At 40.4% G+C, this 61,614-nt stretch overlaps 1 protein-coding gene across 4 annotated transcripts; it reads right to left on the bottom strand.

Annotated features, from left to right (window-relative positions):
• Positions 1 to 9,062: 9,062 nt before the first annotated feature.
• Positions 9,063 to 57,719, bottom strand: LOC119223712 (paired box protein Pax-7-like). 4 transcript variants are annotated; one of them, XM_062566250.1, is made up of 9 exons: positions 57,409 to 57,719; positions 56,618 to 56,853; positions 56,326 to 56,452; positions 56,005 to 56,133; positions 34,463 to 34,662; positions 28,293 to 28,458; positions 24,314 to 24,513; positions 13,812 to 14,079; positions 9,063 to 11,681 (listed from the first exon to the last, which is right to left on the bottom strand). In XM_062566250.1, the coding sequence occupies exons 1-9, from the start codon at positions 57,491 to 57,493 to the stop codon at positions 11,566 to 11,568; spliced, it is 1,527 nt and encodes a 508-aa protein (XP_062422234.1). In that variant the 5' UTR covers positions 57,494 to 57,719; the 3' UTR covers positions 9,063 to 11,565. The 4 variants fall into 4 exon arrangements, with proteins under 4 accessions (XP_062422234.1, XP_062422232.1, XP_062422228.1 ...); XM_062566248.1 differs by having other exon boundaries at positions 56,311 to 56,452; positions 57,409 to 57,718; XM_062566244.1 differs by having other exon boundaries at positions 56,311 to 56,455; positions 57,409 to 57,715.
• Positions 57,720 to 61,614: the final 3,895 nt, after the last annotated feature.

The following is a 61,614-nucleotide window of genomic DNA, read 5'->3' as shown; positions in this document are numbered from 1 at the left end:
AACCTGATGCACCAAAGAAAATTCACAGAAACATTCGAGAGGCAACAATTTCAACCATTTGGAAAAGGTCTCTTACTATGAAAAACTACTTATTGTAGGCTGGACAAACCATCTGCCAATCCAACTGTTGCTGGAGTGTAATAGGGAAATATAATTGCAATTTCAGCAGACTGTACATTATATAATCCTAAAGATTACATTTTCTTTCCATATGTTACAGTCTACTATTTAACAAATGATCTGATTATGTGTTTCACCAAACTAGATTTTACAGGTAATTGGACTTTTTAATGATCAGGGAAAAAATCAAAGATAGGAAATGTCCAGTGTGTTTAGGCAGGTGGTTAAATAGGGTTTTAGATTTCACTGTACCTTTTTGTATCACCTCTGACTACGTCCTTCAACTGTGCAGAGAGCCATAAAGAGGTTAAGGGAGTCAAAAAAATTACGAGGGAACTACTAACACCTCGGGTTTTCATGGAATATTCTGACATGCACTGTTAGCAAGTGATATCTATCCAATCTACAGCAACACAGTTTGAAAAATGAAATGAACATTCAAATCAAGACAGAGGTTCCACTCGACACTGGGAAAACAGAAAGAAAGCAAACAGCTGCTGTTCTACTCTCATCATCCTGCTACAGATGGAAAAAAAACATTACCGTCTTTCAATTCTCCTTCTCATTACTGACACAACTCACCCTCTTTGGCACTACATCACACGCACTCACACACACATACAGTGCATACATCTGTGTGCGAGAGGAGTGAATGGGGTGAGGGTATATCAGCTGTTGGGTTTGTCAAAAGCCTGGGAAAGTGGTTCTCTCAGCCCCCCCCCCCCCCCTCCCCTCCCCCGCCCAAAATTTACTTGTGGTTTCCAATCAGCCTTGCCTCATGTCAGTGTGAAACCTGAAGCCATATTTCTGAATATTTTTGGAGATGAATGTGCACTGAGACAGCACAGTAGCACAGGACAGGGGGAGACATGAAAGCTTTTATTTTCCAGTGATTTATACAAAGTGTTGAGTGATATTTTCCCTAATTTAAGAGGTTAACTCTTTCAAGATTGGAACTCAACGTACAACATATTTCTCAGAATTTTGGCGATCAAATCCTTAAGCCACAGTTATTTGAGGTGCCACAGAATTCAGCCGGCTATATTTTCAAACTGTGGTACAAAGATAATATAATCTTTGTGCCACTGAGTCCATTGATATTGTTTTTTATTACTATTATCGTGTCACCCTCGTCCCTGTGACTTCAACGACATGGTGTCTTATATGAGTAGGGATCTACTCAGTGAGGGATTCTGTGTTTAGCAGCTCCACCGTGGTAGGATGATGTCTCTGTAGTATTGGGTAGACTTTTTTGAAAAAAATGACTTCCAGGTTGGTTTTGTTTCCTGATTCCACCTTGAAACCACTTTGCGAACATCTATATATGTAGCAAGGTCTGTTTTTCAGGAAACTCTATTTTCTCCATGCTGTAGTCTCCAGAGTTCCCCTCCTCAGTAGAGTCAGAAATGTCAGCAACCTGTTGTTGCAGCTGTCCCTGACCAGTGTTTGTGGCCGGTGTATTTATTCTCCATGTTTTGCAGACAGCCCAGCAGCCGGCTTAATTGAGCGTCCCTCCTGATTGGATGCCCAATCAGAGCTGGCCCCTTTAAAAAGCCTTTCCAAGGCTTCAACCAGAGAGACATCGTGCAGGGAGCCAGAAGCGTTCCACCGGCCTTGGAGTGGGCGCCGCCCCGAAATATATAGCAGTTTATTATTTTATATATATTTTATTTTAATAATGCAACCCATACAATGCTGCTCACAAAAGCAATTGTCTAACATAGACCTTTCTTGGTGGACGCAAACACAGTGGCATTAGCATGCATTGTCACTGTTGCCTTAGCCTTGTTGATGTGATTAATTCCCATATTCCCATATTAGTATGTGCCCTTCATAGTCAAGGAACTGATTCTAGTCTTGGCAGGGAAGAACACTATTGTTGAAACATATTTGCTGCAAAAGGATATAATTTTATGTGGTGAATAAAGAAACGGAAGTGTATGAGGAGAGGGTCATTTCTACAGATAGGGGTGAGGAAGAATTAGCATAGACATTGTTATTTTTGATATCTCCTCATGTAATGTAACCCCTAAATTAATCTTTTCCGTTTTTTAAATTGAGTTATCAAACCCTAGTAATCCTGTATATTGATACACAGTCCACTGCTGGAATGAGAGTGATTATCATGAAGGCCTGTGATCTTCAAAAATGAAATATATCTTCTAGGTTGACTTTTCTTATCCCAGCTGGAGAGCGAGGTTTCACCATCCCAATCCCAATAGGCCTTTGTAATCCTCAATGTGGTATACATAAAATCCCACTGTAATTGCTTTCCTTACGAAATAAAGGTGTGTTGGTTCTATGATATTCACTATTCTTCACACCGCTCACAAGGACTATGAAGGGGATTTAGTTCCATTGCAGACACTTGCACGTAGTGAATATTTCTGGTGCAGGTGCTTTAGAAAGTTAAAGTTAATTCTCAAAATATAAACTGAACCCAGATGTGTGAAAGAAAAGTTTAGCTTAACAATGAAATGTGTGGAGAGAAAATGAGCTATCTGTGAAGGTTGTTTGGTTTTTTCAAATACCTGTGCTGAAACGATGCTCAAAGATACTATAAGAGCCGGAAGTGTATATATTAGTTCATTGGAATTATTAATCACTTCATTTTAGATTTATTTTTGTTGTGCAGGAAGATATGTAACAAATATTGAAAAGCGTTTCTGCTAGATTGATGCTCCTTGTTAGTCTGGATTTATTCACTTTGATTGCAGCAGGTGAAACACAGAAGACCTGCATATCGGTTTTCTACTGTGTTTCACAATTTATCATTTGTATATTTAGTTCACACTATAATAAAGACAAAATGAAAATAATATAAAAATCAGATGAAGTATTCCTATTACCTAGAAGCAAGGGCGTAACCACGCATTCTTTGGGGGGGTCGTGTCCCTCCCAATTTACAGCAGAAAATATGTCAAATATTTTTTCTCTTTTTATTCCTTTAGATGTGAAATAAAATGGTAAATGTAGTCCTCAAAACTGTGTTCTAAATGTGTGCATTTTCTTTTTTTTGTAGGAAATGCACTGAACAAAAAACATGATGGGGAATGGTATTCATTTGGACCCCCCCAATGTCTAAACCATGGTTACGCCCTTGCCTAGAAGTAAGCTTATTATCTAGCATTGCTTTATTGCCAGAAATATAATGGATTTGTGCATAGATTCTAATACAACATGATTCTAATACAAATCTGTCACATCTTTTACCCAATGGATGATTCTGATGAGTATTGAGTAGTTTTTTATCTTTATTGGATGACTTATTTTAGACTCTAATCTTTTCGTGACAATTTGTTTAAAGTTCTTTGTTATTTTTCATTTTTCTTCTTCATGAAGGTTTGACTTAAACATTGCTCAAGTAGTACAAGTGCTAGGACAATGAAATGCAGTGATATCTAACCAGAATTGCAAAAGAAGCAGTCTAGGTACTTTGTGCTTGATAAAAAAACATAACGAATATGTATTGTCACTGGAGGAATGCGTCTGGTTGCGTGTGTGCGTGGTGCAGTAATTAATAGACTGACAGCGGAGGGGGAAAAGCTCTTCCTGAGACTGAGGCTCCTGTAGCGCCTCCCGCAGGAAAGGAGAGTGGACAGATTATGACTGGGGTGTGAGGTGCTCTTAACTCTGCTGAGGTGGACGGACTTGATGGCAAGGAGTGAAATACCGGTGATGCATTGGGCAGTTTTAACCATTCATCCATCTTCGAACTGCTTATCCTGCACACAGTCGCGGGGGGGGGGGGGGGGGCTGGAGCCAATCGCAGGACTAATTTGTGCGGTTGTCCTTTTAGTTACCGTATACCGTTACTCTAACAAGATACCAAATCTTTATCAGATTCATAATTTAGTTTAACCTGGGTTTGTGTAACTAATTTGGGTGATCATATTGAATAGAACGAGAAGAGATGCCTCTTCCATAATATACCTCGCAGAACCTTCTGTTGCTTTAATTTTAATGTTTTTTTTTACTTATTTCACCCGCTGTATTATTACCACTAAACCACTATTGTAGTGGTTTAATTACAAAGTCAGATAACACACCATTCCAAGCGTGATGGATTACATTTGCATGTCAGAATTTCAGCTCTCCACTGATCTCTCCAAGAAATCAACTGTAGTCTCACAGTTCCACTACTTCACTATCAGAATGTAAAGGGACAACGCAAGGAACACAAAGAAAATCTACCCCAGTGCTAAATCACTTCCTGCACAAGAACAAAACAATCAAATATCCATACTCCAGAGGCATGATGATTAGCAGAAAAGAAACAATGAAAATAAATTTAATTAGAAAAGAGCTTACAAGTCACAGGGGAGATGTTTGGGAACTCTCCAAACCTCTTCACCACATATACTTGATCTTCTGTAGTGGCCTGTTCAGTATGAAAAAATACATAAATTCTATAAGAAATCCTATATCTGTGTTTCCCAGAGAACTGTTATAAGACTTGAAGGGAATATAACAGTATAAAGTTTTATTATTGTCGGAGAGGAGTATGCCAAAATCATAGTAAGACGTTTTGCAGCCTTGGGATCCATATGAGCCAATGCAGGCAGCGATATAAGAAGAACATAGTTCAGACAGAAAACATATTTTTGGGAACATGCTTCTATATCCTTGATTTTGGATTTAAAAACGTGATAGTGTTTTAAATCATTCTGCAACATATTCCTTGAGTAACAGATTTGCACGTTGTGCTGATTCATATAATACACATAAACCAAAACATAAGGCTTGCATGAAGAAGCCTTTCCTGTCCGTGCGCCTACCACCTTTCACTTTGCATTTAATTATTTTTATTTCAAATGAAATTGCAAAATATTAATTTTATGCATCCTTGTCTTTTCTTTTCTGTCTTTTCTTCTCCATTAAGGCATTCATATCCATTACCATTGAATAGACATTAACTGGTCCAAAATGATAGCATCAATTTTGGCAATGAGAACAGTAAATGACAAATGTTTATCACTAATCTATCTGAATGTATTTGCTTTATGGAACCAGTTGTTCATCAGCATCATGTTCATTTTTAAAGCCAAAATCTTTTTTTAGAGCGCCTGTCAGCTCAGACATGTTGACTCATAAGAGCCGAGGGTTGTTTTTCACAAAGAGGCTGATTGAGGGCCTGATGTCACAGCGGAGAGGTTAGTAATACACCCTGCTTCCTCACAGCTTAATTTCAAAAAGCTACTGGAGTGGGGAGATTAAAAAGAGTGGGGTGCTGAGAGTGAGGTGAGTGTGAGTGTGAGAGCGGGTCGGCCAACAACAGAGCTTCAGAGCTTAGTAGTTGCATACACAGTAGACTAATGTTATAAGTGAGGCATAAAAGACACCAGACTTGAGGAAAAGGAACTGGTTCTAAAAAATAAAACGTATATTACATCTTTAAGGTAAATAAAAGTTATGAATTACAGTGGCCGAAAACAAGAGTTGGCGTTAAGAGAAGGAGCGATCAAGGAATTTATTTCCCATTTAATCTTTGGTCTGTGAATGAGCTTAAGCACACTACTTACAAGCTGATATTATTCGCCAATCACACCAATCTGTCTCCTGTAAGCTGATTGTAGAAGGTGCAATCCCTTCACTGTGGTGAACAGACATACAGGGCCATACAGGTACATAATGTATCCTTGAATAATTATGGGATTTAGGGAGATGTTAGGCTTTGTTAATGCTTTCATTGTGACAGTGTGTTTGACATAGCGGTTGTGGGTGCATAATACCCCAGGGCACTACTGACATGTCACTGCATGATCATGCTACTGCTCTCAAGAGCGGTAACATTGGTTCAAACCAATAACAATCACCTCAAACATCATACTGCTTCTGAAATCTTTCATGTCAAATGCTCATCAAATAACCAGTTTCTTTTTACATTGTCAGTTTGGTTGAATTCAATATGCTTTATTGGCAGGAATGTAAAAACTTGCATTACATGTATACTTCCTGAAGCTATGCCTGCGGTGGCTGGTGGATTTTTTTTTTGGTAGCGCCAGCCAATCAGTTTCAGTAAATATCCCAGTATGATTCAATGCAAAAAGGGTATCAAACATGCATGATTACTTTGCAGTTAAACTGTTGGAATAAATAAATAAACACCCGATCAGTGTGTTGAGGAAAAACTCAAAAGCCCCACTAAACTTCACATAATGAATTCTTTAGGATAAAATGTGCCTGTTTTCATCCACATCCTGGTAGTGGGTCCTCAGTGCAGTCCTGGGTAGCCATGTTAACTTTAACACGGCAACGTCATGCGTGCGAATATACAGCGTTAGCATGTAGCTAACTAGCTAGCTAAACATCCCAGGTGTAGAAGTCTCTACAGAAGCATCATATGTGCGGCTGATCTGGGTCCAGCGGTTTTACCTCTAATTTCTTCTCTCGTACCGAGTTCAGGACGGGTCGGGCCAGTGGTCGCTCTTGTTATGTTGTAAAATGGCGCGTTGCGAGACTCGCCCTGACGAGAGTGAAGCATAGGGCGTTTTTTTTTGGATGCTAAAATTATATTATTATGTTATTATATTATGTCACTCATTAACTTTATCAGTGATTGGCTAACTAAAAGTGTAAATATTTCAACATGACAAAAAATTCGCCTGACACACTTGTGAAAGCCAATCAGTGTTGAGATGCTGCCACAGCGTGAAGACACGCATCGAGCCGACACAACAGGTCATCAGACCGGCTGCTGGTCAGCCTGAAGGGCGACGGTTGATGCCCCGAACACACACAACACTGTTTGTGGTACAGACGTTTGTGTTATTGACACAACAAATAAAGAGCAGAAATAGTGCTTATTTATTTCGTTAGTGGAAAACGGAAACAAATGGCTAGTCTTTTGCATTTCAGCTCCTGTCATTAGTGTATGAATATGCACTTCCCAGTATGATTAAATGAAAAACAATTGAAGCAAAGAATCAAAATCACATTACTAATTATACCAAAACAGTGAATAACCCTTCACCTCACAATTAACTATGTATGTACATACAATATGTATAGTATACAGTATATTGTTGTTTTGATTTTAGAAGTTATGGTTGGTTCTTGTAAGAATGGTGCAATGTCATGTGGTTAAAATTATGCCTGTAGAGACGAGCCCTGTCGATGACAGCGCCTCATTGTCACGCTGATTGGCTAAATTTGATGTCACACATTTTTATCTTTAATCAACAATAGACCAAACTGCTTCAAAGGTCTGCCTCCTGTGGACCATTTCTCCGTGGCCCCAGCTCTGCTGAGACATGCCTATCAGAAAGTATAACTAATTAGCTCATATTTACACTTCATGTCATCATTCAACCATTCACACCCATTCATACACAATGCCAACTGCCCATCAGTATCATACACACACTGTAAGTTAAGTGTCTTGCCCATGGACACATCACCATGCGGGCTAGAAATGGCTGGGATCGAACCCCCAATCCTCTGAAGACGGCCGTGCTCCCACTCACCCACTCTATGTATCATGACTGGTACAAATAAAAGCATTACCATGCAATTATAGCTGTTTGATGTAAATCAAATAACGCCTGCTCCATTCTATTGTGATGGGTGCATATGCAGTTCAGTTTAGTCAGTGTCAGTAGTCAAAGAGGTGTCCAATAATCCACTCTGTTTACTGCACTATTGCTGACATCAAATTACTAAATTATTGATATGAATAGAATTTTTAATATTCACTAGTAAAAAAATACGAGAATAATGGGGCACTGGCGATTATTGTGGTCGAGTTTAATGCAATACAATATTTTAACGCACCTTTGTTTACTTCCCGTGTGCGTTGACCCCTGAAATGATACCTCTGCGTGCTGCAGTCAGTTAGATCGGAGAGACGGTAGATGAAGATGGAGAGAGATTTTAGCATTGGAAGTAAAAACAGAGGCGTGACATACAACGGAGAACTGTGCAGAGGAATTCCTCCACGTGACAAACAGAAGGGAATCGGCCGACTTTATGCATTGCTAGGCTAGGCGCTAGTCTACTTCCTTAGCAACAGCTACTGTGGCCGCCTGGCCTTACAAGGGTGGCCAGTGGGTGTCCAAGCTGGAAAAAGAGCAGTCGAACCCCAGAGCAGTTGAATGTAAGTGGGTGTCCTGGCTAAATGTCGGGAGATTGTTGGCAGAGTTAAAAGCACCGCAGAGTGTACGAGAACAGCAGGAAGAGTTGCTAGTTCAAGAAATAGAATGAAAGTTACGTAAAACTATGGTTCTATGAATCCTGGAGTTCAGGGTTACTCCAAATCCTGTGAACTTGCGAGAAGAATCCTTAGGACTGATCTCAGGGTGACACCAGAATTTATAGGCTCTAGAGGTCACAAGTGAATTTCTTGTTATGAAAGGGTTACCACCCGTGCCTTAAAATACAGAATCTTCCCGTATTTAAGCTTGAAATGGCACGTCCTGTTTTGAATCAATACGGGACGGGGTTTGGCCTGTATTTTTCGAGTTGTCTAGAATCCCATGCAAATAATCCCACCCGAATTCTGTGAACACTCCTTCTATTGAGCCCCTGATTGGGTAATTCTTGCTGCCATTGTTTGATTGGTTGGTTTCAGGTTCACAGCTAGAGTCAGAGGAGGGCGGGTCTCTTGGTGGAGGCAGCTCCCGATACTCCCAACGGCCATCTGAAAAGTACTGACGAGAGTGGCAGAGGAATCACGTCCGCGCGTTAAATCAACTTATGTGTTAACATAATGTGACAAACACAATGTTATGCGACTTTCCCCATTTATCTTGTTATCCATTATCTTGTTTTGTAAAAAAAAAACACGTTGGTACTTATTTTAACTTGCGTCATATATGTAACGTGCGCACAAATTACCGGTAAATTCTCTACCCTTATAATCATTCTTCCATTTGAGAGAGTTAAAACATGCTCAACTCTTCAATTTTTCCTGCAAGAAAAACAACCAGTTCAGAGCAGGCAGCCAGCACAACACAGTCGTTGTCCAGTTGGAGAGCTTTATTACAGTTAACACATCAAGAGGCTGATGGGAGTAAGGGCCATTACAAATTTGTAACTAGTCTAATACTTCGTACAGGAAGAATAAATTGTACTAAGATAATAAACCCACATGCCAAGCAAAAAGTAAGCAGAGGATGTACTATGGGGGAAAACAGGAAGGGTTGGGGTGAATGAGCACATCTGTACATTTGATCCATACTGTCCTCCTTGGTTTGCTGTGAATCAAAATGTATATATACAACGTAGAAGGTTAACACAAACAATTGCAGAAAAAGAAAGAAAGAAAATGAAGACAGAACTAAAATAGTGTCGATGCACAGTTTGTTGTTTTTTGTATGGAATGATGCAACTATTCTCTGAATTGTCTTTGTTTTTCACCATCCGAAAATAAGGTTAATTGAGATTTATTCCCGCCACCGCTTATTCCCAGAAATAAAGATGTCAAAGACACAACGCAACAGCTTTTAAGCTAAAGGCTATCGACGTGGCCATTGATGAGGGGAACAGAGATGCCGCACTCGAACTTTCAATCAACAAGTCCATGGTTAGACGTTGAAGACTGCAGCAGGGACAACTTGCAAGTCTCACAAAGCCTTGGTCAACAAAAAGAGAGCAGACTGCCGTGGTGTTTTGACTGTTTTTGATGTTTGACAGTCCATTGAAAGCAAATGTGTAAATAATATTGAGGATTTCTGAGGTAGACCGTCGTGGTGTCTAAAACCTCTTAAAACCAAAAGGGCCCGGCATAAGGCACCTACAACTCGATATGGAATGAACAAGAATCCAGTAAAATGAGACGAAGAACACAACATCAACAATTTGAACAAAGCTGAAGGGAGATATGTCCGCCTGCCATCAAATATCAGTATATGGTCACACTGAATGTCTGCTGCTCAGCCAGGAACTTGTTTGACCTCCAACTAGCTCTTCGGGAGGTCTTGATACGAGGAAATGAGTCTCCTCAGGAATGTAATTAGTCCATATCAGTCTCCTAAACAAGCACATAGGGGACCTGAAGACATTTTTTTCTTTTAAAGCTGCCATTTTTTGTGTGCTGATATTTAATATCTATAGAAATGACCAGTTTCACATAACAAAAATATTATGATGAAATATTTATTCTTCTCAAAGTGAAAACGTTAAATTCAGAATTTTCTATGGTTGAATTTCAGTAACCAATATCTTTACTGCAGGAGTGCCCTCACATGGCGATCTACCCCCTCCCCTCCAAGGACCGGCCGGTAAGTATTAGCGGTAACCTTACAGCGCTGAACAAGTCAAATATGACGAAAACAACGAGCCTCTCATCTGTCACAAGAAGGACGTCATTTTCTTTTTAATCAATTGCACGTGATCGACTGGTACTACCCTCGAGATTGACCCATTGGGCACTCCTGCTTTATGGTATAGTCTGAACCCAGTTTCATGCAGCGTTGAAACTTCAGTCAAGCAGTAATTGATCGTTTTTGTCCACACAGCTTGAAGAAAAATACCTTTTGGCTAAATTTGATGTCACACATTTTTATCTTTAATCGAAAGTAAAATGAAGCACAGGATTTACCCATTATCTAGCAAAGCAGCAAAATGTTGGAATTGCAATTTTGTTTGTCTGAAAACCCTTTTTTATATAGATTTCCATTGGGAATCAGACATTTGTAACTCAGGGGATCATTTTTGGGGCGCCACTAAGCAACTTTCATGAAAATAAAAGGGATGCTGCCTTGAATTTGGCTTAGAATTTAAAGCCTGTACTCAAATACACATGCAGTTGTCTGACAACCCAACCAGAAACCGGAGAGTGTTTTGTTACCAAGTGTGCAGACAGAACTTAAAGAATAACATTAAAACTGTTTTTTAAACACAATATATGAAAACAGACTGGAGTTAATTCTTGAAGCCATGAAATTGGGACCAAAAAATGCCAAATATAGTTTTACATGCAACATAATTTTGTTGTTTGCTGACAGACAAAAATTTGGCCAAATATTTGAAATACCAAGTAATAGATTACACACAGTCCAAAATACTTTGCTCAGGATTCACATAGCAACTGACCCCAAACATTGGGGTAAACAACAATTTTGTATATTCTTCGAGATCTACATTGAAAATGTTTTATAGTTTATAATACTAGTGTATAATTATCCAGCTAGTTAGGATCCACCAATGCTGTGTACAAAATGTAGTGCAATAAAAAATAATGAATAAAAAAATGCGTAATAGATGAAATCCTTGTTGGGGATTTGGTTGGTCACATGGGGAATGTTTAAAGCTTGGACAGCTGTATCATTCAATCATCAACCACTGGAAACAAATAAATATAGTATAAAAAAAATATCAGCCCAATGCACAGTGTATAGTAAATCTATGACGGACACGCACACACAGGGTCTCTGTGAGATTTGTATGGCTGGTAGTAGGAGGTGCGGGCTTTGCTGGTGATTTTGCATGCATGTCTGGTGAGTACTAGTAGGCCTGGCCAGTCTCCACCTGCAGAAGTCCCAGTACAGCCGAGTGGTCGGCCAGCTTCATCCTGCGCTGACTTGACAGGCTGACGTTCTTCGCCAGGTAATCAACAGCAGCTGAAAAAGTTCGGAGACAAAAAAAGTTAATTTCTCACCATATACGGCACTGTGATTGTGGCATTGTTTCTTACTGAACACATCTTTGAAAACAAGTCACAAATCTATAGACAGTAAATAATGCTGCCATTGGACAATAATGCAATCCCAAAATTATTTGGCAAAACAAATGTTGTATATATGTGGTAGCGTACGTTACATGAGGGATTGAGTTAAAATACACAGCATGTTGATGTCAACTATACAATGATGATTTGTTTTAATATTTTTTGCTTACAATTGAGCTCTTGGGCACAAAACACTTATTTAAGATTTGGGGGGAAAAAACTGCAGATTATCGTTGAACATGCATTATGTTGCAGCAGCATTGTCTGATTTATGTCTGATCATCTGACTGAAAAGTGAACACTAAAGGAACAAACAGTCTAGCTCGAAAGACCAAAATAATAGTAAACGCCAGAATCACTGAGGCTTTTGCAAAACTGGCATTAATGCTCAGCGTATTTCTCTGTCTAAGAGGTGGATGTTGCCCCTCCCTCTCTTAGCTGGTGATAATTTCTCTTTCAAAGGGCAGGGAAGAGAGGGGCTGACAGCAGACGTGATGTGACATGTTGTGTTTGGTTGCACATGTGTGTATTTTGTGGCTATCAGGAGAAGATAACCAAGGCATTTCAGTTAGGATGCTAGGGTGCATAGAAAGGAAGCTGTCACTCTGTGCGGAAGGATGAGAGAACGAAGAGCACCTATGGGTGGGCAGGTCTGTCTGCCAAGATGCCAGTCATCAGAAGAAAGTGTGGAATCCGCATGGGAGTGTGTGTGTGTGTGTGAGAATGTTTCACAAGGGTTTATCGAGGCCTTATAAAGGCAGCGTTTTTTCTGTCAACCAGCTTTATACCTTAAATCCTTGTTGAGCAGTCACACTCAAGAGTCCTTTGCCTCCAAGATTGAGCCTATGATAACACACACTTAGACACATGTACGCATGCACAAACACAGCTCACACTTCAGCTATTATGACAGTATATATTTTAATCTGTCAGGAGCTTCCTGCATTAGAACACTAGAAAAGTCAAATGTCTGAAGTTAAATGTTAATCTGTCTGCAGGAGAGAGAACCGGGGGTGGAGGGCCTCAGCCAAACGTCAGAGAGGATCAGCTTTACAATCAGATATATGCTTAAAGAAATGCTTTTTTCATGGTACCAAGGTATGGTTGTTAGTGCCAGACGGCTGGTAGGAGTATGTCACAAACTGCTGATCTACTGGGATTTTCACGCACAATCAACAAACTGAGACTGCAGTTCACACAGGCTCACCACAACGGGACAATAGAAGATTGGAAAAACGTTTCCTGGTCTGATGAGTCTCGATATCGGCTGTGACATTCAGATGTTCTGCTCAGAATGTGTAGCATGGATCCATCCTGCCTGGTATCAACGGTTTAGGCGGCTGCTGCTGGAGGTGTAATGATATTTTCTTGGCACACTTTGGGCCCCCTAGTACCAATTGAGCATGGTTTGAATGCTGCAGCATACAATGGTCATCGTTCTCACTTCTAAATGAGATGGCTGCAGTAACCAAAGCTTAAATGGCAAAAGGCAGCTTCATCAGGGGATCACGTCTATCTCCTGAAGACTTGTAACCATCTGTTTTTGTAAAGAGTACATTTGCATAATCTCTGGAATTATTCTGGTGTGCAGAGGACGAGGTTTTCTGTCAGAAATAGAGATCATATTACACATATTGTCCCGAACAGACTCTCTTAATAAAAATAATTGGAAGGGAATACTTTTTGGCACAAACCTTCCAGTCCAGTAAAAAAAAAAAAAAACACCAAAAACATTTTTTTCCACATTAATATTTGAGGGGAATCAGTTGGTCATAAACCAGAAGAAGACCCTAACGTGCGTGCCTTCGTAAGGATTGCCTAGAAAAACAACATCAAACGCTGCAATAAATATTGCACAGTGCGTATTGGATGCACTTACTAATAATATAAGGTGGAATAAACAGAAACCCACCGTGTGGAAATGAATTCAGTTCATAAATTCCAGCAACATTAAAGCCTTTGGTCTCTCACTAGATGGGATAATAGTGCTTTATCAGTTAGCCATAGAAATTGCGGAACTCACTCTGGCCATACTGACTGTACTGGTAGCCGGCAGCAGCCACAGCTGGGTCCATGCCGTAGCTAGTTGTGCTGTATGTGGGGGGGCAATAGGACTGGGAGGGTGAAAGGCTGTCCACGGTCTTAATGGAGGCTTCAGCTGAACGCTGGCTGCAACTGGCTGAGATGGCGTTGGATGGAGAGGATTCCAAGGCACTGTGGAGTGGTGAGATGGAAAAGTCGTGTTGTGACTGTGAGGACACGCCACTTGGGTTGCTCAGGATGCTCATCACCTGCAAACAAAGAGGGGAAGAAAAGTCAGAAAAGCTTTTTCTGTCTGATATCCAGTGAAAACCAGTAGTCAGTTGACCATGAAATCATTTTTGATATTTTTCATATTGGTCACTAAATGAAGCTTAGGCGAAAATTCAGTCAGGAAGACTGGACAGGCGTTGCCATTCCCGGTAGGCTTCCTCTCTCCATGGGGGCACACGGCCAGCTGATTGGGGGCGGGGTCAGGTAGTACCAGCCAACCAGATGTGGGTGATGTTACCGTAAACCAATTGCATCAGTGCTGGCAAACGTTAAAAGACTGTTCTCTCTCTCTGCTGTCATTTCAGCGCGCACCAAAGGCGACCCGCCACCACCCGCCACCTCCAATCTACAGCAGTACCTGGCACATCAGGAAATTGGAGCAACTTATTCTCTACCACCATCACCAGTGTCTAGACTCCCGAAGGGGGGGATATAGCTTGGCTCAGCATCCCGGCTTCTGGTCTATCTTACAGCAGGATGGAGTCCAAGCCCCAAACACATTGCAATATCAATATTCATGCATGTTATAATAAAGCAGTGTTCAAACTTCAACAAGTCTCTCCGGATTGAATTTCCATTTAGTGCCAAAACAGCAAAAGTGCTGAGAAATGATGAGGGCAGCAACATTCATTTGTTGAATACAATAGTATCTCAAACAGATACAAAATTAATATTTTGACTTATTATGGTCAGGCTTCTGGAATCTGCTAGTACATTTACAGGCCACTGACCACTGTTGACTGCACAAGTAGTCAGAATGTTGTCAAAAGAAAAAAGGGCGAATGAGGGTGAGTGGAGAGCACAATCACCGCTTGTTACGTGCCCCGGCCTGTTTGTGGGAGGGGGTGTGTGTGTATGTTTTGATTTGTGTTCCCACAGGTGTTCTGACACACCCACCATGCAATAATCTCCACTGCCAGCTCCAAATCACCCTCACCCACAGCCAATCAAATGCAGGATGCCGTGGCTTAAAAGGAGCTGTTGTGAAACAGAACTTTTGGGAAGGAACTATTGTTTTGAGCAGAGCTGTGTTCAAGTGACATTTGTTTTGTTTACGTATGTATTTGGTCATTTGAACCGGTGAAGGTTAAGTTATTTTTGTTATTCTGTCTGTTGTTATCACGATGTTTGTACTATTCAGCTTTTGTTTCTTCATTGGTCCCAGGGAAAAGGGGACCGCACAATGGGAGTGTGTAGGTAGGAGACCCTGGGGTTTACATACCACCCGTAGATAAACCTCTGTCTATACACACGAGGTAAGATCTGGGCGGACCACCCCCTGTATTTTTTCATAGAGAGTTTTGTACGGCACTATGAATGGTAGCTTCTGTCAGAGAATGGGTGAATGATGACAGGTAGTGTTAAAGAGCTTTGTGTTGTTGGATGGCTAAAAAAGTATAGTCCATTTCCCATGAATTCAGTCCTAGAACTACATCACTCGTTTTCAGTTTCTTCAACAAATTGTTAGTCACAATGGCTTGTAAATGGGGAGCTGAAAATGTCATTTTTTGTGTTAGTGGTAATTCCTGGCCAGCAGCCTTTACTGTTTCTTTAGAGAGGTTACAGCTGATAATGCCCTTCCCACAGGCTTAATCTTGTATGAATATATTAAAGCAGTTGTAAAGTACCCACATTTAACAGCAGGATCATATGCTTTTTTTAAAATCTGATTATATTTACATGATCAGGGTGATGGGTTCCCAAGTGTCTTTTCATTTTTTGGCGCTTCATACTGTCTGTCACCAGTATTTCAACACACCGGGGTCTCTAATCTCGGCCATAATGCTCGTAAAGCTGTAGTCCCACTGTGCCTCGACTACAAAAAATATTATTAAATTTAACCCAGTTTAGGTTGGTATATGTAGAGGCACTGGTCAGCTTTTATTATGATTTTTAATTGTTCCCCCTTTTCAGAATAAATTAAGAATACAGCGGTAAGACTGGGAAAATAGCCTAAATTAAATTCATTTTATATTGTATAGCCCAAAATCGCAAATTACAAATTTGCCTCAGAGGGCTTTACAGTCTGTACACATGCAACATCCTCTGTCCCCAAACCCTCTCATCGGCACAGGAAAAACTCCCCAAAATATGAAAAAACCCTTCAATGGGGAAAAAAGGGAAACCTCAGTGAGAAGGTCAGAGGAGGATCCCTCTCCTGGGATGGACAGACTGCAATGGATGTCATGTGTACAGAATCAACAATGTAAAAGATGTACAATACATTCAATTTCTCTAACAGAATTCAAAAAGAATGATTAAAACCAGAGATGTTGTTTCCCAGGTTGTAGAAAACTCAAGGTGGATTTCTCCATTATGACACTGAGTTTAATCAGGGTAATAAAGGTGTGCTGCAAAAATAAATATTAAACATGAAATTATTTTGACCCTAAAGGAAACCATAGCATTAGCTCGTGGCTACAGTATTTGTAAACTGAGTTGCTATCAGTGTGCTGCAGCTGCAGAAGCAAATTTAGTTCAGAAACTAACAAAGATGTTCTATGTGGTAATATGCAATATACACCAAAGTAAGGGTACAAATTATAATTTAATGTAGCCGGAAATCCTGGAATTAATAATTACTTGAACATATTCGAATAATATAAGATTAAATTAATTTTAAAAAATTGCTTGAAATAGAGAACAAAATATTTTTTTAATAATATTAGTAGTAGTATTATTTTTAGTAGTAGTTATGGTACTAGTAACACTAGCTAAGAAGATGTCTTAGTAGATGTTTTAATATAGTCAATTAAGTTAATAGTGGTAGTACTAATAGCAGCTGTAGTGTTAATACTATTAGTCATGGTAGCAGTTGTAGTATGAGAAGTTATATGAGGTGCAGTGTCACAAATACTAGTAGTAATAGTATTTAAGACTATTGTCTACTGACTGACTATAGACTAATGACTACTACTAGTAGGGGTCATTTTAGTGTTATTAACAGTGCAAATACTACTAGTAGTAATAGTTATGTAAGCAGTAGTTGCAGTAGTATTTGAAAGCGCAAAAAGTATTTCAACAAAACAGCTTCATTCTGAGCTTTGTGGTTGAGAGTATTTGGGAGAGATGGACAGAGAACAAAAAAGAAGGAATCACACAGAGCGAGAGAGGTGTATTGAGTGAGAGGGAAGTAGAGAGGATTTGAAAATTGAAAAAGTTTAAGATTTGAAATAAGACTATTGAAAAACTGTTGAATATTGTGAATATTGATACAAGCACAAGAGGTAGTTCACTAGCTAAGACCACGCCATCCACTAAAAGCGTTTAACATGAGTGAATGCGTCATTGATTGACTTAGTCTGGTCTGGAGCTACACATATACTTGGTTGAGATGAAGAGTGGGTCTGTTGGGGATGGCTTTGGGATTGTCGAAGCTGCAAGTACATGGAAAGGGTTTTGAATGGACTCAGGTATAACTGTATCTTGAAGTAAAGCCAGGGGACAGTCGGCCCAATTGGTTGGTTTTCATTTTCTTTAAGTAGAATGTCATGGTATCTTCCGAAAGACGGGATGAGTCGGATATGCGGCATGGCGAGGTGCATTGAAGGTGAGGGTTGAGGCGGTAAACTCTGAGCATCTGAGGAATCTGAAAAAGGCCAGGAAGAACATGGCTTCCGAGGTTAAGGCAAGGTGCAGGTTGCTGTGTCTGGAACAGATAGTGATGGATACAAGTCAACAAGGTCAAAGGTGAGGGTCTTTGATAGACCTTTGAGTCAATTGGGGATAATTCAAGGCTGCACGTGGTTTCCCAGTTAAGATTTTGTAAATAAAAGAGATTTGAATATTTTAATAAAAGATCATTTTTGGGTCTGACGTTAGGGTATAAAGAAATGTCTCTATAGCGCCCTATAGAAATTTTAAAAAGACCACACTAGGCCAGTTTCCGCCCCCGATGTCCGATCAACTTGAAAGTTGGCACACAGGTCCTCTTCGGCATGCTCTACAAAAAGTCAATCATGGTATGCAAATGCACCTAACTGGATTTTCCGCCATTTTGAATTTAGTGAACAACACATTTTTGGCAATTTCTCCTAAACGCTGCGTTTGATTGTCACGAAACCGTCGGTGGATCATTATTGGGTCGATGTGCCCTTGATATATCAGAATGGTGCTTATAACTCATTGTTTTGATGAGATATGGGCTAATTAACTTCGCAAGGGGTGTGGCTTAATCTGGCAGAATTTTAACTTCCAAATGGTTTGGCCTGCCCTCACCAAAGTAAACATTGAACCCCTGAACACCCTCTAATTTTTGAAGATTAGGGGGTGCTGCATTTAATTATTTTCATAATTTCTTAGAGGCCGAACTCCTCCCAGGGATTAAACCAGATTATTTTCAAATCCACGCAGTGTGCTCTTGAGACCTTGGCCTCTAAAAGTTGCATTTTGCCGGAAGAAATACTTAAACTATGTGCATAGGGCGCAGATTAAAAAAAAACACCTTTTAAAAGATTTTGAAGGAAGCTGGGTCATGTATGGTATTTCGGGAGGCTTTTATTTTGGGATAGAACATCAGAATGTCCTGGTTATCCACAAGTGTCACCTTGGGGATGTCTACTATCAACCTGAAGTGGAATGGTCATGAAAGTATTGTTTGTATCCTTTTAAATCTAATATGAAAATGACTAAACGTAGTCTGGTGATACATTTTTAAGGAAATTGGCTCATGTATGGTATTTTGAGAGGCACATCAGAAGGTCTTGGTTATCACCAAGTCACACCCTAACTATTTACGGCCGCGGAACCACCTACTGGTAACAGGAAGCCACATTTTCTAGTTATATTTATCTCTTTCATTGAATAGGTCCAATATACAAAGTGAAATGGTGCCAGCACCTCAATAATTCCATGTTGGGATCATGTACTCAATGGGGTTCTCAAGATGATGGGCAGTTTTGGGTTTAGGGTCCATTTTTGTCCATAGCACCTTCTTCCACATGCTTGCAGTGTCTCCCACATGACTGGTGTTAAACTCCAAACTGTATTTCTTATGCAGCTCATCCAGAGTTACATTGGCCTCTTGATTGCTGCTCTATTAAAGACATCACAATCTACTCAGAAAGAATGTCACCTTTGACGATGTTCATGATAGACTAAATGAACACTTAAATCGTGGCAAAGAAGAAAACAGAACAAAGGGAACAGTGGTTTCAACTCGAGACATACTTCATCTAAACTGCTCCATATTTCTCAATTATTATATCCTTACCCTCTATACATCCATATTATAATCCAAGCCTGGTGGAAACATGAACTAACACCACTAACCCTGCGAACGCCGCAGGTGTCCTTGACCGCATTTCTAACCATCTGGCCAGTGCCCCAACGTGCAAGGAGTAGCGAGGACCCGTCCAATCTTAATTTTAAGATTCTAGTTTGCATTGTCTTCCGTTGGTCTATATATCTTTTTGATAAAATGATATTAATTTGATAAAATGATCAGATTAAACCACTGTGCAAAATGTTTTACTATATACCTAAATTTCATTCAATTTTCAGTAACTGCTAATTTTCCAGGGAATCATGTATGCTCCAATACATCCAATATTTTTATTCATGTCAAAACAGTATGTAGCTAAATGAAGGTAGACAGTGCAGTAGTAGTAAATGTTTGCTTTGTAGTTGCTTATTAAATCCTTAACCTACTCACTTTCCTGTCTGAATCCGTCTAACGAACTGCAGCTCAAACAGCTGCTTTTTTCATGCAATTGTTTAATTAATGCACATCCTTGGGCCAATCAGAACCTAGTATTCACTGTGGCCATGGTACAAGTGTTTGTAAAAACTGATCACATAATTAAAGCAGTAGATGTGAGTTGGTCGTAGTGCTTTGCAGCTAGTCAACATTTCATCCAAAACCAGAGGAACTAAAGGGGCTTAACACTTTTCTACCCACTCATCCAGTCAGACAGCACCCTGGGCTCTGTTTAGTCTTCACTGAGGGAGGAGGAGAAAAGACAGTGATAAATAAATAAAAAATATATCCAATAAACATTCCATCAGTGGGTATGATTTAAATTCCTCAGCTTTTCTGGCAGATTTCTTGAGTAGGTCTTTTTTTATTTATATTTGCTTTAAAGCTCCTTGATTTACGTCTTGCCAAACTGAAGCAGCATCTGTTTTTCAGGCGATTTCTAATTAACATCTACCCCCTGCCCCCACTCTATTCCTCATTATGGGAATGATGTAAATATATGTGCTCATCCTTTTTGATTTGTTGACATGGGAGCGCGCCAGTTGACAGCATGCCCAGTCAAAGGGCTTAGTACTGCAAATTTTAATAGCAGCTGAGACTAATATTAGGCACCACACTCATTGACATTCAGGTGCAAAAAGCCGTGTCAACACACTGAACTGGGGGGCTGCAGGAAGAAGGGGTTCATATATTTGGATCCTGTCTGTGCTCAGGCTTCTTGAGATTCAACACCTTTCCCTAATTTGAACATAAGTTGTTGTTAATGCTAATGGCAGTGTATTTGATAGTGGTGCAGTGTACAGGGGGCGCATAGAGGGTGTGTGTGTGCATGGGGGGGAGGGGTTAGAGCCCCCACCCCCACCCCACCTCCTTATCTCAGGCCGACAGTTGTCAGGAATCACGGGTAGAGGCCTGAGTTAGCGAGGCAGGCAGGCCTGGGGATATGGATCAAAGAGACAGAGCTGGAGAACCAAAGCAGCTCTGATCCCCCCAACACTGAAACCCACTCTGTTCTATCCTTACTCGCTCGCCGCTTTCTCTCTCCCTCTCTCAATCTCTTTCTCTTACCCTGACATCAAATAGCAAGCCAGAGAACTCCACCACTCCGCGCTAAATCTTCCTCTCACAACAAACCGGAGAAAAAATTAGAACGCAAGAGGAGAAATGTGTTCTTCTTTACTAGTGTGATATGTTGATTTGTTGGGGTCACTGGGGGAGGTATAGTTTCATCTTCAGTGGCAAGTCAAGTTGTTTGACCTGACAAAAACAGATTAGTGGTTCAGCATAGTGTTTCACTGAAGAGAAAAATCTCCTCACCAGTTTGAGGGCTCTGAAGAAAAATTGACTTAAGGGAATTTATCAAAAAGTATGGCTGGAAAAAAGCTTTATTTTTGCAGGCTGTCTTGGGGGAGATGGGGGTGGTAACTCTGATGGTGAAACTGTAAAAGGGGTTTCTATTTACAGGGCCATCACAGGGATGGAATCTTGTACTTTCATTTTGTCTTTCGGTCAATAGGACTTGGAATTGGAAATGAAATGAAAGTCTGCCTTTAATTCTTTCCCATTCAATTTGAGAGGAGGAGGTGCAGAAATGGCTTGTGTGAATTACATTCCAAATGCAATATAGCTGTTTCAAATTGAATTATTCCCTGTCAGACGTACAGCACATGGTCTTCGTGTAATTTTGAAGTGGGATCTTTGGAAATTCATCCTACATTGTTATCTCATGGATATGCCTGGCAGCATGATGAAAGGGTCAATGGCAGTAAAAACCTAATGGAAAAGCCTCAGCTCAGAGGCATTCCGAATAGGCTGAGAGTGCATAAACACCAAATGCAGCAGTATTCACTGAAGATGCATTTCATGTCGGGAGTGAACCTCATTTCAATCAATTTCATTTGCTGTTTTTATCTTAATTTGATTCAAATCCTTTCAAAGCCAAATCATACTTTTGGTGCTCATTCCTAACCCATAAAATCAATGTTAAAAGAAGTCTCGCTTTAAGCTCAGACTTTATTCTTTTAGGTAAACCAACAGCAGCATATAGAAAAAGAGTAATAAATAGTTAAGATCTTATGTACTCATATAAGATAATACACATCATCCGTTCAATATAAATCAGAAACATTTGAAGTTATAAATATCATTTTGTGTATGTATATCTATATATCCAGGGTGCCAGAAGTAAACAAGTGAGGACAATACGCAACGCGCGATTCTGCGATCCGCCGGTGATTCTTCTCCCACTCTTGTCGGTGCTTTTGCATACTTCTGATGCACGTGAGAGGATATATTCCCATATTTACTGTAGTTTTAAGATAAGTCATACCTTTTTAAGAGAAGGGAGTGGGACTCACCATGAGGGAGAGGAGATCTGAATCCATTTGAATGTCTGAAAAACAAGCTTATAATTTCCTAAACATGTCTCCTGTTCTGTATGAATGTCCAGCTTGAATCGTAAAATGGAAAACAAAGGTTTTTTCCCACTCAAAATCAATGAAAAGTTCCTTGGTTAAATTTGTCTCTTTGTATAACCACGCTATTATGAGTAATACTTGATTATAAGAATAAATTACTTACTATTATTTTAGCTGCACTTCATCAAATAGATATTCTTTCCCAACTACGAATACTACATAACACCTTTTGGAACAACAACCATTATTCAGCAGAAGCCTGGTTCGCAATCGTTAGTTAAATGGACTTTACAGGTATACGGCTTTTCTAGTCCTCTGACCACTCAAAACACTTCATGTCATTATTCACCCTGTCATACAGTGTTGACAGCAGCAACCATAAACAGTGCTACCTGCTCTAACATTAATACACTGTAGTCACAGCTATAGGAGCAATGTTGGAGTCAAGTGTCTTGCCCAAGGAGATATTGACATGTGAGTCAGCTGGACCTGGGATCGAACCACCAATCATCTGATTGGAGGACGACCGCGCTCCCCTCTCACTCACAGTTGCCTCTAGTTAACTAAACGTGGTTCCAAAACTCCTCCCAATCCCTGTTCATACCTTTCCCACATTGTAAGAATGTACTGACTAAAATCAGTAAATTGAACTATTGGATACATTTGAAATGGGTTAGGATTATGACAGAAAAACATATATGCAGCCACAGAGATAAATATCTGATGTGAAAACAAAAATAAAATGTGATTAAGAGGTTCTAGTTCACCACCTATCTAAATGCCAGACACAAACGGATGGACTACACAATATGGTACTTGCATATCAGGTATAATTCATTAGAGAAGCCTGGACCAACAGCAACATCTGTGAATTTCCCACTGAAGAGTGAGTCACAACATTTGGCTAGGATCCTTTTGAAGCCATGGAGTCGAACAATGCAATTAACAATTAATAGCACAGACTTGAACGCTGTTAACACAAAATGATCATGTACTTTGTTGCTGGAATAATTTAAGTGTACCCTCTGTGGGACTGTAACATGTCTTATCTTATTAATTACCTCAGATGGGAGGGACACGTTAAAATAAAGTGTGTAATATTGACAGCTAAATGATGAGGTTGTCACGGGTCCACCGTGACGCCAGCTCTGCTACCCTGTTTTTTCTGTGTGTGTGTTACGTTTGGGCGTGGCTGCATTTAGCTACCATCTGGACTCCTCACCTGTCGACCATTAGACCCTTGTCAATGCCAGATGAAAAACTCTGGCTTCCAGTGCTCATGGCCAGATTTCTTCACCAGAGTGGTAGATATATTCTCAGCCCCTTTTTGAGTGCAAGGATCAGTTTAACCAGGGCTCTCAAGTGTCACGCATTGAGCGTGACAGTCACTCATTCTCACTCATTCTCCCCCCCCCCGTCGACCATATCGTAACGCATCATCAGCATTACCTCTGCTGCTCACATTGCCTAGCAAACTGCTGAGCTCTGTCCTGAATGAATTACATTTTCGTCAGCCCGCACTGCATGCTGGGCCGCAAAGGATAGATCCAATGTGTCCTCCAAATCGGCTACTAGAGGTCTGCATAACTCTACAGGTCCTTAAGGATGCAGCCTAGTGACTTTGAGACACAGCTACAGTCTCTTCTCTGTGATGTCTTACCACAGCCATAGCTTCCAGTAGCTCAAGAGAGGGTACCAATTGGTCAGCATTTGGACTTATCTGACCCAAATGCCTTCCTTGTATCTTGATAAGGTTTGTGGATTCAGATGTGTTCCTTCCATTCTCACATGATCTTGTGACAAGGTTATAGCCAGCCTTTTGGTTAAGAATTAACTTGACCATTCATATTTTTGGTATTGCTAAAATGTATTATTCTTCTTCATGTGGAGGCTAGCAACCTTTCATCACTAAATGAGCAAAGATTACTTGTTCTAGACAAGTCACTGAACACACAAAGATGAAACTAGTATTGATTATCTACCCAACTACCTGCAAGACTGCAAACCAGCTCATCCACCACAATGTTAGTGCAACAATTATGCATTACAGCTCATGATGAGGTTGACGTTTAGTTACAGTACTCCTGCAGGTCTTACTTGTGGGGAGAGTCCGTTACTGACAGGGCTGACGTGGTTGCCAGGTGCTGCAGAGCTCATAAAGGAGTCAGAGTAGCTTGAGAAGCTGTGACGGTTCGAGGCAAGACCGTAGGCAGCGCTGCTGTCAGTGCTTGACAGACCGCCCTGGTGCATGGTGGATGGAGGCAACGGCTGGGGACGGTGAACTGTACCACCGCCATCTGAAGGGAAAAACACAGAACAGCACATAGCTGAGCATGTAAAGATACACTAGTCAACACCTTCATTCCCAAGTCTCTGCACAGTATAAAAACACAGATCTATTCTCAACATGCTCAAGCGTATTAATAAGAATGGAGCTAAGCAAGCCAATTCCCCTGCTACAAGTCTGTGTGCCAAGTGCAAACTGGATATAACTATGAACAGCAACAGACGACAGCATCGTTTTGAGTTCAATTCCTGAAGCCTTTTTAGTTATCAACATGTGAAATAATTGCTGTTATTATTGCTCCAATGTACCAGTTTGCACTTGGGGCTAGAAAAAATGGATTCGCTCCCCTTAATTCCTAAGTCCATAACCAAATGAACAGAGATAAAGGTAAGAGGGTCATTCCTACTATGCAATTTCAGCAGGTTAACTTACAACAATAAAAAACATCATAATTTTCCATGATTTTAATATTTTATCTGAAAAGGGAAAAGACATTGATTATTGCTTATAAGCTCAGGACATGATGGCCTAATAATTTCGGTCAATTCTTTACACACATAATTATTCAATAATTATTTTCTGAGAGTAAAAATGTCCTTTATTCGTGTTCTTTTATTATATTACATGTAATTTAGCTGATGCTTTTATCCAAAGCGACTTACAGTACATTTTAACCCATGGCTGAACCTCCAACCTTGCAGCTTGCAGTGCATCACACTACTCCATGCGCCACCATCACCCCATTAAAATAGATATTGAATAGTATTTACAAAAAATGATTATTTTGAAAACATTGTTCTCTATGTACTTTACCCACATTTCTTTAATTTAATAATCATGAACAAACACAGAGGAGTAACAAGATGGACATCTCAGTGTTTCCCAGGACACCGAAAGACAGGTTTGGACCTAGCTTGGCTGTCAGATGGGAAATACTCCCCCTGGCTGAACAATATTGATCATGGTAAGTAAATACAATAGATACAATACATAGAGAATGAAAAAAGCATTATTTCAGTTTTCTTTTTTGTTTCAGGAAGTTTCTGTCGGATATGTATAAGCAGGTAGCTGTGAGAGGAAACCAGACCCGGCCATTTATAGATTCTCCCCCTCATTTTGGGGGGGCATGAAATTTAAAATACTAATAATATATAAACACAGGAGGATGGTGTTGTTAACTGTTTGATTGCCCATTGTTGAATGTGCCCATTTCTTTCACTCCTGGATTTTTGTCTTTTCCTTCTCCAACAAGGCCATTAGTTTATCAATTTCATTCTGCATCCTCCTTCGCCCGCATCTAACGTTCCTCCGTCCAAGAACATATTGCCTAAAACAGTTAGCATATCACATTTTGGTTATGTGAACAACCGCTCTAAAACATGTGTCCTACCACTAGCACTTATCTATACATGTATGTATTGTCACGCCCGGCTTTGCCGTGCTGGGTGTGCTCACTCCCTTCATGTAGAGCAGTGGTTCTCAACTGGTGGGTCGCGACCCGTTTTTAGTGGCTCGCCGGCCGTTGCATGAAAAAAAAAAACTTTTTGTAATGCAGCGGAGTGTCGGTTTTTTGCCGGCTCGTCCGTCCATGTTTTCAGTTGGCGCCGCAAAGACAACCGCTAGCACCCTGAGGGCTGATGACTAACCGCTAGTCGACACCGCTAGCACCCCCCCGTCGACACCGCTAGCACCCCCCCCGTTGACCGATCGATTTGGGTCGCGGCTTGTCATGGTGATGGTGGGTCCCAGAGCCAGACCAGTTGAGAACCACTGATGTGTAGAGAATATGTTTGGGCCGTTTCTCCCCTCCCAATCTGAAGGGGGAGCTGTGGCTTTCTGGTTCATCTGACAGCAGCTGATGGGCGGGACTGTTTAAGAAGATCTCCTGCAGGTGGTTCACTCTCTCTCGGCTCTTCTCGGTTCTGGGCTGTGCGGCGCTGCTCTGGCCTCCAGGATGGCAGCACCTTTTATTCTGTTTTGCTTTTTCTTGCCGGACACCTAGCATACACTTTGATCTGCACTACACTTTTGATGGTTTCTCATTTACTGACTAGATACATTTATTGATGAAAGTTATGATTTCGTCGTATGAAATGACGTTTAAATAAATTATATTTTGATTTAACTTAACAAACGTGTGGTCTCCCCTATGTCACTGCTACTGTGAGCCAGGTAGTCGTGACAGTATGTACTCTATGTGTGCAATTATGTATTAGAAACAGTGCATATTAATCATAATACATGGACAGACAGACACCTTTCCAACCTAACTGTCAACTATTTTCTAACCTTGAGGGCCCTTGCAGTGGGAAATCTGGAGTGGTGTCTGAACTTGATGAAAGAGTTTTTTCTCGTTTTCTCACCATCTTTCTTTGCTATCTCTTCTCTCTTTCACTGAAGTCTGACACTTCACTCTTTCTTCTTTTTTTTCTACTCTGTCCATTATCGACTGATCCTTCTTTTTTTAGGTATTGCTGCCTTCTTCCAGGTTCTGCATCCCGATGTGCCCTGTAGCGCTGCTGCTTTTCTGCAGCAGACAGGGGCGCAATTCCCCTGACAAATACAATCATGCCATTTTAAATATTTAAATAAATAATGCTAAATAACAACACATGCAGAACACACTATTAATCTATCTTCATGTCCACCCTGTTACTGTGCAAAACAGTAATAGAAGTGACATTTTATGCTAAAGTTAGCCATTACTCCTTATGAGATAACAAAGTAGTTAGCACCTCTGACAACAGAGGAAGATTTTTAGTGTATTAACTAACCTTAATTTAAAAATTACAAAAAATGATTGGTTTCCACTAAACATGAGCATAACAGGGTGGACATGTTATGTTCTGCCACTTGATTCAAGCATTCTTAAACATTCATTAAAAGGTTTATTAAAGAGTGATACTTACTCTGCTTCTAGATTATTTTCCCGCCAAAAATGTGTGCTTCTTCCTTTGTCACATGACGTGAGGTAATGTCAGGGGGTGTGTGCAGAGATTTGCATCAGTAACAAAAAATAACACTTGATGGGGAATATTATAAATATTGCTATACAACGATTAGGAAAAATTTAGATTTTCTAAAAAATCTGTTACTTCTGTATCTTGTCCAAATGTGATCGGGGACATGACATTTTAGCCTACTTGTAATGAAATTAAGGTAATTCTTTTTAATTACATTATTCTTTCGTACATGTCCTTTTGTTTTAAGGTAGAGGGGGGTTAACTATGTCAGACAATCTTTTAGAAAGAATTATAAGCACATCTTGACACAAAATATACCATATTATATAGTGGGGACTCAAATGGCACTGAACAGTAGGAATGACCCAAGAATAAGCCCTTAGTTAAAGCATCAGTGATATGTATTTGGACCTAAAGAGGGAGACCAAAAACAAGCTGGTTTTCACAAACTCTTGAGGAAAATAGAAATAAAATCTTAAGTGTAAAATTGTGTGTTTTAGAAGTTCATCTGTAACCGCACAAGGATTCTTTCTGACAGCATCAGTAATCATCATACAAAATCTCATGAACCCTCAGTGCAACATATTTCAGGCATGCAGTCGTTTATATAATTTCTTTGGCAGTTGTCGGTTTGACATTTTGTGCGGGCAAGTTGCTCACTTGTCCTCCAACTTAAGATGGAAACAACATTCTCAACCCAAACACATGTCCGACAATCAGAGAATAACAGTTATTTCAGATGCATGCATTTCTGTTTGGTTTATCTGTTGGTTTTATGTTGTTTGTTACTAACCCATTAAATAACTAATAATGGATGTATTCCTACCTTGGGACAAAGTGTTGGATGGGTAGCTGGACTCTGGCAGCTGGTATGTAGGAAGTGTTGGCATCCCTGTGGGAGGGAATCCACCTGGCAGCAGATGGTTGAATGCCGCAAGCTGATTGGCTCCTGCTTGTTTTCGCCACCTGGCCCTTCGATTGCTGAACCAAACCTGGAAAGAAAAGAGAAAAACTAAATACATTTATTTTAATAGTCATTACTTTTTATCTCAAACTCAAAGATGTGGGATTAGCTGTTTGATTTAAATGACAGTTGTCTTAAAAGCTAGGGCTACATTCACAATAACAGGTTTTCCTTTATAACTGGGCTTGTAAAATTAAATTATCTCAGTCCACAGAAATTTCAGCTTTGTTTTCGAGAAGATTTCCACCCGGACTAGCAAGTTTCAAAACATGACTTTTCACGTGCACTCGGCACGGAGTGTGAAGAGGAAATAGATTCTTTCTTAGTTACACCAAATACAACCACGTTTTATAGTACTCTTTAATAATAAAAGGGTGTGCTTGATACTTTTGTATAATCTTTACTCAAACAAAATCTGTGGATGTTTTATATTTCAAACTTAGTTACATGACCGCATGTCTTGCTCAATCTCTCTCACAAAGTTTACTAGATTATGGGTCAATTAAATAAATCATCTGTGCATCTTTGTTTCATTGTAGTAGCTCCTCTGGGTGGCTGTAAATCCCTGTCGTACACTTTTTCTCCATTTACTGTATCTGTGAACCTCACAATAGTTGTCCGGGAAAAAAAAGGCATTTATTTGAAACGAAAAATTCAGAGTGTCAGGGCAATTTAAATGCAGAACGGCTGCTATCTTGACAACAAGCTCAGAAATGATATTATATTGCATGTCATTTAGCTGATGCTTTTACTCAAGAGACTTACAATAAGTGCATTTCAACCATACGGATACAAACTCAAAGGAACGACAACGTGCAATTTAGTTAAATAAGCTAATTTACAACTTGCTATAAATAAAAGCCATTATAAGTACAATTTAAATGCTACAAATTGTTAGTGTTTTTACTCAAAGTATATTCTGAAGAGGGGTGTCTTTAGTTTGCAGCGGAAGATGTAAAAGCTCTCTACGGTCCTGATGTCATCAGAGAGCTTGTTCCACCATTTCGGAGCAAGGACAGTAAAGAGTCGTGATCTCGTCGAGTGTTTTGCTCTCAGTGAAGGAAGAACAAGCAGTTTGGCAGATGTAAAGCGGAGTGTTCAGGTTGGAATGTAGGGTTGGACCATGTCCTTGATGTAGACTGGACCCGATCCATTTACAGCATGGTACTTGAGCACCAATGAGTCGATTGGTAAATCAAGGCTAATGCTTTTTTTTCTTTGAGGGTGAAGAAAAATCCGGTAGAGGAAGACAGATTCGGCACATGAAATGAAATGACAAAGGGGTGTGTATTGCCAAAAGCCAAACTGTCGTCTTTTGCAATTCAGCAGGGCCCTAATTTCCAAGTTCTTAATTTAAGCCAACATATAGAGAAGCTCAGGGCAGGTATAAGCATGTTGCTCTGCAGAAAAAACTGATCTATATCTGTCTTTTTCTCACACACCGCATGTTCTACATTATTATACACAGATAACTGCATTTTCATTCTCACTTATGTGCAAACACAAGCCACACCCAGAGACATACTCAAACACACACATGCACACATCCATCCAGATCAGTTGAAGGAATTTATGTATTGCCTGAAGCTTTCCAGCCGTCCATTTTCTTTAGGAATCCTCGTTTTCATTTGGAGCAAATGGAAACATGCCTTTCAAGTGGAGAAGATCTTTTGGATTCCTATTACTGTTGAGCAGACTCAAATAATTACAACAGGTGTTGTACCCCTGAGGTACTACTGCAAGAGAAGCAAAAGAAGTTGAGTCTGACACATCCCCTCAACAATCCAAAATCACCACTGCGAAAAGAAACAATGTTCCCTCTCCCCACTTCCTTTATAACGTTGGTTCTAGTAGTGCAGAAACACTAATTGGATTGATTGATTTGTCAAATCAACAAAACAATCACCAATCATTTTTGTAATAATTGATTTACTATTGAATACATAGAAAATTCTTTGGTTGATTTGCCCCTTTTCCAGTGTTAATTATAATTGGGACCAAATAATTATTTGTTATGGACTGAAATGGTGGTCATTTTTCATGATTTCATACAAGATTATAAATTAAAATACTATATTTTACAAATATGAAAGTTAATTCTAGTTTTGTGTAGGGCCCGGCGTAGGCCAGAGATCACTAACTAGTGGTCCGGATCTGGACCCAGAAGCTGTTCCATCCGGACCGGGACCAAAAGGTAAAAAAATATAGTGATTTAAACGTGATGTTTGATTGCGCAGCTTTGGTCGTCTTTACGGTAGTTGCACAGACCAATTGCATTCAAGTTAAACCATCCCACGTGATACTACTCGACCAATCAAGTCTTTGCATTCCAGGCAGGATGATTTAACCTGTTGAAACGTCATCATGAGGCGCAATGAGCTCCTCCCACGTGAGTAGGAGAACGCCCAGGTTTAAAATCTTGGCAGGAAAAACTATATCTTAATTCTCCCACTTACCAAAATTATATATATATATATATATATATATTCCATTAAACTGTACAATTGTTGCTAGCAGGCTGTGTTTGTGCACCACTTGTGTTAGATCGCATAGTTAGACCTCTGTCTGTTGACTGCCGTCAACTCAGCACTCGAATTCAGCAGACACTTGAATGTTAGAGCACGTATATAATGACATTTACGGTATTAAACCAAAATAAAATCAATTTAATCAAATATTCTGCACCATGACTGAAGAATGTGTGTTCAGGACTGTGGTGGCGGGCGTGGTTTCAGCTCGGCTGCAGGTGTGGGAGAGAGGGGGAGCGGCTCAGGGAACAGTGCCAGGTGAGAGCGCTGTGCAATCAGATGGTAATTGACGCGTGTGTGTCCTCTCCTCCCTATTTAAACAGTGAGGCGAGCGAGCGAGGGGGAGTGTGTGTGTGCGTACGAGCGAGCGGAACGCCGGCACGTTAACAAACGGGGAAAATAAAAAACCCTTGTGAACTCTTCACCCTGGTGTCACGTCTCTTTGTCCGGAGCCAGCAACCCACACCGTACAAGGACCATTCTGACTACTCTAAAGCAAAATCTTCTATCGTAAAATTATTTCATTTTTCCTACAATAGTAGTCAGACAGGTCCTTAACACATGTACATTGGTCTTTGTTTGGACTTAATTGTCATTGAAAACATATTTTTGACATTGCAAAAATAGGACTTAGGAATAGGAATTCTCTCAATTTGAAGAGGAGTAGTCAGAGTGGTCATTAACACATGTCCATTGGTCTTTGTCTGGAATTATTGGGATAAATGTTTTTATAGCAGCTCAAATATGGAGAAATTATCTTTTTGAACTTGGCTTTTACTTTGGAGAAATCTCAATCTGTACAGTAAAATTATTTCATATTCACTTTTCTAGTAGTCAGAGAGGTTGTCTACACTCATACTTCTATAATTGTCTGTAACTTTCTATTTAAATAGCCTTTATTCCGGTTACATGTTCAAAACCGTAAATGTCAGCATATAATATATGCACTAAAATTCAAGCGTCTGCTGAGGTGACCGCAGTGGCTGACTGTTAATCTATATTTGTAGAGGGACAGGTGTATTGGTTAGTAGATGATTAGTTAATATCTGCTTTCCCTTTTTCTTTTATTTGCCACAGTGAGACACGATAGTGGTTAACTTCATCCCGTCACGCAGTTTATAAACATACACAATCCCTTGTTAAACAATGCAGTTAACATCAAAACCTAAAAAAATTATGACAGATGCTAATCTAACTGCCGCCCAGACATAGCCTTGTGGTACGTTCACACCGAACGTGTCGCCAGCGGTTTGAGGATTATAAACCACGGCACTTCTCCGTTGTGTCCGGCGAGAATACGCAATACATGCGGATTTATCACAAATGTACCCCGCGAGTCCGTTTAGAGCGTTTGCGTGTTCGGTGTGAACAGCATCAGTGTGCGTTAAGTGCATAGAGTTTGCTGTCTTTCCTCGAGTCTTAGTTTAACTCTGTGTCCGCCCCTGACCTCTGTTGATGAAGTCAACCCCTTGTCCTGTCCCACCTAAAAGCTTTTACCGACCCCCTTGTGGACCCCCTGCAGTTCACCGGGGGTTCCACCACCTCCATCATATTCTGGTACGCTTTGGCCACAGCCAAGAACGAGGGCAGTTTGCAGCGTGTCATGATCAGCTACAATCTGCCGTCCCTCCATAACAATGGTGGGCAAGCGAGATAGTAGCCGACCTCTCTCACACACTTTTGAGCCCCTTCCCTCTGGCAGCCGTTGGTCTCATGAACCAAGTCTGAGTACCCCATTAACCCATATACTCCATCCCCGGAACATTTTGCACAGTGGTTTCTCTCACCATGGAAACATATGGACATGCATATGTGTTTTAACGTACTTATCCACTTATCAGGATATGTTTATATTGTTTTAATTTTTTCTTCTTTTTTAAAAAAATATTTTCTTTTTTTTTTCACCAATCATCGAGACAAATTGCTCAATGTGTAACATATGTTGCAATAAATGGCTTCTGATTCTGAAACACGGCATAGTAGTTGGATTCAAGTGTTCTTGATAATGCTCCTTCAACCGCCCGATAACCTATAGTTGAGTTGATGTAATAAGATAAGGTTCTGTCAAGGAAAGGTTTTGATAGTCCATATTGCTGTTGTAGATTAAAGCTCCTGTGAGACAGCTCCGACCCTTTCAGTGAGCTGCTGTGTATTTTTCATGAGTGGTGGTCTTGAAAGTGGTGGGAAACACAGATTCCAGCCAAGATGTTAGGGAGTGAGACATGAATGAGGAATGCAGCCCCCACCCAGAGTTGAACACCTAACAGCTGCTGATAGAGCTCCACAGTATTTTCTCCAATGCTACTGGGACACTGGGAAGCTGTCTAAACCGAAACCAAAGCCAGGTTCTCTAGCTGAGACGTGAACAGCTGATGGAGTCTCTGGCATTCTACTGTGTGGATGTGTGTAAGGCAGTTGAACTACATTACATTTACATTGAGCTGATGCTTTTATGCAAAGTGATTTACAATAATTGCATTCAATCAAGAGGGTACAGAACCAGAACAACGAGAACTAAGTACACGTTTTTTGAGAAAGCCATACCACATACAAACACAACATACTACTTGTGTCTTTGGGGGTTTGAATCCACCATTTAGGAGCTCTCTGGGAGACTGTGGGTGAGCGCGGTCGTCCTTCTCCAATCAAAGGGTTGTCAGTTCGATCCCCGGCTAACCTGCATGTCGATGTGTCCTTGGGCAAGACACTTTAGCTCTAGCTGTGACTACAGTGTGTGAATGTTAGTTACTGATGGGCAGGTGCCACTGTGTATGGTAGGTCCTGTCATTAGTGTATGAATGGGTGAATGATGACATGAAGTGTTAAAGCGCTTCGAGTGCTTGGAAGACTAGAAAAGTGCTATACAGTCAAGTACAATCCATGTAATCTATGTCATTTCAAGAATATTCTAAACTGAGACCCAAATAATCCAGTTGAATGAAGCCCCCAAGTCTAAATGCACTCTCACACAGGGTAAACAAGTATAACAATAAACACCTTGTATGAAAATCAAATCATTACAATCACGCAGGTAACCGAACAATAAGAAATGTGTTGTGTGCCTGTTTATCAGAAAAGAAAGATACTTTTTCAAGTCAGCAGAGCAAATCCAACACAGTTAACTCTTCAACACTTAATGTCATCATTCATCCATTCACACTCTGATGAGAGGAGCTACCATACACAGAGACACCTGCCCATCAGTAACAACAACATTCACACACTATAGTCACAGCTAGGGGTGAAGTGTTGGGTTAAGTGTCTAGCCCAAACATGGATTCATTGAGACGGGAATTGAACTGTCGAAGAACGTGGTCTCCACTCACCCACATTTACCAACCAATAGTTAAAAAATAGTTCAATTTTAGCAATGATATACAACACACTCTCCTCCACGTTGCATCCACTTTACACACATTGTGGAATGGCACCTTCTTATTGTCCATGCAGTCCAAGTAGAAAGTTTAATTCTATCTTATAAATTGCTGATGTATGTTATATTACCTGAACTCTGGCCTCCGTGAGTTTGGTCCTCTGGGCCAGCTCCTCCCTGGTATAGATGTCGGGGTAGTGAGTTCTTTCAAAAGCCTTCTCCAGCTCCTCCAACTGCTCTGCTGTGAATGTGGTTCGACTCCGGCGTTGCTTCCGCTTCAGGGGGAGGTCGGGCTCTGACTCCACGTCCGACACTTCATCGACCCGACTCCCTTGATAAACATATTGAGAGGACATTCCATGTCACTCATCGCAGGCTGTTTCTAAAAGTACATGAGTATAAAGAATGGGATTCCTGTCTCAAAAAAGCTACTTGGATGCAAACTATCATCTTCTGTTTGAAAGTCTGCATTTTGAAAAGAGGCCCCAGTATTACAACATCACACTACTTCACATGAAGGTGATTTAATTATTATCGGTGTAAAACTGTCATTTTACAAATTTGCAGGTCTCTCACAGACTTTGCGCTATTCAGCTCACTACTCGCTGCAGCTGTTCGCTGTGGCCTCTTATTGGTTTGTGAATATTTTGCTGGCTTTTCTTGTTAAAGATCCATTACTACAACCACTTATCCTAATTAGGGTTGCTTGATTTAATTGAAGGAAGGGCAGGTTGACAAGTTGTTAGAAAGTATTTTTCAGTGTATGGCAGGCTTGCACAACTAAATATATCAATGAAATTGAGGCAATGAATTGTGAAAAGCCTAAGATTTTGTTTCTGAAACAAAAAAACTATAAATGTTTTTCTTCGGTAAGCTCGCCGGGTAACATCTTTCCGTGGACTGTCCATCAGTTTTTTTCCGTCTTTCATTTCGTCCACTTTTTTTCTCCGACCTCTTGTAAGGCACTGTACATTACCACAGTAAGTAAGGTACAACTTTCCTCCAAATGCAGAGAAAGGCAGGCAGAAGGATAAGGGACAAGAGATGCTTCTCTTTGAGGTTATTTATACAACAATACGATTTTCGACAGTACAATTCTATATCAAAACCTGCATATTTCAGCATCCCCCAGGGCATGGTGCTGAGAGTTACAGTGGACTGAGGGGGGGTAATCTCTCCCAACCACCTTGGTGTTGAGTATAGCACCATTCTTCGAATATGGGCTTCAGGGCAGCCCAGACAAACACACTGCTAGGTTGAAAATAGTCCCAAAATATATTTTGTGCAGCTGATTTCACACACACAAAGTGTCAATGGTACTGTTCAGAAAAAGCCTTGGAGGATTATCTGACACATGCAGGTATCCATTTTAAATGAGACTGCCTACTGCTAACTCGGACTAGAGAGCCGTTATAATGATACATAGAGGTCCTATTTGCGTAACAAAGTTACTTAGTCATTTCATTTTGATTTTGTAGAGAGGCAGTTACAGATACAAATACATTTGATGTTACATTGTGATGTGAGAATCAAAAGAAAGTAGTCACATTTTTGGTTGTCGATACAACACAGTGGTCTTAGTGGTCCAACGACAAAAAGTGATGCCCGTAATAAACAAAAAACATTTTAAGACAAAAATCCCCAAATGCCACCCCCAAAAAAAATCTATTTGAAAAGGCATGCAATCATTGCTTTTATTAAAAAATGAATAAAGTTAAAAAGATATTGGGCCTTTTGATTTGATGCATTTTAAAATGAGACATCTGACGGACCGAAACCAAGATTTTAGACACATTTTTAACAGTCGATGAACCCAATGAACTTGGAAGGCTCCTGTTTTCGCAGCCAGGCTCAAGGTGTTGATGAATAAGGTGTTTCAAATCAGTTCGAACAGTGAGGAGGTCTTCAGTGAAGCAGAGGTTTACAAATGTGCAGCTTGGTGTGTACTGTATATGATGTAAATGTGTTCATCAAAAAAAAATATTTTTGTGGTTTTGGGTATTGACTGTAAAGAGTGGATGGCAGAAATGGACATTTTCTCCCCTTTTATGTATTTGTTTGTATGCTTGCCTTCATTGTGTGAAGAAGTTGGTCATGTGCTGGTGCAGTAGGAAAGAAAAGGCCCATCAAAGTAGCTTAGGCAACTACGGGTTGGCTCTGTGGTTTAATTAAACAAGGAATTATGGGATTAGTGCAAGGCTCCCGTTACAGGCCACTGGAAGAGTCTCAGGGAGAATATCTTTTTGTATCCCCCCCCTTAGCTGCCCCCCTTGAAAGCTCCTGCTAGAGAATTCTCAACGGATTACATGTGGCCGCAGGACATGCTGCAGCATTAATTAAATCAATTCTTTCTCAATTTACTCCCTGCATTTGTTTTCCTTAAAACTAAGGTAAAAAACATACACAACAACATATATCCATTTACAGTGTGTCTTGTTTTCAGCTGGTAGGTTGGCGTAGAGATGTGTGTGTGTGTGTGTGTGTGGGGGGGTTGCTGCAAAGCAATTTGGCACTAACTCAGCATGACAACACTTGAGGCCGCTGCAGAGGCCTAGATCACTTTCCAAAAGGCACCTCTGTCCTCGGGGGGCTGCTGTGACAGGATGGACTCTATTTGTTTTCCCTCCATATGCTGCTGGATGGAGGCGGGAGAGAGCGAGGGATGTAAGAGGAAATGGGGCTTCTTCGTCTCACTGTTTTTCCTCACTGGCTGTTCCTCTCAGCCCAACTATTTAACATCCGAATGAGAAAAGCGGCCCTAAGGCTTGTTGTGACATGTTTACCTGTTTCTTTCTTCTTTTGAATCACGCTTCTGACAAACAAGTCGTTTTTTTTCTTACCAGACCTTTAGGGGCAAATTGTGTGTACAGCCAACAAAAGTCTAGGAATTTAGGGCTCTGATTTGTGCTTTTGTCCTAGCATTGTTTGCAAAGTCTACAAAACGTGGGATGATTTTGGAAGTTTTATATAATTTTAAAAAACATATTTTGTATTATTTAAATGTATACTAGTAGCAATAAGTTATAGATTGTGTGACATTTTTTGGCAATAATTGCATTCAAATCATATGCATTTTGCCTTTACATTTGTCTTGCTAGAGACAAAACAGGGTAAAGTGAGAGCAGATTGGTAAGCAGGCTGAGAACAAAGCTCACAATAATTGTTGTCCGGGTAGCTGCGCTAACAACCTCAGAAGCATTGGTGGATGCTTGCAGCAGCTTCACGATCAGTTTGGATAGCAGCACAATGAGGAGAGCCAGAATGGAGGAGAATAAAGTTTGACAGGCCGCTGGATCAGGAGGGTCAGTTCCTCTCTCCAGCTGATAATGGAAAGCAGAGATTATGGTAATGAGACAGACGCCCAAAGCCGATAGAGGGGCTAAACCTGGACTTTATCTTTGTCTCCACCAGATCCCTCGATTGGCATGCTATGTCTTATCGGGAGAATGGGAACATAGTTCACACACACACACTCCCAGGGTTTGCAATTATACTGCAGTATTTATAACAAGAATACAATTAGTAGAGAAAGATATCTATGCTTTTACTTCCATCGGATCATTTCCATCATGTGCAGCAAATACACACACAGGCACATATTTATTTACTGACATAATTCATATACCTAACCATCACAATTATATGTCTAACAGCAACACCCTAACACAAATCCAAATTATAAACTGAACCTTAAAACCAGGTCTGAAGCTGAGGCCTTTGAAGACTAAAATACACTGAATTTTGAAAAAAGAGGAGGTTAAAACTCACTTAGATATATAACATCCCCTGAATAAAATCGAATTAAACGATTGTGGTCCAGTACCATCCAAAGCCAGTCATTTATTGTTGTAAAATGATACATTCTTATGCTTGTATTAATTAACGTGAATAATGCTAGCTGTAATTCCATGTTCTAACGAGAGGAATCGATCACAAAATGAATATGTTTTCTCAGAATATGTACATTGTCCATCACAACCCGAGCATCTCCAAATTCAGTCCGAAATCGAGCCAGAACCAACTTCTAACAGAGTATTGTGTAGTCACCACAAACAAATAGATTATTGCTTCACATCGTTCAAAAAATTAGAGTCTTGGCTACAATCTCAATTTATCTTTTTGAAAATGCTTACTTCTAAAAACTCTATTTGTTATGCAGATTAGTCCAGATCATCTGCGTTAACCACTAAAACACAGCACCGAATTGTGTTTTAAAATAATGAAAGAATTCTAATATTACTATCCTTTTCTCCTTTTTACCATGAAATCCATCCCCATGAGCCACTAGGTTTTGACAACTCGTATGTGAAAGTGACCGGCGGTCTTTGATGTGTTTGGGGGGGGCATACAACGTTGTTTGGATGATGTGTTGGACACGAACGCTTTGTTTCTCAAGCTGCTCAGTAGACACAGGAACAAGTCCTGTGCTGACTGACTGTCCCCCACTTGGACCAAGACACTGGGACAATGACTGAAGGAGCTCTGGAGAGCTGCATGAAACTAATTATGGGTCATTTTGAAAATCATATTAGTTCCAGTATAATTACACTCAGGATCTGCTTTCAGTTCAGCTCCATAGGCCCTGACCAGTTGAAGTGACTACATTGGCTCAACAACTGATGAATTTATTAGTGCAAAACCCTGCAAATTGCTGTGCTGGGTTTGTCTGTTGCTTTCTCCACTATCTGCTCCGCGATGGGGCAGCTTTTAACCCAGCTCCCTGCTCTCCTCATCACTCCCAAAACTAACAGCTTCTTTCTTCATGACAGACTGTCAAGTGAAGCCATTCATATTGCCCAGAATCACAGACTAGAGGATCACCAAAAAGAAACACCGGATTTTTATCTTCTAATCTTGGATGGTCTCGTTCTGTTTATACACTGTAGAGACAAACTTTTTTCAGAAATCAGATAATAAGAAGATGGCTCAGCTATATCTCTCTATGCTGATTACAAGTGTAGCCTCACTTAGCACAAAAAACGACTCTGGCCCAGATTGTAAATATATTAGAAACTAAGCCAATAACATTTTCAGTATATTCATCACAAAATGTTTTTTTACACTGTTTAGGTGTAGACAGAGGGTTCAAAAGAAATAACTCATGACAAAAAAAGGGAAATCAAGCAGGCGAAACACCAGGAAGCATAGGAAGTAACAACCATTGGCATAGCAGACGATGCCAGGGACCCACATGACACGTGTCTCATTTGGTCGGCGGCATCCTTCTGACACGTTGTTCAGCTCATCTGCCTGCATCCGCCTCCAGTTATTCATTCAAAGTCACTTGTCTTTACTTTCACACTTTAGAGGCTAACTAACATATTTCTGAGGAAATATCACTTTATATATATAAGTCAGTAACGTTGAGAATAAATACACAAAGGGCGAGTGTGGGTGAGTGGGGATACCCGGCTAACCTGCATGTCCATGTGTCATTGGGAGACACTTGACCCCAGCATTGCTCCTGTAGCTGTGACTGTTAATGATGGGCAGGTGCCACTGTGTGTGATAGCTCCTGTCATCAGTGTATGAATGGGTGAATGATGTCATGTAGTGTTAAAGCGCTTTGAGTGGTCAGAAGACAAGAAGAGTGCTGTACAAGTGCAGACCATTACAAATAAACCTAACTTGGTTGCTTTGCTGCTAACTTTACATTTTGTTTTGTTTCATGGAGGCAGGAGGAAGCAGCATCAAGCAGAAGGAGAATGACGTTACATCACATGTCATTTAGCTGACGCTTTTATCCAAAGCGACTTATAATAAGTGCATTTCAATGTGTGATGACATTCAGCCACTTTAACTTGGACATATTCTCTGATATCTTAAAGTCACAGAATGGTCCTTGCATGCAAGTTAAGAAATGCATTTGCTTCTGTAGTTTTCAATTACTGTATTGATTGATTTCCTCTGCCTTGAGATTGCATTACTTCTAGCTAAAATGGCTTAACCAATTTGAATTGAATTTAAAATGAAGGAAAATATTGTTCCCTCAGCCGTTATATATCATGCTCCAGAAGCATATCTTCTTGAACTAAAAAAGAAGAAGATGACCATCTCTATATTATTATCTGTACTATTATTTTAGGTTATAAGGCTTTTACCGTTAAGCTCAGCAGGTTGCTAGGCAACGGGAGCAGCGGAGAAAAAGCTGAAGACTCAAGCAGTAAGCCAGATCGTCCCATTTCAGGTACTGCTTGAAGTCCAAAAGACAAGTGGAACCACAGTCACTTGTGTACCCAATGTTACCCAATGATAGCTTGAATTTGTGTAGCGCTATTTTTAGCCATCCGACACAAGGCGCTTAGAATTGAAACAGTTCACTTTTTTTGGTGGTTGAATCCTTCACTCGTCATTATGCTATAATTCTTCCCAACATTTAAACATACTTTGAAAAGACCACATGTAACGCAGCAAATAACCAGAGATGGTCCAAACTCTACAATCTACAATCACTGTCCCCTCGTGGGGAGGCGTGTGAATAGATGTTAACAGAGTGAAGTGGAGAAGTGGCGGCTCGTCTTGGCTGTGAAGGGTCTTTGGACAACTCTTTCTGGTCAGCTGCCTCAGTGACAAAGTGGGCTCACCTTAAACAACAGAGGCCCGGAGCCTCCCAGCCTCCTTTCAGGACCAATAGATGCAGCACCTCAGGGGGCTGCTGGCCATGAAAGAGCACGAGCAGCCCCGCTGCACTCTGCAGGACTCCAGTAAACACTTCCAGACTGAGTCACTAAAGCTGAGCAGCCAAGCAAAGTGCCGCCTGCACATAAGAGTTAAAGAGGTCAAATGGTGCAGAGGCATGACACGGAACGGAGGGATGGGGGAGGTTGTAGGAACATGAACCAGAAGTGGTTTTTGCGTTTAGGTGTACCAGTTTCCCTACTGGACCAAAATCAGTAGTGTTAAAATAAAAAGTAAATGTTAAGCTTGGAATGAAGGTAGTCATCGATCATGCTGTGGTCGTACACTTCTGCGTATCACAGTTTGCCTGCTATTTGAAATCACCCATTTAAGATCATTTATTTCACTTATTGAAAGGATATTTTAACTGGCATTTTTCACTAAATTCCCCAAAAAGTTGTATATGCACAACTAGCTCTCAGTTGCTCCTGAAATATTTCAGTCAATAAATGGGTATTTAGTAACAATAACAGTTTCCTTTCATTTCTGCTGCAGTGGCAAATTTTTGTTTCACTCTGAGATTCGTGTGCCTAGAACCAACAATGCAGGGCCTTGAAATGAAGGTCTGAACATTCAACTAATTGAGGCCAGAGCCAAGGTTTTAAAAATATATTCAAATAACACAAAAGAAAGTAAAGTCAAAATCTGCCAGTTGGCACCAGGAGCCGCTCCGTCAACAAAGGCCTCAATTCAAGCCCAAGTGAGAAAAACTGAGCTGAAGCCGAGACCGGCGCTGCCTCTGCACACTCATTCACACAGTCCAGTATTGTTCCTGCCTTTGTTACAATACATCGCCAACACAATGCTATTTAATCACAACAAATGCAGCAAAAGTGCACAGTGAGCAGCAGGAGTGGAGAATATGCAACATCTGCAGTTTTACATCGATGAGTAACATTTTTGCCAAAAGATGTAGGAAGTCTGCACACTGGCTGTGCTGAAGAAAAGGAATGGAGGAATCTTTCAGTTTGCTGTTTTACTATCAAAGAACACTTGGTGTCGGAGAGCCATAGGATGTGTTAGAGGCAAGCTGTGTGCTCTTAGTTTATGCTACATACAACTGGCACTGAACTCAATCCAGCCCACACAAAGATGCTGGCTTTATCGGGGCATTATGTCTTAGCAAACTGCTATTAATGCAAAGTCTTTATCTTCTTTCCTCCCCAGGCACTGGCATGCATGTGTCTTTATTTAGTAGATAAAAAATAGCCATAAACAAAAATTGCTGACTGTCAATATAAACACTGATAAAGATTAGAGCGGGGAGCAAATATAATAATAAGAGGCACTCTTAAGATATATCCGACACAGCTAAGCCCTCAGTGGACAGCTGCAGGCTTAAAGAAAGCAATTGCAGAAAGTTTTAAAGAGCAATAAAATAATCTTACTTTGGAAGAAAGTGGATTAACAATTTGAACAGTACAACAAAAAACCATTTGTGCTTGTTGACTGTGCTCACAGATTGTGATAAAAACGCTTTGAAATCGACCAGGACACAATAGTGAGAGATGGAGGGGTCGGTGAGCCGTTCACCTCGAGAGAGAAAAAGATTTCCTTCCACCGATTCCAACTTGTCGTGTTAATTTGGGCCAACGAAGCCCTGCCGGCCATCTTATCAGAGCAGTGTGTGTAATGCACTGGGCATTATGTCATGATAAACCAGTGTAAAAACAAAGAGGGCTCTTTAATTTCCTCGTGTTGTTTCAAATTATTCCCAAATGCTTTGTTTGTGTTTTTGTTTTTATTTGTTTGTGGTTAAAATTCATTTTCAATTTGTGTTAGTTTTTTTTGTGAGCACCAAACCAAAGACAATGTTCCATGGTAAAGACACGGGTCTTCAACTAAAATTTGACGAGGTCCAGTTTCCAAAATTTCTAGAAGCAAAGGTCCGGAAGATCATAATGTGACTACTTAGTGGGATTAAATAACCAAATCAAATGTATTCGGTACGATTTAACAACATTTATTGTCACGTAACAAAGAACTGAACGTATTTGTGTGACTGCAAATATAAATAATAGTGCTGTAAAATGATTCAAATATTGAATCATAATTAATGTCATTTATGTCATGGTAACTTAAAATGAATCAGAGTTAATCGCACATTTTTATCTATTCTAAATGTCCCTTTGTTTATTATTATTATTATTATTATTGTGTACATGTTTTTTCATTTTAATGCTCTATTAAACATGGAAAAGTGTCAAGAACAAAATGGAAAAACTACTCCTAAATCCATGATAATGTTTTTATTGCAGTCGATACTAATTGCAAATCATTAGTTCCTCTCTAATATCTAGTTATGCTACATTTCCTTCAAGTAGCAGATTTATTTAAATTTAATAAAAATCTACGTTTTATGAGACCATCTGAACACACCATTATTAAATTGTAATTTAATTTTGCCCGATACTAATTTTCTCAGAAAAGGGCCTGAATGCATTATAATATCGCCGAACGGAACCTCTGTTGGTTGGGGGGTGCGCCCCCCCCCCCCCCCCCCCTTGTATAATGGTTGGGGAAATGTTAGCATACCGTAAGGACAAAAAGTAAGTAATAATAATACATAGTTATTTAAAATGGCAGTGCTGGCTAAAATAATTTTCAAGTATTGCTTTTTTTTGATTTAGCAAAAATCAGAAAGGCCCTGTGTCAAAAGGATGCATCATCGTTACTTCCATGCTGGATTATTGCATTTCTTTGTTATCTGCTCCAAAAACAGCTTAAGACTCTCCTGTTGATCCAGAATGCTGCAGAATGGGTTCCGACAGGAGTTTCCTTATCTGAACGCTACCTGAGCGTTGTATGAACATAGTGACATTATTGGTGTTTTTATTAGTACTTTTGAATGTTTCAATGTCCTTTATTATTATAATAATGTCCATCTGCTCTACTTTCTCTGTCTGGCTTGGCTCGATGTGCAGATATGAAGACAACCAGGTGAAACCAAGGAAACTACTTGACTACTAACTACGCTTGTTCATGCAATAAAATGTTTGCTAGTGAAAAGCCAATACTTCAATACTTCAATACTTCATCAATACATGCGTCCAGCGAGGGCATGTTGACAAAGGGGAAACAAAACGTAGTTATTTAGTCCTGTAAAAAAGCAAAGCATTGATAAGAGTAGCTTGTAGTTGCCCTCGGCACTACTAGGCCGGTATGAGGCCCAAGGTTTTACTTCCAGTTAAACAGAAGAAAAAATATTAGTGAGTGGACTGCAGCAAAGCCTCCCAGCTCAGATGTACGTGTATTCAAAGCATTAGGAATGGCGATCAGCTTGGCAGCGCAGAGGAGAAGCTTTCCTTTCAGCGTTTTGCTGTTGTCTAGCTCAATCGTGTCACTTTGAGGGAGTCTATTCAAGGGTATTCATGCAACTGCCTTCAGGCCACAATAGCCGGCACTTTATAAACTGTCAGACTGCTTGCCACAAGCCTTTGGTTCATATTGTTTCCCTTTCTTTAATACACTTGGAGGAGTTCATCAACTCCTTAAATGGAAAATGCAGGCACAAAAAAACGCCTCCTTCTCCTTCTCCATTTTCATTTTTTCTTTTCTTCTTGTAAGCAACTGCTTCTGTATCAGTAGATCACACATGAATGCAGACATACTGGATAGTTTGTGTCCACACGCTGATGCCTGCACCAAACAATTATTAACTATAACTATATTTATATCAGAGAGACACAGAGGCCATATTGCCCCATTCCACTCTGCCACCCTGCATTTGGCCACAAATCAGTGGAACACCTCCCTGACACGGTGAAGAGCTGCCACACAGTTAAAAAAAAATCAGTACGACTATGGATTTTACTCCTTATTTATAATGGTGGCTTGGTGGGTTTTGTACTGTGAGTTTGCCGTAGTTTGTCTGAGAAAAATGGTACACAATATATCCCCAACATATCAGCATGCTATTTAGCGCATTGGTTTGGGCATCAAAGAATAGTTCAACTTTTGCACAATTTCTGGACTAAAATGCATGGAATCTTTTTTTACTTTTACTCCACTGGTTAAAGTTGGGTTTGGAGTATTTTCAAGCGGACTGTTTGTTGTCCAAAGGTTAACGGACTCTCTGACTTGACAGAGGACGGATAAAAAATGTATTAGACCGATAATTGAAAACAACATAGCGTTATCTAAAATAATTTGTGTCATAATCTTTTTGGCTTCTCTCTCTTACACTTAAAAATATTCACAATTGATGTAACTGTAGTTTTAAAGCAATACAAAAAGGTACATTTGCAGATAATAAAAATGCACATTTTTGATAAAAAAAGGACAATCTTTCAATAAAAATATAAATGATCAGAAGGTAGAACTACTGATTCTCTAAGTTGTCAAGCAGGTTGTTCCAGAGACTTTCGTCAAAATAAGAACTGCTGTCAGATGAGAGGCTTCTGATCCCTTTTTCTGTCACTAGTCTTTGTTTGTTTATGTTCTGGTGGCAAAAAGCTTCATGTCACAGTGTATACGCCATCGTATTGGTATACAATTTAGGAAATGGGCAAGTGTCATAGATTCTTTAGTTTAGTTTCTATACTTCAACCAAAAAAGGCCTATAATTAAAGAAGCTGTATGTACGACTCACTATATTATATCCTTAAATTTAAAAAATCTATTTAACTTTGAACTTTTTTTTCAATCTTTCTTTTTGGTCAAATGCTTCTAACCTTTAAGGATTTAATATAGAACGAGGAGGTAAATTAAGACATATAGTGATATATTCTCTCCTTTGGTTATACACAGATTATTAATCCTCCCAGTGTGCTTTTTATCATTATTACCTTCAGGGCCAACAAACACCAAGCAGCTATTTAAGACACCACCACTACCCTCATCCAAAGACCAAACTAGGAAATGTCTTTTGCTCCACATCCCTGAAGAATATATGACAAGCAGCACTGTGGCTACTCCTAACACAGCTGTAGTCATACTCAATTCAGTGCTGTCCTTGACATATTTGCATTAAATACAATATGATAGAATAGAGCATTTTGGTTGTCATCAAATGTGCAGAATTCTATAAAATAAGCCAGATCAAGTTACTGTATCCAGTGGTACACTGATGTGTTTCCAAAAGGATGCTGTGTGAACAATGCTCCGTTCCCATCAGAGCGGCTGTTAAATAGGAGGCTCAAATGATTTTAATGCAGTAACGGAGAAATCGCCATTAATCCACTTTCATACCTTTCAGTGGCGTGAACATTTACTCTACCCTCCAAAATTGCCGGCCTTTATGCCCCAGTAATCTCTGTATATTTAAGGTCATTTTCGCACCAATTACACTGGATGGTTGCATTCTGTGAATGTGATTTCCTGCATGGATTGATGGAGAAAACCACAAATAAGCCATCTAATAGATCCAAGCATTTAGCCCTTTGTATGGAAATTTCAAACAGGATATTAAAGATGAATTTAGCCACTCGCTAAAAGATTTCCTTCAACCGTTTTTCCAATATAAGATCTTTACATTCCCAGACAATAGGAATGCTGACTACAAATATCTCTCTCCATGGACGTATCTGGCAATTCTTTTCTAAGAAAATAAATGGAAAGCTAAAGACAAATTTTAAGAAAGAATACAAAATAGTCTATTATTTTATTCATAGTTAATGTTGAACATTGAGGTCAAGTCCTCTCCTTAATATAATAACACGATACCTTTTCACATATTTTGTATTCATCAGTTTAGTTTTTTCCATCTTTGATAGATGAAAGGCGTGTTGACCTATTGAAAAGACAGAAAATCAACATGTAATCGGTTGTAAATATTATCAATATGCAGATAATCATATTTGTAATATTATTAATGAACTTTGGTTTCTTGTGCAAACTACATTGCAGTATTTTATACTTGATCTGTGTCTTTAAAGCCATTGGTTTGATCCTGCAGGGGGGGGGGGAAACACTCTGAATTGGGTCTCCGTATCGCTCTCATGGACATGTTTGGCTGGACGGCTAAATTATTGGAATTAAAGCCTAATCCTGACAAAAAAACATTCAACCACAAGATATCATGTCCTCTTGAACAAATAATTATATTTCTCTTAAAATAAAATAAAAAATAAAATCTCCTATAAAGCTGTATTTCGATCAAATTAAAATATTAATAGGAATGATACGCATTTTCTTCAAATTGGAAATTTGGGGATCTCCAGTAAATCACTAAATGGCTTTGCTAAGGACATATTAATATATAATGTATGTAACTTGACCATACAGTAAAAGTATGGGTGATTGATCTTTCTAGAGGTTCTACACAACAATCATCCAGGGCAGTGTCGACATTTTGTTCATTCTGTTTGCCATTGTCTTGTGTGTATCCTTTGCAAATGGGCTGTTGATGGGATGCCCGACGCCTCTGACTGGTCTTTGTGCAGCGCTTCTCTTTTGTCGGCTGATCAGCTTCCCATTGGGTCACCAGACGAGATTCTTGGCATTTAACGGCGAAATGAAAGGAAGATTAAGGGATGGCTCCTGAACACTCCATGGTAAAGAAGTGGGCCGCCATTCTCCCATTCAAAGCCCCCTCCCAGTTCAGCACCTCCTCTTAATATATATGGGTTTTCTCAAAGACATCACTGAGAAGTCCAGTGTTACCAGGAATAAAGTAAGATCAACAAGTAGATTAGCGCTGACAAAAATGCTAATGATTGCTGGCATAGACTACAATTAGTATTTTGCCATTTTAGGTGCTAAGTACATGTGACGATGCAGAGACCCACGAGTGCTATATGACAATGACTTAGTTTGTCTTTTGGATTTATCAGAAATAAATAGAGAAAAGCAACCAATAATCATCTCTGTGCAAAAGACATGGCGTTTTTATTTCCCAAATAATGTAGATTTTTGAAAGAACATATGGGTCAATCCCAGCTAACACCCGGCGAGGGACGGGGTACAGCGTGGACAGGTTGCCTGTCAATCAGAAGCGGACGTAGAACCAACAACCATTCACTCTCACATTTGCACACCTAGGGGCAATGTCTTCTGGTCACCAATTAAGCTATCTTGGCCGTCTTTGGACTGTCTAAAGGAAGGACTCTCAGGAAACCACGCAGGTACGGTGAGAACATGTGGACTCCAAGGTGCTGCTTTGAACCCACGACCTTCTTGCTGGGAGGCGACTGGGCTGAACAGCACACTGGAACCAGTCGAGCAGTGCACCCCAAAATCAATTAGTTATGGTTTTACTGCATATATTCTTTGGTTCCATGTTCCATAAAACATTAGGTTGATTATTTGATGGCACTTATTCGTATTCTTATGCCAAATTGTAATACTTCTTGACATTAGAAAATATCTTTATTAAAAATCATAATTTATAAATATGTGTACTTAACATTTTATATATATATTTCACAATATGTGTAATTTGGAATGGATTATTTTACACATTAAAAAAAGGTAAAATATACTTTAACTTGAATTCATTCACTTCTTTATTTAATGTATATTCTGAAGAAGTAATGCTAATCTGGAATATTAAAGAATAAAATTTCTACCTCACATTGCTTCGTTCTTGTTTATTGATTCTGAAATTTGAATGTTCCTCATTCTGCATGTATGATTGCTTAATCAGGTTCTTCTGCTGAAACAGTGACTCCGATCCTCACAGAGATCACAGTGTGACCTTCTAGTGCCATCCCTAAGGAAATACAAATACCAAACTTAATGGAGACAAAGTTTGACATAGAGTGATGAAATATTCAATAGAATCATCAGTTGTAACTGGGCGCATTCTTGCTGTATTCTATTCAAATGTCCAGAAGGGTAGTGGGAGTATCCCAGTATGGATAAAGCAATATCACCATCATAAACATTTTAAACATGCAAACAGGCAGCCCTGAAAGCAGCGCTGGCACCCCCCCCCCCCCCAATCATATAATAATCATAATCATATTCACTAAACCCTAAACCTCTGAATCTATGGCAGACATGTCAACCCTCCCGATTTTTCCGGGAGACTCCCGAATTTCAAAGGCCCTCCCGAAAATCGACCTTTCCACCCGGACAACAATATTGCTGCACCACCCGTCACTGGCTGCGCAAGGATGGCAAGCATGATCTATGGTCACGTTCCAGCAAAAGAGAATCCTTTTGAGGTGGTGTAACTGTTGACTACAAACGATGAGTCAACAGTGCATAGTATGTGTAACAGCATGGTGAGATGGGGCGATGTGGAGCATGGAGTAGAGGCTGGCTGGCTGCTCCATGTCCAAGTGTCCCTGAGCGAGACACCGACCCCTTCGCTGCTAAACCATGGGTTCAAAATGCAATGGAAGTCACAAATACATGGAATGGAATGTAAAAATAACAATAAGATGATACACATCATGATTTGACATGAGCTTTTCCATTATAGATTTTCTACTCCACTTATTACAATGAAACTGTCCTTTTTAATATTTAGTGTTTTTTGACCTACTGTGTACCTTTACTTGTTGTCAAGTATTTTTTATTGAATTTACTGATTAATCTTTATCCTTAAACACCTGTTTGGATTAAACATCTCTTCAGCACAATGATTATCCTGATGGCAATGACAACCATCGTCCTTTTTGCTGTTGGTGAAATTGTTCTTCATTGGTTTCCAGCCCCTTGTCTTTTTTTATGTCTTTTAAAAGTGTGAATTTTTGGTGAGAGGCAGCGGGGAAGAAAGGGGAGGTTAATCCCAGTTTAATACACTGATGCACAGCCCAGGATCGCGGCTGTGATGATTGTGTTATCTTCAGCCAACATTTGGGTCTCCCTCAATTTCAACCCGGCAAAATAGCTGGGAGAAAGTGTAGATGGAGTGGAGCAAGTGTGGATGCCCGGGGAAAAGTGTATTAATAGCAGCAATAGCACTTCCCACCGCCTGGGCTCTCTGTAAAGCTGCTTCTCATTAATTCCGCTGGATTTGTTTGAAGTGCTCTTTCCATCCTCACTGTCAACCATTTTTTTCATTTAACCGTGGCTTATTCTGGACTCCAAAATTGACACTGCTATTTTTTCCCCTACAGGTTATGCATATCTTTGGCAAACAGCACATTGAGTAAATGCTGCATTCGACTCCAGATGAAAAGAGTCATTGTTACCGGGAGCCTCATCGGTTGCCTTGTAACCTTTTAGTCTCTATTCTAAAATGTATTGGACGTAATCACACAGCAATCTACTGAATATTGACGTTTTGCAGCTTTTAATATAGTCTCCAAACATCTAACAAAATAACACAAATTAGAACATGTTTTGTCATATAGCATCTTGCTGCAGGGATAAGATGGGTGAAATCATGCGTGAGATATGCATGTATCTTAAGTCATGTCCAACCCAGTCTCCAAAAAAAGCGTGAAATGGCTACGTTGGTCCACCGTGATAAACGTAGTCATGTTACGTTTTCCCCCAAAATAACGTTACTATGTTACGTTTCTTTTGGCCCATTCATTTACATTGCTTTGCAAATAGGTCACGTGACTATCAAGTTTCCCGGTAGCGAAAAGAAAAACATGGCGGACGGTCAGCATAATCTCCGTGAAAAACACAATATTTTAAGAAAGCATCAGCATTTGTATGCATTTCGATGGCATTTCTAGCGAGAAGTATGCGTTATTCTTTCATAATCTTCTATCAGAGACTGTAGAAGACCTTCCGTTTATTCGTTTCTGCGAAGATTTGAGTGTCCCTTTGGCAAAGCGTGGCTACGCAACGCCTTTAACGGCGCATTATTAAAAAAACACTTCCAGTGGGGGCGTTACCGTAAAGAAGCGTTCAGCCTTAAAGCCACTAATCGCCAAACAAAACAAACTCAAAGCACTCGAATCACATTATGACTTTTTAAACATAAATTCCGTTATTTTTATGAGTTTTCAATGAAAGAATGCATCATTTCCGGGGGTAGGCATGCCCGGGACATCCCGAATTATGGGCAATTTTGATTTGTCCAGCTTTTTGACAGCTCCAGTCCCGACTTCCAATCACAGCCTCCTAAATCAATGACGCGCCTAAAACTCTCGGTTCGAACATTACGTCTTGTTTACATGGGAAAGGGGGGCGGGGCTTCGCCCTCAGAGCGGAGCGTCATTTCTCGCTCCACACGTCTCCTCTTTTTACTGGCCAGGAAAACGGGCGATCTATCCCACGTGGGTCTGGCTCCATTCCATTGGCTCTGACGAATCCATAGAGAGGCGGGACTTATAATTTGCCCGGCAAACGGAGAGATTTGAGCTGCATTGCTTCCACTGTGCGTGAAGTGGCCGTGAGGCCTCCACTAAAGTCTCTCTCTATTTGTTCTGCTTTACTCAATAAAAGTAAAACCTTTACAGATATACTGTCCACACACTAGGCTAACATAATGGAGACTTCCAGGCTTCGTCCTTTATGTTTTATGGGGATAAAGCCCCTGTAAGTAGTTTTTTCCCAAGCAAATCTGAGTTTCTTCTTTTTTTGTGTGTCCCATACAAATATCAAAATATATATACTGATTTTCACATCCAAACACACTCACTTATGTTCCCTTTTATCATGACAACAAGAAATTTCAAGATATACCTTTTGCTTTCATAAATCATACAGTGTGTAAATGCCCAGCAGTGTACGGTCCGGGGGCCCCTATCGGGCCACTTGTTAGATGGTTCGATTAGTCTATCACTACTATACTTTGATCTGACGACTAATTTGCACATCATGCTCGTACCGGCATGGCTTCGCCCTTCCCAGGCATAGTTCATCATCTTCCGGGGTCCTATAGCCAGTGTTGGGAAAGTTTACTTTCTACATTAACTAGTTCAAAGTTTAGTTTACAAATTTTAAAAAGGAACTAGTTCAGTTCATAATTCAAAATATTTGAACTAAGTTCACGGTTCCAAAAAATGAACTAGTTCAGTTCTTTTTTTCCATACGTTGCTGCGAGCTATTTTTTTTTTAAATTATTGCCACAGCCCAGAACCACAGACAGCAATTATTTTATCAGTTTTAACACTGAAGCTATGCATCAGATTTAATCTTCTTATCCAATTTGAATCCTTATCCAACCAGGGTTTACATTAGCATTGAGGGGACAGCATTTCCCTAATGATTCTTTGATGCTATGTTGCTGTCTATTCACTCCACACTAGCAGCAGTTGCAGAGTTTACCCCTACACTACATTCTCAAACACATGCTGCTTAAATGGTCTTTTTTAAATAAGGAATTATTAAAAGAAAAACAGGACAGTAATCATTAAGGTGCAAATGTTTGCAAAGAAAGGTCAGATTCCTCCCATCCTCACCGACCTTGTCAGTAACTTCATAAACTCTTTAAAATTATTATACGCCGCCTCTTTGCTACACTTATTAATGCGCGTTTATGGTGTGTTTTCTATAGAAATCTGGTACCCCATTGAACGATGTTAAGCTGAACGAACGCGCCGTTCATAGACACCAGAATGAACGAGAACAGTGACGTTCATCGGGCATTAATACAGTACGTTGAGTTCACGTTCGCCCAAAATATCAACAAGTTTATGAACGCGTTCAGGCACAACACTGTCCCAAAAGGGCCGGGATCGCACCTCACCCAGCATGCCTCGGCCTTCACTTTTTTCACTACAGAGTTTTGTTGCACCCTGTGACTCCGGCGTTAGACTCCTTCGACTGAGTTTTAAGATGGGTTGGATGGGTTACTGACTAAAATGTATGCCCCCACCCCCTAACTGCCTCAGGGAAACTTGTAAATATAATAAGTCAAATAAGTCAAACAAGCAAGTTGTATCTGGTTTAACCCTTTTATTCCTGTAGGCGTTTTTTAGGTCTCATGCTGGAAATTGCATTTACACACTAAAACTAGGATAACGCATGTCTGATGATAGTGACAGTGAGTCTGTCGATCAAGATGAGGATGGAGACATAGTAGAGGTTGAAAATCCTCCTTGTTGAACACCCCACAATACATTCTGTGCTCCCTCTGGCATAACATTTCTAATGATATCATGTCCCCCCCTTCAGTATTTTAAGACATTCTTCAGGTTATTGTAGGCCAGTTGAATGTGTATGCCATAAAATTTGACACAAACAAGCCCTTTAAGTTTACATGTTTTGTATGTGGATTTTGTACATACAGTGTTGGTCATTTCATTTCTTTGTTTAATATTTTTGAATTTATGTTTGAATCCATTTGTGGTTAATGTGCTCAAAATGCACTACTTTCTTAATGCTTACATTGCTTGTTTGACTTATTATATTTACAAGTTACCCTGAGGCAACAGACCTAAATCAAGTTAGGGGGTGGGGGCATATATTTTAGTCGGTAACCCATCAAACCCATCTAACAAGTGGCCCGATAGGGGCCCTCGGACCGTACACTGCTGGGCATTTACACACTAAAACTGTATGATTTATGAAAGCAAAAGGTATATCTTGAAATTTCTTGTTGTCATGATAAAAGGGAACATAAGTGAGTGTGTTTGGATGTGAAAATCAGTATATATATTTTGATATTTGTATGGGACACACAAAAAAAGAAGAAACTCAGATTTGCTTGGGAAAAAACTACTTACAGGGGCTTTATCCCCATAAAACATAAAGGACGAAGCCTGGAAGTCTCCATTATGTTAGCCTAGTGTGTGGACAGTATATCTGTAAAGGTTTTACTTTTATTGAGTAAAGCAGAACAAATAGAGAGAGACTTTAGTGGAGGCCTCACGGCCACTTCACGCACAGTGGAAGCAATGCAGCTCAAATCTCTCCGTTTGCCGGGCAAATTATAAGTCCCGCCTCTCTATGGATTCGTCAGAGCCAATGGAATGGAGCCAGACCCACGTGGGATAGATCGCCCGTTTTCCTGGCCAGTAAAAAGAGGAGACGTGTGGAGCGAGAAATGACGCTCCGCTCTGAGGGCGAAGCCCCGCCCCCCTTTCCCATGTAAACAAGACGTAATGTTCGAACCGAGAGTTTTAGGCGCGTCATTGATTTAGGAGGCTGTGATTGGAAGTCGGGACTGGAGCTGTCAAAAAGCTGGACAAATCAAAATTGCCCATAATTCGGGATGTCCCGGGCATGCCTACCCCCGGAAATGATGCATTCTTTCATTGAAAACTCATAAAAATAACGGAATTTATGTTTAAAAAGTCATAATGTGATTCGAGTGCTTTGAGTTTGTTTTGTTTGGCGATTAGTGGCTTTAAGGCTGAACGCTTCTTTACGGTAACGCCCCCACTGGAAGTGTTTTTTTAATAATGCGCCGTTAAAGGCGTTGCGTAGCCACGCTTTGCCAAAGGGACACTCAAATCTTCGCAGAAACGAATAAACGGAAGGTCTTCTACAGTCTCTGATAGAAGATTATGAAAGAATAACGCATACTTCTCGCTAGAAATGCCATCGAAATGCATACAAATGCTGATGCTTTCTTAAAATATTGTGTTTTTCACGGAGATTATGCTGACCGTCCGCCATGTTTTTCTTTTCGCTACCGGGAAACTTGATAGTCACGTGACCTATTTGCAAAGCAATGTAAATGAATGGGCCAAAAGAAACGTAACATAGTAACGTTATTTTGGGGGGAAACGTAACATGACTACGTTTATCACGGTGGACCAACGTAGCCATTTCACGCTTTTTTTGGAGACTGGGTTGTCATGTCCTATTATACAAATGTCATGAGAGGAAATGCAACTGATGAGAAGAAAAGGCTGCTATTCACTAGCCGTGCATTGTTCACATGTTTGCCTTTGTACCCTGGCATGCAGTACACGTCAGGTGGAAGAACAGCAGCTTATCTAAAGGGGAAGGCTTCAGTCCCACCTTCTTCATTCACCTGTTCTAGCTCTCCCTCGCATTCAGCCGACCACCAAAAACAATCCCATAAAAGCAAATTAAAGGAATATTTAATAATACAATCTAAACAACACAAGAGGACATCTTAAAATATCATGCATATGTGCCGCGGGCGCCACACCACGAAGTGAGGTGCTGAAAGATGAAAGTGAAAAGAAATAAAAGGCTCAATATAATCTGCTTTAAAACCCCTCCACAGAATATACGTGCCAGGAACTGTGAGAGTGAGGGCTGATAGGGGATAAATATATTTCTTAGCATGCCTTCAAGCTATTACACCCCTCTCCAACACAGACGCCTATTCACCAGACACAGGTTTCATTACCAGCTGTAATAGGCTAAGTCTTCAAATTATTAAATGCCAGGGCTGGAAGACAGAAAGACAAGCTGATCTTTTGGAGAACATGAAAAGGAAGACCGCTGATAGCTTTTGAAAAAAAATGTCACAAACCAGTGGTCAGGAAATGGGGAGCTCAAGTTGAATTACCAGCTGCAGCTGATGGTGGTAAAAGGATAAAAGAGCCAAGTCCTACTGGTCCGCTGAAAACTAACCCAAAAATAAAAGCTTTACACTATAAAACCAAATGAATGAAATGCTCTTTGTGTTTCATTATATATTGAACGGCTTACATGTGCTAATATGAGCTATATAAATATAACCTTTATATAAATATAATGGCAAATATAAGTGTCACACACGTCAGAAATTAAACTTGAATTACATAACTTCAGAATATTAATACTATTACTTTTTTACTTTCAATCGTCAAATTTAATCATTTTAGTAAAAAATGATTTGTTCTGTACATGAAAGTGTTGCTTGCCGAAACGTTTGTGATGAGGGAGTTTTATCCATGAGTAAAAGCAACTCATGGATTCTTTGGGGGGGGTTGAATATGTAGATATTGTTGGTTTATTGTATTAATTATTCTGATTTTATGTAATGAAAGGTTTGGTTGGATGCGCTATCCTGTGGGGGCCCCGTCACTGAGGGGCCTTTGTGTAATTGATATTGACTGGCACATCCAGGGAGCGTTTAACAGCGCCGCGGGACCCCCCCCCCCCCCCCCTCATAAATAATGAAGCGGCTCCCCGCGCGACAAAGCGCTCATTTAGGCCCAATTTGTACAACTCGCGACGTGGACACCAGTCCAACCCGCAGCTGTCCACGCGCGCTGTCACGCGCTCTCCGCTGGCCTACCTTTGTCGCCGAGGATGCCGTCGATGCTGTGTTTGCTTTTCTTGTCTCCGTCTTCATCCCTTTTATCACCATCTTCCTCATCGTCCTTTTTCCCAAACCGACCTCGAAGTACGCGGCTGATCGAACTCACTAAAACACACAGGCAAACATTATTATGTTAATAATACGATTAAAATAAGGTTTTGTTTTTTTAACAAAATAAGTATTTGTTATTATTATTATTACTAGTAGTTTTAACATCCATGGTCACGCATTTTGAATCCAAAAATAGCTTGAGAATGAAAGGATGAATTAAATGCGGCTTACCCGAGGAGGCCTCACCTGAAGGGACTGTGCTCCTGTCGCACACCCCGTCCTTCAGCAGTTTATCCCGGATCTCCCAGCTGAACATGCCGGGGTTGTCCCGCTTGTACTCCTCTATCCGCTTCTCGACGTCCGGCGTGGCGACCTGCTGCAGGGGGACAACGTGCACACTATGATGAGTGGGGAAGCTGCCACGTGTGTACATCAAATCATGACTAATATCACGTAATGATAGCCATGACAACAGTGGCAATGTGATATTATTATCACTGTATTGTTTGCATTAGTGTCGTATGGCGGGTCTCCTCACCCTGGGCTTGCTGCCTCCGATGGCCCCGGGCCGGATGGAGCCGGTCTCCTGGTAGCGGCACAGGATTTTGGAGACGCAGCCGTGAGACACCCGCAGCTGTCGGGAGATGACGCAGGGCCGGATCCCGTGGTGGGCCATCTCCACTATCTTGTGTCGGATGTGGTTGGGAAGCGGCCGGCCGTTGATAAAAACCCCTCCCAGCTGGTTGACCCGACCCTGTCCCAGGGGAGTGGACACTGCGGGCGACACACGGTCCAACTCAACATTTCATCTTCATGCACGTGAAGGGAAATATTCTCCTTTATGTGTTTTTGGCCTGGAATGAAATGCAGGCCTCAACATAATCACATCGGCCTACTAGAATTAGTATATTCAGCTAGCGTCCCACTAGTAGCAATAAATGGACATCTTCGTTAACACACTGCATGAACGACAGTTCCATCTGATTCTGAAGAGGAGGTGAAGAGACCTTCATCATTCATCAGCACGCTTTTCAAATAGTGAAATAATCCGCAGCTTCTCCGGCTCGTTTTCGATTTGATTGATTGGATTTTGCAGGGGAACCCACGATTTTAAATAATATTTAAATAATATAACGTTAAACAATTGTATAAATATTTTTGACGAAATAATCACCAGGTGGTTAATAAATTAAATGCATTGGGCCCATTTTATAATTAGCCAATACGTTTATAAAATAACTTCGTATAACTATTTTATGGAGATAATCAACACATATTAAATATGTTGAAAGATAGATGTGTAATACGAGGCCTTCCCGCGGAGCATACCTTCCAGCGGGAATCCGGTGCGGGCATAGTTCTGTCCCGGAGCCGCGCGCATCATCCGCGGTACCGGTCCTGGCAAAGACGACATTGTACCATTTAACGAAAAAAAGGGAAATAAAAGCAAAAAAAGACGGACAGGGTTTAGATATCCAGTTCAAGTCGACTTGTTGGTCACAAAAGTTTTTCAGGTGGGAATGTGTGACGGATGCGGCGTGCGCCCCGGGAGGGTAACGAGGTGCGATGAGGCCTCGCGAGGCGGCGCGCGGGGTGCGGGGTGCGGGGTGCGGGGTGCGGGGGCCTCACACTAAACGCTCCGGCTCCGGAATGAGCTCATTTTACCGGTGTGAAGGCTGCACTACTTTCACGCTTCCCCGGAAAAGTGCGGACCGGGCGGGCTAGGAGGGGGGGGAGGGGGGGGGGGTGCTCGCGAGCACCAATAGGTTCTTGGAGCTTTCTCTTTTTCCAGAAAGAAAAGCTCCAACAAGTTTCAGCAGCCAATGGGAACGAAGGGATACAGACGCACGCACACACACACACACACACACACACGTGCACGTTAGCATACTAAACACACACAATCGCATTGGAAGTGTGCACAAAAAGCGCGTCCCCTGTCACGTACACATACAATGCAATGAGCAGTAAGAGAGTTCGGATGTGAGAATTATAGTTGTTATCAGTCATTAGTAATATTTTTTAATTGAACAGAATACTTATATTTGTATATTAACAAAAGCTTGAAAACATTGAAATGTATTCATGTTATTGGAATTTGAAAAAGGTTTTCTTCCATCACACAGAACTGTGTCGACCTTTAAGAGCCTTTAGACAGGCTTTTAAGTTAAGACTACAGCACATTCACACTTTTTATTAAGAATCACGTTCGAATCCAAAAATATTTTGGTCCTTCACTCAAGCACAAAAATAGCTGGTTACTCCATGGCCGTTACCATAGTAACCCACTCCTAGCTGCCGAGGGGGAGAGATACTGGGTTTGGTGGCTACTGACAAAAGCTTTTTTAAACTTAAGTATTTAAACATTATTTTTTGTAGACTTTCATGTAAAAACTTAATTAATATTAATATTATTGTAATTATAAACGTGATTACAAATTTTACAAACATATGACTTAAATACACGACAAGTGTCTTGTAAGATTTGCCCTGATTTGTTGCTCTATAGCACATAGGTAAGTTAATTGTTTTTGAGTGTTGTAATTTTCTTAATCAAATGGGAAAAACAGAAAAGCAACATAAGCGTACACACAGTTGACTGATTCAGTATGTTATAGAAATGAAAGTAAATATTGAAAACTACAGTTATTTTAAGAGACTGCATTTTACCATAACTTACTTGTAATTTACCTGTAATTTAAAAGCATCACATCTGCAGGAATATAACTGTTTTTTACCGCTTCACAAAATTCCCACATGTTGGGCCCTTCTGGCTCATCCATGACAAGCTTCTACATGAAGGCTGACTGTTGCGAATTCCATATTTTGTCTTTGGAACTGCAGCCATATGTGCTTCTATTGTTAATTTTATCATCCAATTTGTCGCCCAATATTGGCCCCGCCACAGTGAAACGTTATGATGGAGATAAGTATTGTCCCGAGGGGCACCATGAGGGGGTTTGAGACTGGTCAGTGTTCTCCCCCTTAGAGCTTAAACCTTGGAATAGCAGTTTGAAAGAAAAGTCAAATCACAAGTTTCACTCTTTTAGTTGTGCTGTCTGGAGCTTTTAGCAACACCTCAGGACCATCGATGTCCATGTCTGTGTGTCCTTGGGCATCACACGTGACCCCAAATGCGTGTATGAATGTTCAACCCAGTCTCCAAAAAAAGCGTGAAATGGCTACGTTGGTCCACCGTGATAAACGTAGTCATGTTACGTTTTCCCCCAAAATAACGTTACTATGTTACGTTTCTTTTGGCCCATTCATTTACATTGCTTTGCAAATAGGTCACGTGACTATCAAGTTTCCCGGTAGCGAAAAGAAAAACATGGCGGACGGTCAGCATAATCTCCGTGAAAAACACAATATTTTAAGAAAGCATCAGCATTTGTATGCATTTCGATGGCATTTCTAGCGAGAAGTATGCGTTATTCTTTCATAATCTTCTATCAGAGACTGTAGAAGACCTTCCGTTTATTCGTTTCTGCGAAGATTTGAGTGTCCCTTTGGCAAAGCGTGGCTACGCAACGCCTTTAACGGCGCATTATTAAAAAAACACTTCCAGTGGGGGCGTTACCGTAAAGAAGCGTTCAGCCTTAAAGCCACTAATCGCCAAACAAAACAAACTCAAAGCACTCGAATCACATTATGACTTTTTAAACATAAATTCCGTTATTTTTATGAGTTTTCAATGAAAGAATGCATCATTTCCGGGGGTAGGCATGCCCGGGACATCCCGAATTATGGGCAATTTTGATTTGTCCAGCTTTTTGACAGCTCCAGTCCCGACTTCCAATCACAGCCTCCTAAATCAATGACGCGCCTAAAACTCTCGGATCGAACATTACGTCTTGTTTACATGGGAAAGGGGGGCGGGGCTTCGCCCTCAGAGCGGAGCGTCATTTCTCGCTCCACACGTCTCCTCTTTTTACTGGCCAGGAAAACGGGCGATCTATCCCACGTGGGTCTGGCTCCATTCCATTGGCTCTGACGAATCCATAGAGAGGCGGGACTTATAATTTGCCCGGCAAACGGAGAGATTTGAGCTGCATTGCTTCCACTGTGCGTGAAGTGGCCGTGAGGCCTCCACTAAAGTCTCTCTCTATTTGTTCTGCTTTACTCAATAAAAGTAAAACCTTTACAGATATACTGTCCACACACTAGGCTAACATAATGGAGACTTCCAGGCTTCGTCCTTTATGTTTTATGGGGATAAAGCCCCTGTAAGTAGTTTTTTCCCAAGCAAATCTGAGTTTCTTCTTTTTTTGTGTGTCCCATACAAATATCAAAATATATATACTGATTTTCACATCCAAACACACTCACTTATGTTCCCTTTTATCATGACAACAAGAAATTTCAAGATATACCTTTTGCTTTCATAAATCATACAGTTTTAGTGTGTAAATGCCCAGCAGTGTACGGTCCGAGGGCCCCTATCGGGCCACTTGTTAGATGGGTTTGATGGGTTACCGACTAAAATATATGCCCCCACCCCCTAACTTGATTTAGGTCTGTTGCCTCAGGGTAACTTGTAAATATAATAAGTCAAACAAGCAATGTAAGCATTAAGAAAGTAGTGCATTTTGAGCACATTAACCACAAATGGATTCAAACATAAATTCAAAAATATTAAACAAAGAAATGAAATGACCAACACTGTATGTACAAAATCCACATACAAAACATGTAAACTTAAAGGGCTTGTTTGTGTCAAATTTTATGGCATACACATTCAACTGGCCTACAATAACCTGAAGAATGTCTTAAAATACTGAAGGGGGGGACATGATATCATTAGAAATGTTATGCCAGAGGGAGCACAGAATGTATTGTGGGGTGTTCAACAAGGAGGATTTTCAACCTCTACTATGTCTCCATCCTCATCTTGATCGACAGACTCACTGTCACTATCATCAGACATGCGTTATCCTAGTTTTAGTGTGTAAATGCAATTTCCAGCATGAGACCTAAAAAACGCCTACAGGAATAAAAGGGTTAAACCAGATACAACTTGCTTGTTTGACTTATTTGACTTATTATATTTACAAGTTTCCCTGAGGCAGTTAGGGGGTGGGGGCATAAATTTTAGTCAGTAACCCATCCAACCCATCTTAAAACTCAGTCGAAGGAGTCTAACGCCGGAGTCACAGGGTGCAACAAAACTCTGTAGTGAAAAAAGTGAAGGCCGAGGCATGCTGGGTGAGGTGCGATCCCGGCCCTTTTGGGACAGTGTTGTGCCTGAACGCGTTCATAAACTTGTTGATATTTTGGGCGAACGTGAACTCAACGTACTGTATTAATGCCCGATGAACGTCACTGTTCTCGTTCATTCTGGTGTCTATGAACGGCGCGTTCGTTCAGCTTAATGTTCAATGGGGTACCAGATTTCTATAGAAAACACACCATAAACGCGCATTAATAAGTGTAGCAAAGAGGCGGCGTATAATAATTTTAAAGAGTTTATGAAGTTACTGACAAGGTCGGTGAGGATGGGAGGAATCTGACCTTTCTTTGCAAACATTTGCACCT

This window comes from Pungitius pungitius, chromosome 1, assembly GCF_949316345.1.
Source record: "Pungitius pungitius chromosome 1, fPunPun2.1, whole genome shotgun sequence".
Taxonomy (NCBI): domain Eukaryota; kingdom Metazoa; phylum Chordata; class Actinopteri; order Perciformes; family Gasterosteidae; genus Pungitius; species Pungitius pungitius.
The sequence above is the reverse complement of the archived record's forward strand: the minus strand, read 5'-3'. Positions and strand labels throughout refer to the sequence as shown.

Bases quoted from the DNA above. Each gene is read 5' to 3' on its own strand.
- LOC119223712 (XM_062566244.1), bottom strand. From the start codon at position 57,493: ATGTCGTCTTTGCCAGGACCGGTACCGCGGATGATGCGCGCGGCTCCG. The intron at 56,854-57,408 runs GTATGCTCCGCG...TGTCGCCCGCAG, and splicing joins CACCGGATTCCCGCTGGAAG to TGTCCACTCCCCTGGGACAG. The intron at 56,456-56,617 runs GTGAGGAGACCC...GTCCCCCTGCAG, and splicing joins TCGGAGGCAGCAAGCCCAGG to CAGGTCGCCACGCCGGACGT.